Here is a 72,089-nt window from a genome sequence, read left to right as displayed (position 1 = left end):
AGCCAAATTCGGTTTAAAATTTTATATTATTTAATAAATAACTTAAATTTGAATTGGTATATTTTTGGACGTAACCTAACTCTCTCCTGATCTAACTCAGCCCACGCCACTCTTACATTTTGAAGCGTATGCACGCACGGACTGTCTGGGGGTTATAAAGCCTTACGAAAGTCTTTTCAGTAGTACCAATAGAAATCCTCCTCCCAGTGAACATGCCACGGTAAAGGGTAGTTCTAAATACACCCCCCCGATTGCTCAGGACATCCCCCAAAAATTAAAAAAAAATTAAATACTCTCTACACCCCCCCCCATTTGCTAAGGACACCCCTAAAAAATTAAAAAATCCTAAATTACCCTTCACCCTCCCCACCCCCTCACCTAAATTGCTCTCTACACCCCCTAAACCCCCCCCCAACCCCGCTCTTCCCCTCCAAAACACCACTCCAGCCGGCTTCTCCCTTCCGCCCAAAAAACTTCGCCTCAAGCACCTCAAGCACCTCGCCGGCGGCCAAACCCCCTCCGTCTCCCCCTTCTCCCTCTCGTCGCTGGTCGGTGCAGTGCACCTCGCCAACGCCCAAAACCCCCCCGTTCCCCCTTCTCCATCTCGTCGCCGGCATTCTCCCCTTCTCCCTCTCGTCGCCGGCATTCTCCCGGAACCACCTCCCCGGCCATCTCCCGAGCAACGAGCACCTCGCCGGCGCCTCCACGACCACGTCGAGGTAGCTCCCCGCCTCCAGTGCTCCGTTCGGCACTGGATCGCCGAACAGAACCCTTCTGTTCGGCTGAACAGTGCCGAACAGAAGCCCTCTGTTCGGCAACACTCAACCGAACAGAAGCCTTCTGTTCGGCTGCACAGTGCCGAACAGAATGGTTCTGTCCGGCTCTGAGCAGCCGAACAGAATCCTTCTGTTCGGCTCTGAGCAGCCGAACAGAAGCCTTCTGTTCGGCACTGTGCAGCCGAACAGAAGGGTTCTGGTGCCAAATCGCGTGCCGTGCTGAATTTTGTGCCGAACATTTATGTATGCAATTGAATTATTTTCTTTGATGTAGCCTAACATTGAATTTCTATATTTTCAGACATGGATCCCCGTCCCGCCAGAGTTAGACCTACGGCGTCAGCTAGGAGACGTCGTGCTAGGATTGCTTCTCCCGAGCCTGCTCATATGCCATCGGACTCTCCTGAGTCAGAGCATGATGATATGCCCGCTAGGGGCGAAGACGATGAGCCCGTTGGACCATGTCCAGGAGGTCCAGAGGATGAGTCCGTCCTGATCAGTTTCAGGACGCATATAGCAGCTTCCATCTGGAGGCAACAGGTATTGTTTATTTGTTATAGCATTATATTTTGTTTATTGATGTTTTATAAAGTAGTAGTAATTATACATTTATATTACAGGAACGAGCTCCACTCAAGTGCATGAACCATACTGCCAAGGTTGGTGAATGGAAGTGGTGGTCTTCAAACCAACCAAATACCAGGTTCAGAGCACTATTGAGGCAGTCGGGCCTCGTAGAGTTAGTGCAGTGCTCTTATCGATTCATCGATAAGATTCTGATTTCGGGCTTCGTAGAGAGATGGCAGCCCGAGACGAACACCTTCCATATACCATTTGGCGAGATCACTATCACGTTGGATGATGTATCCGCCATTTTAGGAATTCCAGTCGCAGGTTCCTCAGTATCAGTTTCTCCTGAGAGGATGAGTGATCGGGATGCTGAGGAGCTACTTGTGGAGTTGTTGGGGGTGTCAGCTGGAGACGCGCGTCAGGAGGTACTTTCATCGCGCAGTCAGTCTGTGAGGATGGAGTGGCTGAGGACTCAGTTTCACTCTGTATCTGATAGAGACAGCCAGCAGAGGATAGAGTGTGCAGCACGAGCCTATTTGTTATTTTTGTTAGGCTGCACACTCTTTGCTGAAAGAGTGGGACCAGGGTGCCTATAGCGTATCTGTGTTTACTGCGGGATCTGGATAGGGTGAGCATATATGCCTGGGGTACAGCTGCCTTAGCATATTTGTATCGGCAGTTGGGGATTGCGTCGAGGTCATCAGTGAGACAGATCAGTGGTTATATGACGCTTCTGCAGGCATGGATTTATGAGCATTTCTGCACTCAGTCCTCACCCGTCGCTCGAGTATACTGATGCCAGTCCCCGCGTGCACCGCTGGATGCCCGGTACTCCATCCCGTACCACGATGGACCATTTAGTGGTTCTACGTGAGTACTTGGACCTTTTGAGCATCGATGAGGTACGTATCATATTACCATTTGCTTGTGTTTGTCAGTACTTTTAATATGCGATATAGTATAAAACTGAAATGTACCTTTTGTTTTGCAGGTTATTTGGGATCCCCATCATCGGCTTCGGGGAGATCGCCCATATATACCCGTCGCATTTTTTAGTGGCTCCATCAAGTGCCTTGATATCGTAAAACCCTATCATCCAGAAAGGGTTCTTAGACAGTTTGGTCGTATTCAGACCATCCCTCGAGCGCCACTAGCCCCTACGCGAGCCAACAGAGGTTCCACAGCAGGCTCGTACCGGATACATTACTCCTATATGGATCAGCTTTGGGAGCGGTGGGAGGACCACGTGCTGAGCCAGGCGAGCAGGAGCCACCCAGTTACCCGGCCATCAGACAGCGTACCGGGATACATGGAGTGGTATCTCCGTATCACGCACGCTGCAGTTCAGCCTCCTCATCTGCGCTCGAGTACTCATTCTGGAGCTAGGGGAGGTCATGATGATGCTGACATGCACCGGCGGCGTAATGCAGCTGCAGTCGGTATCAATACTGACATTGTACGGATGGGTCGCCCAGAGGCTACGTCACTAGGTGCCGGGCACCTATATGATGCTATTTCTCAGATGCATCAGGTACTTCTGGGTGATGAGCCTGGCCCGAGTACAGCACCCTCTCATTCGGATCCAGGACCCTCTCATTCGGACGTACAGCAGTACACGCGTCGACGATGGCGTCATAGGGATTGATGATGGAGCCTTTGTAATCTTTGTAAAGCCTTTGATATTAATGAAAAATATATATTTTTGGTACATTTACGTGTAATCTTTGTAAGGCCTGGCCCGTTCTATTTTACGAAAATACAACAGTGCACATAACAATCAATCTTTGTAAGACCTGGCCTTGCAAGGAGAGGGCAGCTGATTAACCTCTTAACCAAGGACATCACAGAGCCCTCTTTTCCAACAAAAGAAATGATAATGCCTGCTCAACTTTTCCTTCAGAAATGATGATGCCTGCTCAACAAGAAAGTGAGATGGTGCAATCAGAAGTTCTTCCCCATGATACACTTCACAAGGTCTAAGATGCGAAAATAATCAGCCAACAGAGATGAATGTTTACGTCAGTAGATGTCACCCCCACAATCTCTAAGAGCGGAAGACGATACCTATTCGTCTTGTACGTGCAATCCATTATCAACACACGGGGAAATGCACGGAACAAATCAATGCTGCCAGGGTGTGCCCAAAATAAGTCATGCACAACATCCGTATTAGTACAATTCCTATGCCACTCAATATATTTAGCCTCTGATAATTTACCTAATAGATGTTGCATTTCAGACCTCCCGGCTTTCTCTGCAACCTTAAACCGTTGACGTACATTGTAGATAGTCTTGATAGTCGTAACATTGAGGGCATCTCTTTCCTTCAATGTGGATAATATGTCCTTTGTACGAACCAAACTCTTCGACATATCCACTAACAATTCCGTCTCCTGCTCAGATAATCTCCCTGCATATGAGTGCCCCTCCAGATTCTCTGCAGCGAGATAATTGTGCACTCCACATACGACCAGTAATATCCAATCATCCGCAGTATCCAATTTCTTTCCTCTTAATGCAAAAGGGCATCCACACTTCTTTGTCCCACAGGCAGTCTTTATTCGCTTTTCTTTTATGGTTCGGTACGTCCCACCCCTCTCACAACCTAACGTAATTCTGGGTTTCTTAGAAATGGTACCTGCATCGGATGATTTGATTACAACAACAAAACCATTTCGCCTCCCAGCTTCACGACACCAATTACACAAGTCCTCTCTACTCTTGAAGATCTATACATTAAACAATTTATGTAAGTACACAGTTGTAAAAATAGCTCGCTAAACTAATACAAAATTGCACAATACATTATAATACCTCGTAAGTTGTAAATTCGCTTGTGTAATCCAGTACAAATTCTGATCCAATTATACTCGATTCGGTTGTAGCATAGCCCTACATATAAAATAATTTATCACCAAGAATTAATGAATCAGAGGATCTGTTCGGCACAAAATTCAGCACGGCACGCGATTTGGTACCAGAAGCCTTCTGTTCGGCAACCCAGTGCCGAACAGAAGCTTTCTGTTCGGCTGCAGTGTGCCGGACAGAAGCCTTATGTTCGGCACTGTGCAGCCGAACAGAAGCCTTCTGTTCGGTAGAGGGTTGCCGAACAGAAGGCTTCTGTTCGGCACTATGCAGCCGAACAGAAGCCTTTTGTTCGGCGATCCAGTGCCGAACGGAGCACGAACCGTGAAAAAAAAAAACTTTCGAAACAAGGTGGAACACGTACCTTTGCGGCCGATTCTTCGTCCCAAATCACTAGTTGCTTGTCCATGCTTCGAATGGGGCTTAAATCTCCTTCAAAGATCGCCTAAACGATGTAAATGGATCGAGGGGTTTAAGGGGGGTTTGAGGGGTGGTTTTTTTTTTCCTTTTCAAAACGAAACGGAGGAGGAGACGGAGGAGGAGGAAGGGGGGTGTACTGAGAAAATTTCAAGGGCAATATGGTAATTACACTAAAGGTTAGTTTGGGTATTTTTTTTTTGGTTTTTGGGGGGTGTCCTGAGCAATCGGGGGGGTGTATTTAGAACTACCCCACGGTAAAGGACTCGGTAGCGCATAATTTCCCTATAGTACCCCTATCAATAAGTTGCAAGAAAGTTGCTTCATTTCTGATTTAAAGGATTATTTATCAAATTTGATGGAAGTAAATTTAGTGATAGGAAAGAAAGTTTCAAAATAATCAATACCCTCTTTCTAGCTTTATACTTGTCAATGCTATCATCTGATTTCATCTTCTATCGTAGTATTTATTTGCAACCAATATGCTTGGTGTTAGGAGAAAGATCTGTTAAAATCCATTACTACAAAAATTTATATGTTAGGTAATAAAAAAAAATTTTGCTAAAAAATAAATTTCGTTGCATAAAATACTTGGAGACAAAAAAATTTCATCATCAGGTTCGTAGCCAATGCCCCAACACTAAAAGTCATCAACGATGAAAATAATAATTTGTCACAAATTATTGAATATTCTGTGACAAAATAAATTTTGTCGCTAACATATACATAATTTATGATAAAATAATTTGCTATTAAAAGTGAGTAGATAATGTTGCCTAAAATCTATTTTGTTTTGAAATGTCAAGTCTAAAGATCACATGCATTATTTTTTACTAGTAACAGCATGGCACAAAGCAGTGAGTTCCAACCCACTGTAATTGAATGAAATAGAAAACTTCACCGAAAATGCACACAGGACGAAAGTAATTTTTTTCATAACAAAAGCATTTTCATCATAAAATATTTTGGTGATAAATCTTTTTTTTCACAAAAAAGATGACTATTAGCAACAATACTATTTCGTTGGTCAAAATTAGATATTGGAAATAAAATATTTTTATTGCTAATTGGGATTAAAAATGAGTAAAATATTATCCAATAGAATCTATTTTCATATTTAATATCCGATCGGATTCAGATCAAAATCCTTTTCTAAACTGATTGAATTATATGCTTCCAATTTTAGGATCAAACCTAGGACCTCTTAGTTTATTATCTACTACTTAGCCACTATGGCAATATTAGCTTATAGTATAAAGCTATAATTTATTATATTTATTCAAAGCTTGATCATATTATAAAATATACTCATTTTAAATATATTATGATATTTTATATTTTAATATTTAATTATTTTTATAAAAATTTAATTCTCTTCTTTATGATAAAAAATAAAAAAATGAATAACTTCTTTTTTTTTATAATATTTTGAAAACCTTTTATTTAGAATACAATAATTTCAATATATTTCTGTAATCAAGTCTTTTGAAAATAGATAATCCAAGATTTTATTCATGCTAGAATTAAAAAATAGTAGTATTTAATATAGAAAACTTTTAATACTTTATATTACACAATTAAGTAATTTTAGTTTTTACTATATTTTTAATATAAATTAGGTTGTAGCAACAATACAAATTCTTGGTTAAATCGATCTCCATGCAAGTTTTATAATTATATCTTAGGCCATTAACTGGTTATGGTACATTACTTGCAACTTTGATAGTGAATTTTATTTTCAATTCACAATTATCTAAATGTTAAATTAACTTGACTTATGAAATTTATTTAACAAATAAATCAGATCAAATTGAGTTAAAAATAATATATATAATCTATAAAAAAAGTTAGAAAATCTTATATATAATTAATATCATTGAATTTACTTTCCCTCTAATAACTGATAAGTATTAAAGATTTTTTTCAAGAGAGTAGGTAAAAGATATTATTTACCCTCACATATTAATAAATTATTTATAATACATATTTTATTAATTAATAATCACTAATGTAAATAAAGCTATCACCAAATAGATTGTGATCCAATGAAATTGTAAATGGGATATTTAAACTATTAAAATATTTTAAGTAAATCTAAAATTTATAATAGTCAATATATGATCATTACCTCTAAAATATATTCAATATATTTAATATTAATTAGTAAAAAATGATTTTGATTTATAAATATTTGGAAAAGAATCAATGACATATTTAGCAATGAAATATCATTATCTTAGAAACTCCATATTAGTTTGTAGCAAAAGTAATTTATCACAAAAAAAAAACATAAATAATTTGCATTAAAAACTATTAGTAATACAATGATATATAGATGACAATATCCATTTCATCTTTAAATAATCAATATTCTGCAACAAAATTATATATACTACTAATAAATATATATTTTATTATGGAATACTATCATTTCTAAATCACATTTTTGCAGCAAAAACTATTTCATCATAAAAGTGATGTAATCATGTAGAGGTGATAAAATTCATTTCATTATTAAATAGTTAGTATTCTATGACAAAACTATATATGTTGCCAATAGAGATATGTTTAACTATAAAATATTATCATTGCTAAAAGTTAATTAGATAATTAGCAATAAAAATTATTTTTATCATAAATTTATACATTGAAAATGGCATGATGAAACACTATTTCATTACTAAAAAATTACATTATGCAATAAAACTATACACATCACTAAGAAGGAAATACTCAATAATGAAATATTATCCTTGTTAAAAAATAGAGATCTATCTATGATGAAATATAATTTTATTGCCAAATATTAAAAATATTAGTGATAAAATTAATTCATCATAAAAAATTGCTAATATTTTTTTGTTTCTTATATCCATAAGTATATATTTGGGAACTATTCTAACGTCATCAACAAATTTAATAGTCAATTCATGATAAAAACATATCGTCGCTAAAATTCATGGTATTAGTGACAATAATTTTTGTTACGAAAATATCACAAATTGTTACCAAAAGATTTTTGCCAAAAGACCAAAGTGGGAGTATTTGACGTCCCAAATTTGGCGACAAAAATTAGCAATGCAAGACAATTATGTTGGAAAAATTACTATTTAAATAATATTGTATAATGAACATTTTATTTTGTCGACTTATGGTACTTATTAGCAACAATTATAATTCGTAGCAAACTATTTTGTCGCTGATTGACCATTTTTTTGTAGCATGCTTTATTATCATTTATGAACTTGATTTCATCATCCATTGCCATCTTCTAAAGATTTGCATCGAGCCAAGACATGACCTTTTACAAAGTTTTGAGATCTTTTTCTACTAAGTAAACTTATCTAGTTCCAAATTTTTTAATTTCATGTCTCTGTCTTCTGCTCCTTCTTAACTCAGACTTAGATCTTATTATCTAAAAAGGTTTAGGCTCTTTTTTATTATTCCACTTGAATTTTACTCGAGCTCTTTCTCTTTTTCATATGAATCTCTCTCATTTGAATCAATGTCCATGTGATTAAAATTTTGAAAATAATTTCTGAATTAAGTTCTAATACTTTTGATAAGTCCTTTTACATCTCAAGTTTATCGCGTCTTAATGGTTCAATGCTCAAAATAAATAGCATGAACATATTCTAACACAATGTTGCTATGAAAGTTAAAAAATCTATAAACTTTGCTATGCAATAAATAACCAAAAAAAATGAATTTAATAGCTTTACTACCAAGTTTTAGTCTCTTTTGTGTAGAGTTTAAAACATATGCACTGCAGCCACAATCTTTGAAATAGTCAATTTTTGATTTTCTATTATTTAAATATTTATAAGGAGTCTTGTCTATATTTTATGCAAAATTCTATTTGAAATATGATATCTGGTGTAGAAAGCTTTGCTCTAAAAACCCACAGGTAGTTTAGAATGAATAAGCATGGTGCTTACCATCTCTAATAAGGATCTATTTTTCTTTTCTGTTTCACTATTTTGGAGTGGAGAATTTGGTATATATACTTCTCTAATAATGCCATATTGTTCATAAAAGGATATAAATTCAAAAGAATGAAATTCACCACCTTTATCAAATCTTAGTCCCATAATTCTTTTACAAGTCCTATTTTCAATCTCTTCTTGGAAAACTTTAAATTTTTCAAAAGTATCAACTTTGGTTTTTAACCAATATACATAAGTATATTTTTAAAAAATTATCAATGAATGTTATAAAATAGCATTTACCACCTCTCGTCAAATGCTCTTTATTATCATATAAATCTGTATAAAAAAGTTCGAGAAGTGAAATATTTTTCACGACAGTTTTAAAAGATGTTTTTCCTTTTTTTGCTTGTGTACAATATTCACAATAATCTATAGTTAAAATAGAACTTTGTTTGGCAACATAATCATGTGATATCATATGATGCAATGTCTTACTACTAATATGTCCTAATTTATAATGCCAAATATAATTTATATGAATAACAATATATGCAGAAACAAAAGTATCCTTATTAATCCTTAGCAAGTATATTATCTTTAGCGTAGCCTTTCCCAACAAAGGATCCCTTTTTAGAGATAATCATTTTTTGAGAATCAAATACAACCTTAAATCCATGATCATCATGTTCTCGATATAAATAAGTTCTTAACATTATAAATTATTTTGTCGCTATTCTGATTATCAAGTTCCTAACTAATTCTAGCCTCATTTTTAATTTGAATGTGTTGCAGCAATTAATCCAAACTTGGAGGCTTATTCTTATGTTGTAAAATCTTTTGGTAAGAAAGTTCACCAATGATGGTATAAACTTGAAATGTCTCCAAAATCGTTTCACTCACATTAGCACATCGAGGAGCTATCTCATTAAGTTCGTTGACTTGATCAATGATAGGCTTTGAATCATCCATTTTGAAATCAATGTACTTATTAACAAGAAAAGATTTATTGTTAGTATCTTGATTGACATACCTCCTTGGAATAGCATTCCATAGTTATAGTACCGTTGTGTGAGTATGGAAGACATTGAACAGAGAGTTGGTCATGGTATTTTGGATAGTGAAACAACAAAGGCAGTCATTGTCCTACCTTTTCTTTTGACATTCAGCGAGTCCTCCATCAGCCGCTTGCTCTTGTGGATATGGTGCGCTCAGCACATAGGCAACCTTGACAATTGTAAGTTGATAGAGAATCTTGATGGCTCCAGGGTTTGTAATTGAGAGTTTGAGACCATTAAATGTATCAGATTTCTCCACATTTTGAATTTGAGCCTTAAGAATTGTAGATTCCATGATGAAGAAAATAACTATCCTTAACTTGTTGTGGTACGAACAAGAATTTAGAATGTGGTCAAAGAAATTGATAGGCAGGTCATTTCCAGAAAATTATATTGAGGATAGTTATTTCCCCAGTATTTTTGACGCAAATAGCAACTTGGAAATACTAACCCTTTGATAGAATACCTAACCAACAAAAATTCAGGGTGCACTCCAGAATTTTTCTTTCTAAAAAACATATCCAATGAAGAAGGAAAATTATAGAAAGGAAAGTTATCGAAACAGTAAGTTAGTGGAAGAATGGAAGTTTAGTGATAGTAAGTTCATCTCGGTTTCGTATATTCCGATGGTTTTATAAGAGTCCAAACGCTGCACACGTTTCTTTTCAGAAATGATGCAAGGCTACAAAGTTTGAACGTTGTACATATCTTTTCAGAAATGATGCAACTCTCTATATTATTTTTTTAATGTTATAGAAGTTCCCAATTGCTAGAACTTCCCAAGAATTAAAAGCCTTTAAAAAAACTTGGGGCTCGTTTGGTTCGCAGGAAAACGAGGGGGGAAAGTGTGGTCAACGGAAAAGTAATGAAATGCCTCTTGTTTGGTTGGAGTTTTCAAAGGAGAGAGATGGGAAAGTTGTATTCCCATGGGAATATGATTCCCACATTTCATGGGAAAGTCTTTCCCATGAGAAACATGGGAAAGTTACTTTCCCATGAGGTGGGAATCACTCCTTTTTTATTTTTTCCCAAAAAGACCCTTCAGCATTAAAGAAGCATTAAAGACCTAATTTTTATTAAGGGCATAATAGGAATTATACATAACTTTCCTAGAAAAGTGGATGGTCAACCAAACATAAGCACTTTGGAAATTAGTCACTTTCCCATGGTTAACCAAACATGTCAAAAGTACTTTCCTAGGTATCCTCTTCCTAGGAATCTGATTCCCAGGAATCATATTCCTAAGAGGGAAAATACTTCCCGCGAACCAAACGAGCCCTTGAAGTCATTAGGATTCCTCATTAAATAAAACCTCCTAGCAAGTTTTTATCCTTTTAAGATTATTATTATTATTAGGAAATATATACAACATAAGATGGATGTTGGAGGCAATGTGGATTCAGAAAAGGTCAAGCTGGAGGCTAATAGAGTGAGAGTAGGAGAGTGATGAGGGCTTTGAGATGGGATATTCATGCCCCCCATTGATGTATTGCTTTAATACATCTGATGGCTGAGATTGTCTCAGGATGTCTCAACCTTTTGATTTAAGTTAGCTGATCTGTTTAAATTAAAAGAAAGTATAATAAATCAATCTCAGAGTATAATAAATCGATAATATTTTGGACTCATTGTGCTAGAGAAAAAGTATGGTCAATATGAAAATAAAATAATACTTCAGGGTTTTTTTAAAAAAAGATGAAAAAACTGTCCGTCAAAAAGCTACAATTTTTAAAGCTTGTCAGAGAATTATTTGTATAACGAAAATACCTCTTAACTTTATACCTATTACATTATTTATTGTAATATTTAGATTATAAATTATAAATTAACTATTTACAACTATATTATATTAATATAAAATAATATTGTAATATAATATTATTATAATATGAAAAATAGTTTTTTAATAAAAATTCATCTTAGTAAAAGCTCTATCGTTCATGTCCCGATCCGTCCAAGGGCTGAGCCGTGGCTGCCGGGCGAGGGAAATAAACCCTCCCCAGCCGGATAAAAGAAAAGTGCTGTGGGATTGGCATATTGCCGTTCAGTCTCGTTTGAGATCTCGGAATGTCTTTGATTGCATCCGACAATTTCCCAACCATTCATCTTGCCGAGAGATAAGCCGAAAACTCGGTCGCCTGAAATCTTAGGCACCGACCCGCGGCCTCCACTGCGCGTCGGCAGACCGAATCTGGAAGACCAAAGTCTTCCCTGTCTCTGTCCCCTCCTACTGATCTCGGGGTTTTTGTTTTGAAGGCTATGATCCTGCTCCAGGCGTCGCCGGTCCACCTCCTTCCCCCTCCCCGCTCTCATGGGTACCAACAGATGACTTTTAACCATTTTTTAAAATAATTTCTGGGAGTAGCTCATCCTGGATTTAGTATGATTATCTGACATTAAAGTAAGTCAGTAGAGAATTTCGGCCCGATATATTTTGTATAGCGATCTGTAAAGAAGTTTTCTTTTCCCCTGTTTCTAGTCAAGCTGTTGCTTTTGCAAGTCGGCTTTCTTTTCAGAATAGCAAGTTGATTTTATTTATGGTGCTTGTTTTCCTCATTTTAATGTAGTTATTGCTTTTTCCTCTTTTGGAATATTAGTTGGATTATGTTCGAGAAATATGGGATTCTTTTGGTGGATTTTTGCCTTATTGGTTTACGATGGAACAATTTTATTCTGCATCTGTTCTGTAATGCCAATGTGGGCTGAAAATGGCAATGTAGGACTCTTAATACTCTTTATTCTTTGAGAAACTATTATTATTATTATTATTATTATTATTATTATTAATACCTCCATCTGCCCCCTTCCCCGGACAGGAAGGCATACACTACAATAAATGAATATAGTTCAGTGAGAAGCCTGAAGAACAGGCCAGGTTCTAGATAAGTACTAGTTTTAAGTTATTGATCTATGAAACTGGAGGAACAGTTCTGACTGACACAGCGGATCTAACTCTTAAACACAGTTGTAGTCCTGTAGTAAAGGCATGTGAAAATTGCAGAGACTTGCAAGCGAGAAGGGAAAAAAATGTAGAAGAACTGGGTGTGAAGTGTCAGTACAATGAAACTCCAGTTGCGACTTGGTGCATGAAGCATAAAAGGGACCAAACATTACTCAACCAATCAGACTTGATCCCACAACTATTACACAGACCATTGATATTCGTAATTTCAAGAAAGTTGAGTATTACCTTGTCCATGTACAATGAAATGCACAATTTTCATAAAACCTCACAAAGAAAAATGGTAGCCAGATAAAATCTATCTTTTCAGGAAGTGAAGAAAGTTTTCTCCATGATAAACAGTTTGCATGTTTGTGAACCAAAAGTATAGTTCTATTTTGCAGCTTTGCTTTTAGTTCCACCAATATTACATTTTATTTGAAAATATTGGCAGCTAGAAAGGTACCATTCAAGGTAGGCTGAGCCGGGCCGAACCGCCTGGTTCGGCCTATACCGAGCTGATACGGTGGAAAATCGTATCGGTTTGCCTATTGGAGTCGGTTCCGGCCTCGAGCCGGCTGGAACTAGTTCCGAACCGACCGAAACTGGCCGGAAAAGGTCCGAATCGGATCGAACCAGCTGGAACCATTTGGAACTGGCGAGTTCTGTTTGAACTTGGTTTTAATCGGACGGGACGCACCGAGTCGACCCGGTTCAGAACTGGGCCCCCTTCTCCTTTCTTTGTCTTATGACAAAAGGATGTTAGGAGGGCTTATGATCCATACGGATACAGATATAGATATGATGCATCTGAGGTATCTTCCGATGGCTACTATCTTATGCAGCCCAAAATATCTTACGGCTCGGATTTTGCTGCCGGCTTATATGGATGGGCCCCTTCATAGCCGTTTTATCTGTCAGTTTATCAGCCAGAGGATACTTCTCAGAGATAGAGCTTCAACAAGAGATCCAAGAGTATTTATAACCCGTAGCGTGTTCCTTATTGGATGAATATATAAGACTACAACGCCGCTTGGTTAGCGGGATAAGTTGATGTGCCTCCTGACTATGCTAATGATTCGGATATTTATGAGAAGTATCGCCACTTGATAAGATTTTAGATATCCGTATGTATGTTGTACTTTAAATATATGTAATTGATTGCATTATATTATATTTTTCACCTTACTACTTGATTTGAGAATATTTTATGTTGCTTCTTGTAGCATGCAACATCTCAATAATCATTTTATGATTTGTATCATTTTAAAACAATAAGATGCATTATTTAGGTTAAATTAGGATCATAGAAACATCAAAAAACATAAAAAAATATATAAAAAAATAAAAACATCAAATTAGACTTAAAATCATCGACAAAGTTCAAAAAGATTGATTACCAATTAAATCAACTTGAAAAACTCAAAAAAAAAGGGACCGACCTGTTCGCAGACCTTGGCACCATTGAACATCAAACATGTGTTTTCAGTCAGCTTGGAGGATTGTGATTGTAGGCAAAGCTCCAGCATAGAAATTCTCTCTCTCTCTCTCTCTCTCTTCTCGTTTTACTTCTTAGGTTCTACCATATAGAAAATTAGGTGGCAGAAAGCATGGGGATTGCTTAGAACTTTTGCATTGCTGATTATCGGGCAGGCTGAGATGGGATGAGTGGAAGAGGAGAGAGGAAGGGGTGGAAGGGAGGGCAAGAGGCAAGGGAAGAGAAGGTGAGAGGGAGGAGGAAACGAGGAGGAGGATGATGGAGAAAAGGAGAAGTTGAAAGAGGATTGGACTTAAATTTTCTACTTTTGATAGATGGCAGTGACTGTGTATTGAGTTTGCCTTTCCTGTTGTTCAGTTTCTTGATAAATGCACTTCCACTTGGTTGGTACACTTCTCTTGTTTATCTTCTAGAGCAAAATCTATGCCAACAGCATGTATTCATTAAAATGGCAGCCTTTTGTATTTTATAATCTTGATTTATGACAGTACTTATACTTTTATACTGTCCTGATTAGTTAAAAAATGATAATCTGCCAATGGGTCAGAACCACCTCAGCTATACCTTACTATCTGGCATAGTGGTAAGTTGAGTCAGGTCATGCCCTGGCACTGTTTAATCACTTATCGATAGCCTTTTAGTTATAAAATTCGTCTGTTACCTTTAGTGCAGTTTCAAATGATGCAAGGTTTATGGGTATGCTGAGAGAAACCTGTTCTAAACCAATCAATTCTCCTTGTTTTTATCTTGGGTCAATGCGTTTATTTTGTGTCCTTTTTATTTGTTCATTTTCCTTTTAGAAGCTAAAGAACTTATAGCTTGCTTTGTAAGCATTTCCTCTTTGTTTTGGTGGTTATGTCATGCTTTTGTAGTTTTGAGCTGCTTTGGCAAAATTAGTGCCAATGTGCTTCAAATAAAAGATTAGTGCAACACCTTTTTCCATCTGATCATTTCTTACTATCTTTCTTTGGGGTACAAGCTCTCAATTTGACTTGTTTAGATGTTTCTTCTTCATTAAGAGTATTTGGCTGTCTCTTTCTCCCTAAATCTGTTCTTGGAAAATGAATATGGAAACAAGGGTAAAAGACATTATTCTTGTTTTCATTTTCATTTTTCAGAAGTAAGTGTTAGGAATTTGAAAATATCAGGTAGCAGTAATCTCTGGAAAAAAAAATTTTCAGGTAGCGAAAACCCTTCACAAAAGAATGAAATAAAAAAACCATGTGTGATACAAAAGGATGGTTATATACCATTTGAAGTGATATTAGATTTAATTTAGCCATTACTTTGCTGTAATTTTCTTTTGTTTCTGCTTAATTTTATGTCTTGTTTGGTCCTTTTAAGTCTAAGGTTGGTATCAGAAGACCCCAAATTTTGGTTGGTCCTTTTGGTTCAGCTGAAATGGATCAGTTTTTAGCCAAGGCCAATTTGAAATTGACTCCTAGTTTTCGATTTCGCTTAGTCAAAATTGACCACTTTTATTCTAGTTTCAATGGTTTCAATCAGTTTCTGCTGAAATTAGCAATAAATGTTTGTCCCTTTTTTAGATTTGTTTCATTTTTTTTATCATTTTTCTTTTCTCAGATTAGGAGGGGCTAATCCCTATCTTTTATCCTATACCCACCCCACCCCTCGATGGCTGACACCTCTGAAATTGAACCCCCTGCCCCCTTGCTAAAGTAGCAGAAGGTGGCACCATTCGAGCAAGCACTCAACAGTGTTGTTTTCTATCAAATGGAAGTAATTTTTTTAAATATATGAGAATATACACTATCTAGTTCCATTTCAATGATTCTTATTTCTTTTTCCTAAGTAAAAAAGAGGGTGTAAATGATAAACATAACCGTCAATGGGCCAAGACCTCTGAAATGACAGTTATCACAACACTTTACAAAGATTACTATAATCAAATAAATACAATATATTTCACAGAAGTAACCCTTTTTATATAACATATATAACATTTCATAAATAGCGTTTTGATCTCCTCAGACATATGAAATCCTCAGACATATGAAAGAGAAATGCTGGAACTCAATATGTTTGTCAGTTAATCTTTGAATAATTCAAAAAGTAAATAATATATGTGTGAATGTGTTTACAATCAATTTACTAATAAATCTCTTATATCTAATATAAGCTTCAGCCTAAAATTGTCAAAACTACACAAATTCAGAATATATATATAACACAAACTACTCTAAAATATTGTGGAATAACTTTTCTTGACTTCTTTTGTTTTCTTCTATTTTTAAATTTGAAATTTTTTCTTATTTTTCACTGAGATGTCAAAACTTGGAATAAAACTTTGAAGCCGCTGAACTGCCGAAACTTTAACACAAACTACTCTAAAATATTGTGGAATAACTTTTCTTGACTTCTTTTGTTTTCTTCTATTTTTAAATTTGAAATTTTTTCTTATTTTTCACTGAGATGTCAAAACTTGGAATAAAACTTTGAAGCCGCTGAACTGCCGAAACTTAAACTCCATATGCATAGTCAAAGCCTAAATTGAGACTGACTTTTCAAACCTTGCTCTGGATAAAAGAAAAAGGATTTTCCTGATCTAAGCTTTTTTGGGACATAAAAGGAATCAAAGACTCATTGCCCTAGTGGATCCTAAAGGTACCAACACTCTTATTTCCCTTCTTCACCTTCCTTATACACTTCTTTTCTTTTTACCCTTCATATTTGGTGCCTATGATGCTTGCTCCTATTTTATTAAATTTCACTTAGACGTTGCCTCCAAATGCCTTGACTTTGTTGTTGGCACGGGCTGCCTGACTTCTTTTTTTAAATCATTTCTCTATTGTCACTTCTTTTCACTTGGTGTTGATCACCCTGTTGCTCCTCTCCTTTTTATTTCTACCACCCTTCCTGAACCTCTTCCCTCAACAAATCCTCTTGCCTGCACTCTGCACACCACTATTGTTGCTCGTCCATTGATTAATTCTTTGCTCGTTTCTTTTCCTTATTCATTGCCACCTTCAATGCCAACTTTGAATAGCATATTCGCTTCTAAGTTACTAAGTCCCTTCTAGCCTTTCCTCCAATATCTTTGCTTGCCTTACCCTTGTGCATATTCATTACCCAAAATTCCACCATTAATTTTGGTTATTTGCTAAATTCTTACTAGTTCATATCTTTTGTTCCTTATATCTTTTTCTGCAGATTAGTGATATCATGCTGTCCTACCTACATGATGTACCTTATTTGTTGTTTTTCATTGTTGTCCAATTTATCTTATAATCTGTAATCTCATTGCTATTATCATCTCATATTATTTGTTTGCTCATAATTTCATTTTTTTGGCTTTCTTCTCTGCCATAGAAGATCCTCCTTTCCAGGGGAAAAGTTTCAAACATGTTGTCTGAGTGAGACAACATCCAACAAAAAAGTTATTTCTAGACAACTTCTATCCTGTTTTGCTGCTTCAGTTATGTTCCTCTCTCCACAAAACCAGGTACAAATGTAATCTTTTCCATTTCTAAAACCATTTTTTAGCAATTTAACTTATTCAATTTGGCCTGCAGTGGCAGGAATAAATCATAGTGAAATTTGATATTGTATGGTCATTATCATTTGTCGGACCTAATGTAACCTTCGTGATGAAGCCTTATCTCATACACATAGACCAGAATGGTTATAAGACCTACAAGCGATTCAGATACAAATTTTCATGTGTAAATTTGTATAAATTTAGTACGTCAGAGGAGGAATTCAATATGAGGAATCATTGCAGATAATAGCATTTCGGGAACCAGAATAGTAGATATTTACTGTGAACACCTAAACATTGTAGAGGCAGGGGATCAGAAATTTTTTTTTCTAAGACAACAAGTAGATTATGATGTCATATACTTGTTTCTGCTTATCAGGCTGTTGCAGCAGAATCCACTCATCATCAAAGTTTATGCCAGATTGCAATGGCCACAAATAATGATTCGATGTCAAAATATGATAGCATGTCAGATGAAGGAAATGAGAAGCTAATGATGAGGGGCATGACGGCTAAGAATTTTGATCCAGTTAGATATTCTGGAAGATGGTTTGAAGTAGCTTCACTGAAGCGTGGATTTGCTGGCCAAGGACAGGAGGACTGCCACTGCACACAGGTAAACACATGCCATGATATGACTCCGTTATGCACTTATTATAATTTTTCAACTAATAGCAAGGGTTCACTAAATTTGCAGGGCATATACATGTTTGATGCTCAGATGCCATCGATCCAAGTGGATACATTCTGTGTCCATGGTGGCCCTGATGGTTATATTACTGGAATAAGGGGGAAGGTTCAATGCCTTTCAGAGGAGGATAAAGAAGAGGCTGAAACCGATTTGGAGAAACAAGAGATGGTCAAGGAAAAATGCTACCTTCGTTTTCCCACACTACCATTCATACCTAAGGAGCCCTACGACGTGATTGCAACTGACTATGATAGTTTTTCTCTTGTTTCTGGGGCTAAAGACAAGGGTTTCATTCAGGTAAGAACAAAATATTTTGATCTAGGAGACATGATATATGATACTCTATCTTATGTTGGCTCAGGTTTGTCTAAGCATCGGATCCTTTCAATATCCAAAAATATGTTCTTATGGATTACTGTTCTAATATCATAGCAATGTCCATTTTCAAGGGTTGGGTGCAGATGCTGTAGGCTTAATTGAAGGGTCATATACTTTTCATATGTTGGCATTTTTTCTTGGGTGCACATATGTAAACAAAACGGTCATGTTTAATTCTCGATGTGATGGTTCATACTTCATACGTTCACTGTTAATATGTGACAGATAAACGTAGTTAAATGTTTTAATCTTTATGTGGCACTTCAATAGAATCAATATCACAGTTAATATAAGCAAGATGAAGAAACAAAGAGAAATCATCCCAAATATATGTACCTGATGATCTGATCTGATGAGACTTGTATAACCATTGGTATGCTACAAGTGCACTAATGATCATCAATGTGAGATATGTATACGCAGCTTCTATGATTTTTCTACTAATGTGATTTGATAAGCTGACTGCTGGGCTCCCAAAGTTGTTGGCTTCTCTTTCTTCATTTTTCTTTGAGCACCCATGAACAAAAGAAAATTCATTTGGGATGGATGCTTATGATTAGAAGATTCTCCTTCATTTCTCTAACTCCTAAAATAGGATTGCTTAGAAACCTAATATGCTCGTTTCTCTCCTTTTTACTGATCATTAGAAATAAATTCTTATTAAGTTCTTTCCTGTGCATGGTATCTGCTCCAAAGCCCTCTCTAAGCTTCCTTTCCTAGTTTGGACTCCTTGTTCTAGCGAAGTCCTTAATATTTGCCTTTTGTGACTGCACAAGAGAGAATGCCCCTGGGAGGTCAATAGTTGGTACTACTTGGTAGTCAAGGTCTGCTGAACCGACCTGTACCGGTCGGTTCAGCCCGTACCGGACCGGTACCGACTGGCACCGGTCCGGTACAGAGGTGGAAATCGGTTCCGACTCAAATTGGGTCGGAACCGGTCGGTTTGAGCACCGAACCGGTACGAACCGGCTCGGTTCGCACCGGTACATGCTCGAACCGGTGCGAACCAAGTATGAGATCGAACCGGTGCGAACCAAGCCGGTTCGCACCGGTTCGTTGCTAAATATTAGTGCCAGCGCTGTGGCACTTTGAAAGTGCCCCTTTGTGCGGCACTTCGAAAGTGCCGGTGCGGCACTTCGATCTATGGCAAAATGTGGCACTTTTCAAAGTGCCACAGTGCCTCAACGGTTGGCTATAAAAGCCGACCGAATGCTAAAGCCAAATCCGTCAGCTTAGATGAAGGAAAGGCAGAGAGAAAGAAGGAGGAAAAGAAGAGAAAGACAAAGATAAAGGCGTGAAAAAAAATTAGAAGGGTCGGAGAGCGTCGTTTTTCTTGAAGAAAAATCCAGCAAAAACTAAACAAGGTAAAATTTTTTTCCCCTACATTGTTTTTTAAATATTTCATTTAAATTGCTTAAAAAAATTAAGTCAAAAATTGCCAAAAAATAGAAAATGATTCAATGATTCCATTTCGTCTTGAATTTTTTATATGTTGTCGATATATGGACGATGTTAATGGTGACATTAACTTTTGTTTTTTACAGAATTTATATAATTTATAATTTAATTAAAAAATTAAAAAATTAATTTTTAATTACAAAAAATAGAAATTGAAAAAAAATTAATATGGTCGTAGGAATGGAGCCATCAAGGAGAGGGCAATCCCAAGAGCGTAATATTGGCTGGGAGCATGGGAAGATGCTCGGTGAACGGCACCAGTTTCAGTGCAATTATTGCCACAAGTGCTTCAAAGGAGGAGGGGTAAACAGATTAAAGCAGCACTTAGCCGGTAATTCTCATGAGATATCTGCATGCTCGAAGTGCCCACCGAGCACCCATCAGCTGATGAGGAAAAACCTCGCTGAGATCAAAGCAGCCAAGGAGAGGGCTGCCAAGCAGAAAGCGGAGGTGGAACGCCAAGCTGCAGAAGCACCTTCCTATCACTTGATGGAGTCACAGGAGGTCGAGGGTCCAGATGAGGAGGAGGCACAGATCCAGGCTGCCATGCGGGCGAGTCTGGATGATCGGTGGCAGCAGGAGGAGGTGGCGAGGCATCGAGCTCGATTTGGACCCTCGTTTTTCGAGTCGGACGCCGGTTCTGGTGGAAGCAGACAAGATTCAGAGTTTCAAAGGACAACCTCAGTCAGGGAGGGCGAGGGCAGAGGATATAGCCGGATTGCATCTATCCTGGGTGGTTTTGGTGGCCGAAAGAAGTCTTCCAGAGGGATTCCATCAGGTGCGTCAATCCATGATGTAGATCCGCATGCCTTTCCCAGGAGAGATTCAAAGCAGCAAAGGGTAGACACAATGTGGAAGAAGGAGAAGAAGAAGGATATGTGGCGAGCTATTGGATCCTGGTTCCACTTCAGCCACATTCCAGCGAATGCTGCAAACAATACATACTACAAGTCTGCCATTTTTGCCATACAGTCTGCGGTCCCGGTGTCGATCCTCCAGGCCCGAAAGACATCTACAGTGAGCTTCTTGACAATAATAAGGAGGAGCTAGAGAATTGGATTGGCTCATATAAGAGCAAGTGGCCCATATATGGGCTCACTCTGATGTGTGATAGTTGGACCGGTCCGACAAAGCAGGCCATCATCAACTTTCTGACATACTATGATACGAAGATCTTCTTCCACAAGTCAGTTGATGCTTCGGATAAAGTGCACAACGCCTCATACATCCTCAGACTTATGGAGGAGGTGATTGATCAGATTGGAGAGGAGAATATCGTGCAGGTCGTCACTGATAACGGGCCGCAATATAAGTTGATGCAGGAGGAGAAATTCTTAGACCATGAGTCACACCTTTTGCTACGAATTACATTGCACTTGATAGCCTTATCGAGAAGAAAGGAGCCCTACGTCAGATGTTTGTCAGTTCCGAGTGGCAGAAAAGTAGATATGCCCAGGCCGGCACTGAAGGAAGCAGAATGAAAGACTTGGTAAACAGGCAGTCATTCTAGCAGCGGGCCAATGCGATAGTCAAGGCTATCAAACCATTATATGAAGTGCTGCGGGCCGTGGATAGCGAGAGGTACCCCCGGATGGGCTTTTTGTATCACATGATGGAGAAGGCAAAGGCTCAAATCATGGAGGCAGATGTAGCCCATGCCCAGGAGTACATCGACATCATTGAGCAGCGGTGGGGAGCCCAAATGGGTAGGAAATTGCATCTAGTAGGTAAGCGATAATATTGATAATTATACTGATTGATATATTTGTATAATTATACTAAGATGGTGTCATCTATGTGCAGCATACTATCTGAATCTCCTATTTCAGTACGAGAGTGGAATTGGTATGGATGATGAACTTCTTCATGCTCTGCGTAATGTTATTTATAAGATGGAGCCTGATCCAGAAGTCGCCGCATCATGTATAGAAGAGATAACTATGATTTAGTAACATATATAAATATATCGGATCTTATATTATTGACATACTACAACAAGCTTCTTTCCACAGACAAAATTATTTAGAGAGGGCAGCTATAGCTTTGGACAGCGACCAGCTGTCGTGAGCAAGACAACTATGAATCCAGGTACAATACAAATATGCAAGACACCTCTGCATCTGAATTATCTTCAACTATGAGGCCATCATATATGTAAAATGTAATTATCCTCAATATTTTTGCAGCTGAATGGTGGATTCATTTTGGCGGATCCGCAAAAAATCTTAAACGGATAGCTATCCGGATCCTCTCCCAAACGGTCTCCTCAAGTGGCTGTGAGCACAACTGGTCCACCTTCGGCCTCATCCACAGCAAACAGAGGAACCGTTTGACACAAAAACGTCTCAACGACCTAGTTTATGTGCACTACAATCTATGGTTGAGGCTAAAATGCATTCAGGAGGAAGTGGAGCTCAAGTATGCAGATCCCATCTGTAGGACTTTTACAGATGATGATGATAATCCTATGCTCAACTGGCTTGCGGCCCAGTAGCAGGAGCCCTAGCTTGATGAGCCAGGATCGCCTCGACGACCAGCCAGCATCATAGCCACCGAGGCTATGGTCGATCCACAGCAATGGGCTGAGCGCAACATTCCACGCACTCCTACAGCTGATATGACGTGGCTAGAGGGGAGCCAGTCACCGCATGATTGGTACGATGCTCCCGTTCAAAGAGATGATCCTCTCATGCGAGGACGAGGATGCTCTAATACCCAGTCGACTCGATCAGGAGGGCGTCAATCCCAGCAAAGAAGAAAAGAAAAGGAAAGGGCCCCAATGGAGAATGTCAAGGAGACTTAGACCAGCAGCGATGAAGGTTCTGGTGGTGATGGATCTACTAGCCATGGAGGAAGTGGAGGACAGTATGGTACTATTTATGAGACACAGTCGGAGGGAGGTTTTCGATACACCGGTGAGTCTCAGTTTACGCATGCTACACAAGATACGGACCACGGTAGGCCGTCCGATATAGGTCGGTCGGATACCATTGCATATCGAAGAAGAGCTCCTCGAGGTTGTTCAAGAGGCCAGGATGTAGCTGCAGATGACCTCCCATGTGCAGTCAGATCCATTGATGTATCAAGTTCCGAGTCTTCCTATTATCCGCGGCCTCAGCCAGTCTATGGATATGGTGCATCGGAGTCATCTTCCGGTGGCTACTACCCTGCGCAGCCCGGAGGGTCTTACGGGTCGGATTTTGGTGCTGGCATATTCGGATGGGCCCCTTATCAAGACACCTCTCAGAGCCAGAGCTTCAGCGAGAGATCCGAGAGTTCTTATGATCCGACGCGCATTCCTCGAGGATTGAGCATACAAGACTACAATGCCGCTTGGTTAGAGGGATGGGTTGATCTGCCTCCATATTATGCTGATGATCCAGATATTGACGAGAAGCATCGCCACTCGACCCGATTTTAGATATCCGAGAGTGCTTTAAATGTATGTAATTGATTGTATCTTAATTTGAAAATATTTTATGTTCTTCATCTCATTATTTGAATCATTTGGAAGTAATAAGTTGCATCATCTACTTTTAACCTTAAACCTAAATATAAAAACATCAAAAAAATATCCAAAAGTGAAAGAACTCCAAAAAAAAAAAAAAAAACGACGATGGGGTCGAAACTAGGCCGAATGTGCCCTATCGGTACGGTATCGGTTCGGCTCGGTTCGGCATCCGTACCGTACCGTTACCGGAGCCGACCGGTACGTCGGTACGATCGGTACCACGAACCTTGTTGGTAGTAATGTGGGGGCCCATAAAAGTGTCTGGCTAGTTTTCTTTTCTCATTATTTTTTTTTTCCTTAAAGAAGGAAATTTTAAGGTGGCTGGTTAAGAAGTCTTTATGGCATAATCTTCTAATGAAAACTTTTTAGGGCTTCCCCCACATAATCTTGACTATCCATCTTGTACTCCATAAATGAAGAGGCTTTGATCTTTTGAATGAAACATTAATTAATCAACCTAAATCATTGATTGCTTTGGTTAATGTGGATCTCTTTGATTGGTGCTTCCTTATAGATAGATTGTTTTGTTGGAATAAAAAAACTTAGATGATCTATTTAATTTTAGATGGCAGATAGATGTCCTTCCCATGGTGAGATGTTGGATCTCCATCAAACACCAATGTTCTAAGGCAGGTCATACATTAAGATGCTTGTTGCTCTCTGAGATACGCCAGGGATTTTTTTTTTTTCCTAGCATGGAAGATCATTACTTCAGCCACTAGGTCTCTGACATTGAGAATAAGGTTTGAAATTTTCGTTGGTGTGGTTCATATCCATCCATATTTACCATATTGACCCCTTGGCGGTAGAAGGGGGCCTGGGTATAGGCAAATGTTGACTAAGCTGCACTCAAGCTGCTCGAAGTTGGATTGAGTAGTTAAAAGCAGATTGAGGTGATTTTTTTTCAAACCTATCTTAACCTGGCATGGAATTGAGCAATACCACTTGGTACTGTTGAGATGTCTAAAATAGCTCATATGTTGCAACCTTCACTACAATTTGAAGGTGGTGATGGAGTAGGGAGAAGGAGACTGCATAGTGAGGTTGGCATAGAGTCAAAAAGCTTTGTTTTCGATTCTAGGGATACAAAATTATTCTGGCTAGGGAAATCTTCTCCCTCCTCCCTTTTGACATTATTTTTTCAAAATACTGATAGCAGTTTGGCTTTTCATTGAAAAAATCATGGGAGGATTTTGTCAAATGAGGATGAACATCATTAGTGTAAATATGGGACCAAAATCAATGTTTTCTGTGGTTTTGAGTTGAATTCCAAAATCTATGCCCAAAAATTATATAAATCTGAAATAATTGAAACAAGGTCGTAACAAGGTGTACCATCCATACATAGGCATACCGTTTGATACCCTTTTAAGCACGATCTTCTATACGACATAATGCACCCATTGATTAGGAATGCCCTAAACCTTGATACTTTGAACCTTGATCAAGATGAGTTATATAATCTGATTCAGTTAGATAGGTCCTAGCTAATAGTTTGGACTTGTACCCAAAAAATTATATCATGTATAAGATATGAGCAGATTTATTCTCCAATCACTGTGCTCTCGGTGCCCATGGCTGTAGCTAGATTTATTCATATTCTCTCAGGCCTCATAGGCATGGTCTTTTCTCCAAGCATTTTAATTCTAGTTCGAGAAGTTTAATAGGTAGCAGTAGCAGCAAGGTTATCTGCGTAGGTGCCTAGGTGGTCCTATCTTGGCACTTGGGCAACCTCACCTACTAGGCACCTAGCACTTTCTAGGCTGCTAGGTGAGGTGGTTGTCCAAGCATCCAGGTTGGTGCCTAACCATCTATGGGCCACTTTTTTACAGGACAGATGCCTACTTATGACATTATTGATCACTTTAAATTCGAAACATCATTCTTCTTGTATATTACAAGTTTTATTTACTATCTAGTAAATGGGGGTATTTTTAATTAGCCTTTGAGTATATTTACTAAAGTACTTTAAAGACTACATTTGTAGATCCTTGCATCCATATTGGAATTCCCGCATCCAACTAATTCCTCAACTGCCCCCTCCAGCTATTTTTGGCAATTATAACATGTTCTCTAACATATTGTTGATGCTAGATCATACTATGAGTAGCTTAGGTAGTTAATAACCCAGCATTTATAACTATGATGTTTTTAAAGTGTTCTCTATGAATCAAAAACATGCCTTTGAGATAGTTTGATTACACAACAAGGCTATGTTGTTGATTTATTAATTTCTGGTGAGTTTTTGATTGCACTAATCTGCTTGGCCGCCTAGGCATTCCATCTGGGAATTTTAGGGGATCATCTTCTACGACCACGTAGGCACTTTGATAACTTGTGCAGTGGTTTGTTTTGGCGATAGTGTTGATGAGTGTGCTATGTCTGGCCATGAGTAATACATGGATTTAATTGTCTAGCTATATGCAGACATGATTATTTCTAGGATAGTGTCAAGTAAACAATCAATGAGTAGAAGGGTTCTGGAAACAAACTTGAGTAATTGGGACCCAAAAGTCGCTTTAAGGACCAAGAATTAAAGCATGAGTTACTGAAGTGAAGAGATGGTCCAATTTGTGCGCTAGCTTTACAATAACAAACCAAATGAAAGTTACCTAAAAACATATGTGTTACAATTAAGTTTGCATTTGAATGAAAAATGTATCAAAAGGTTTGCTAGATTGTAAAGAGATGTACTAAAAGGGGCATCATGTTTGGTGGAATTGATACCATGCAAACTTGTACCTATATGTACGTAGTCAGTCAACAGTGTTAAGTCCAACTTATAAGCTTAAGCTTTGGGTTGGATTTTAACATGGTGTTAGAGATAGCCATTCCATCTAACTAACCAACCCTTCTATGCTGCAACTTGCTATTACATGTGTTGCCACTCTTCAGGTTCTAAACATGAAAAGGGGTGTTAGGAAATATTCCCACATCAGATAGAAGTAGGACCTTGGTTTGTCTAATATTGATATGATCCATGCCATAGTTATTAAACCCAGACTGGAGACTGACCTGGCGAGTTTTAGTTCACCAGGTCACCAGTATGATCGTCGAGTCAATTGGTCAGATCAAGTTTATAGTAAAATATATTAAAATTTTAAAAAATAAAAATATATAGATATAATATAAGAAAAATATATATAATTGTTGATAAATTTTATACTTAAAATACTAGTCTTTAAGTCACATGCATCTATATTCTACTCTACTTTTTATTGCAGTATAAATAGAAAATAATCATGAAATATTTTTTTTAAATTTATAAAAAATATAACATAGAAAATATGTAAAACTTATTGATATTTTAATTATTTTAAATAATAAAGTGTTGAAAATATTAAAAAAATAAACAAACATGTTATAAACCATCTCATTCATCACTATAAATTACATAAAGTGAATCTACACTTTCTAAAAATAGACAAAATTTTATTTTTAAGATAAATTAGACTTTTACAATTTAATTTCACTTAATATATGTGATAATTTATAGTACTATAAAAAACTAACATGTTTCCCTAGAAAATATGTCCCAATTACCAATACACATTCCTATATTTTTCATGATTTTTTGTTAAATTAATAATTATTTAAGTAATTAAATACTAAAAGTTACATAATTGACATTATAATGAGAAAATGGTTGAATTACTTCACAAAATATGTCTGCATTATCTATATAGACTAGAAATTTTTCATATTTTTATGATTTTAAAATATTTTTAATTAATTTATAAATAATAAATTAGTATTTAATTATGAACTATCTAAAATTTAATTCTCTTTCAGATTGATATGGAACCTTAGTAGGGATACGACACAATTTTTAGCCCATGGGAATGTCTTTATTGTCACTTGTTTTTGAAATTTACTTGAATTTCGGCTTAGGTTTGGTTAGTCATAACCAAGGGCCGTGAAACCATCCTGAACTGTTCGGTTCAGGGCATCCCGAGCCGGACCGGCTGTGGATCAAAATGGTTTTGGCGACGAAAATAAGATCGGCGCCAGAGGGGGAGAAGATGAAGGAAAAAGAGAAATAGAGAGAAAGAGAGAGCGGGGGAGGAAGGGAGAGGGAGAGGAAGGAAGAGAGAGGAAGGTCGAGGCTGGCTGGCGGAGGCTGGGGAGCTGCGAAAGAGGGGCCCACTCTCATCCCCTGTTTCGTTCGAAACAGGGGCTGGAGAGGCCTCTTTTATTTTTTAAAATTTTAAGTGAAAGTCGGCAAACCCATTGCCGACTTTCACTTAAAAACCACAAAAATAAAAGGGCCCCACCCCTATTTCGAACAAAATAGGGGACTGGAAGAAGTCTTTCTTCCGCGGCTTCCTAGCAGCTCTTCGACCTCCGCCTCCTCCGCGTGGCGGCACTTTGGCCTTCGCCTCCACGCGGTGGCTCCCCGGCCCTCTGCTGGCCTCCCTCGGCCTTCCTCTTCTCTCTTTTTCTCTTTCGTTCTCCCTCTCCCCCACCTCTTCTATTGTGCGCTATAGGCTCGGCCAGGCACGATGCGGGCCCGTACCGACTTGTCTTGTCGGGCAATCGGTACAGTGCCCGGTACTGGTTCCAGCGACCTTGGTCATAACCATGTCCAAGTTTAAATAAATTACTAAATAAAATAACAATATTTTTCTATTATAATCCATAATTATATTTGTTTGATCAAAAAATTACTTGACTAGAAAAAGTTCATGATTCCTTCTTCAATATGTAGATCATATAGAGATCTATAGCATGTTATGGATTTATGCCAAAATAAAAATTTTGGCATAAGTTTTTCTGATCTTTCCAATTTTTGGCCTAGTTAAAGCATCAAAATGGAAAAGGAGAAATAGAGGAATGGATTATACTTGATTTTGCTTTAATTTTTGCTCAAAATCGGCAAGAAATTCCTCTTCTCTAAATTTATCACCCAAAAATCATTGTTCTTCAGAGGAAAAGGGAGGAGAAAGCCATGAGAACCTCCCAGAACAGCTCCAAACCGAGTGGAACTGGGTGGTTCCACTCGGTTCGGACCTTTCACTGGTCCAAACACCCTTACCGACCTGTTACTGGGTTAGCTTGTTTTGATATGCCCCGAACCAAGTGGTTTGGGTTGGTAAGGCCATCCTTGGTCTCATATTTTTCGTTGTTTTGAATGATATACATATTGCTTCATGTTTTTAAACAATTGTATTAATAGCATTCCTTGAGTTATACAAATTTTGCCTTCTCATTTATGTTTTGATGTTTTGACAACTTAGTTATATGAATATAATTCTACAGAACCTCAACTATAAGAAATTCCTACATTTTTGATTGCTAGCCATGTGAACCTTGGAGTAAGGGTTCACTTGCATATTCTACATATGGAATTGTTGCTTGTTCTGATTGGTTATTTTGAGTGGTTGAAAATGAAAAACACCTACAAGTTTGTTCAAATTCTTCACTTTAAAGGTTTGCGAAGTAGCATATGTAGTCTTGTTTGACACTCTATGGCGTGGCAAGTATGCAACTAAAACCCAGTCTCATCTATAGTTGTGGCATACTTAAATTATTTATGAAAATCTTTCTAGAAAGCAGTTTGTATTGTTGCTACTAACAAAAAGTCTGGATAAGGATGCCAATTGGCATGTTTGTTTAGTCTAAGTCTGATGGCTTGAGTCTTTGGGATGCTAGACACCCTGTGTCACTCTTGACCAAGGTCACCAAACTGGCCCAAACCGGTATGGAACTTTGTCGGTTTGGCTGTGAAAAACAGGACTCACCATGAACTGCTTCGAACCAGGTTGTTTGGAGCGAAACCAGTGTAAACGGGCCGGTACGCATTGGTCCCTCTTTTTTTAAGTGATGGGAGGCGAAATTGGTGCGAACTAGGCCGTTCGCACTAGTCCGCCCTTTTTTTTAAGTGATGGAAAGGTCCTGAGGAGGCTTCCCAAGCCTTCCTTCACATTTTTCTCAAATCTCCTTTGCCAAAAATATGCTGATTTCGATGATTCAAGGAGGATCCAACCCAAAACAAGGTACGATTGCACTCCTTACCTCATTTTCTTCTTTTTTTCAACGCCAAAAATTGCCGAGAAAATTTAAAAATAAGGGGAGGTCATGCCACAATTTTTGAATTTGGTATGATTTCATAATATATTGTATATTTGTGGCTGATCTATTAATCCCACTAAAATCTTTAATTTTTATTAAATATATAAATTTTCAGTTAAAAAATATATTTTTGGATTAAAAATTAATTAATTAAATAAATTTTAAAAAATAACTTTAAAATTAGAAGCTTATTTAGGGGCATGTAAGCTACTCTCGACCTAAATTTGGTATCCATTTATTCAAGTTTTGATGCGATCATTTGCATAGTTGCCTAAGCCTAAATTTAAAAAGATTGAGAAATAAGTAGTCTTTGATGTATGCCCACGGGATTAGAAAAATATGTTGCATCCATTGTAGGGTTCTACATTGATCTAAACTCAAATTAATTTTCTAAAATATTTTTATTTAAAAAATATTTTTAATATAAAAACTAATTATAAAAAATATAATTAATATAATAAATAAAAATTAGTACTACATATTACATAATTCAGAAGTATCTTCTGAAGTAGAAAATATATTTTTCATAATTTATGATATTTAAACATATTTTTAAATTTAAAATTTATTAAAAATATATAAACAATCAAAAAATAAAAAATTAATACTATGTATTAGATAAGTTAGAAATATTTTCTAAAGTAGAAAATATATTTTCTATTATAATAAAATTTTATTTATTTTAAATAATTGATAAATTGACATGCTTGGTAAACCTATAGGATTGGAACCATCGAAAGTATCCAAAATATGGTATTGGCTGGTATCATGGGCAAATGGTTTTAGGTCGGAACCACTAGAGGTGTAACACACAGTTTAAGTGAGGAAGGGTATCAAGTTGAAGTAGCATCTAGTTGGTGGTTATTTCGACGTATCTATATGTCGAAAGTGTCCACAGGAGGTCCGACAGCTGATAAAAAAATACTTCGCTGATTTTAGAGCAGCGAAAGAGAGGATTACCAAGAAGGCGGATATGGACCGTCGAGTCACAGAGCCATCTTCCCATTACTTCAGAAAGTTAGAGGAGGCATTTGCTCTACATGACGAGGAGGTATAGATTTAAGCTTCTATTCAAGCGAGCCTGAATGATCAGCGGCAACAAGATGAGGTGGTCAGTCATAGAGCTCGATTTTGGCCCTCACACTATGAGTCGGGTTCTGGTTCTGTGATCAGTGGGACAGATGCAGAGCTCAAAAGGATCTTCCCAATTAAAGAGGCTGTCAGTAGAGGCGGTAGCTATATTGCATCTTTGCTGGAGGCTTTTGGCAGCAGAAAGAAGTCATCCAAGAAAATTCCATCAGAAGACACCATCTATAATTTAGATCCACATGCCTTCCTTAAAAAGGATTTGAAGTGGCAGAGCGTTGATATTATGCTAAAGAAGAATAAGAAGGATATGTGGTGAGGTATTGGATTTTGGTTCCGCTTCAGCCATATCTCAACGAATGTGGTATACAATGCATACTATAGTTCTGCCATTTCTTCCATATAGGTTGTCAGTTCCGGTATAGATTTTTCAGGACTGAAGGACATCTATTGTGAGCTTCTTGACAACAATAAGGAGCTAAAGGAGTGGATTGCCTTATACCAAACCTAGTGGCCCACATATGGATTGAATGGTGATGTATGATGGTTGGACTGGTCCCACTAGGCAGAGCATCAACTTCTTAACATATTATTAATGCTTCTGATCATGTGCATAATGCCATGTACAACATCCTTGTCTTGAGGGAGGGGGTGATTGATCAAGTAGAAGAGGAGAATATCGTACAAGTCATCACTGATAATGAGCCACAATGAGGCTGCCGGAGAGATCTTGATGGAGCGGTGGCCATATATTTTCTGGACTCCATGTGCTGCATATTGTATCGACTTCATGTTGAACATTTAAAAGATTCGTAGGGTATAGAAAATAGTGGAGACAACCCAAAGCATTACTAGATATATTTATAACCATACATGGATTCTATCACCGATGAGGAGGTATGTAAAAGGAGAGATCTTGAGATCAGATGTGACATAGTTTGCTACTAAATACGTTGCATTTGATAGCCTCCTCAAGAGAAAAGCAGGCTTGCATCTGATGTTTGTTAGTGCCGGTACTGAGGGGAGCATTGTGAAGGACTTGGTGATGAGGTAGAAATTCTAGCAGTGGGCCGAGAAGATAGTGAAAGCTATCAAGCCATTATACGAAGTGCTTCAGGCCATGGATAATGATAGGTACTCCCAAATGGGCTTCCTATATTATATGGAGAGGACAAAGAATTAGATCAGGAAGGAAGATCCGAAGCATGCCCAAAACTACATCGACATCAATAAGCGGCGGTGGGACAACCAGATGGGTAGGAACTTGTATCTATTATGTAATCAAGAATATTGAAAATTAGATTGCTTTTGTACTTATACAATTTTACTAAAATAATTATGAACTATATCTGCAGCTTACTATCTGAACTCGAGGTTTCAGTACCCTGTACCTAGGATCGATATAGACGATAAATTTCTGACCGTTCTGTGTAATGTGATCTATAAGATGGAGCCCGATTCAAAAGTCACAGTCCTATGTTTAGAAGAGGTAAGTTAAGTGGCATGTGTAAGTTAACTCATATCTTCAATGATTAACATATTATAATGCGACCATTTTTCACAGGTGAAAATATTTTGGGAGGGCACTGACAGCTTTGGGATCTCGACAGCTGTCCTAAGTGAGAAAAGTATGAATCTAGGTATATTACATATCAACAACAACTATTACCTGACGTTAAATAGTTACTAATATGATACTATCTTATATGCAATTTTATTCAATATTTTTGCAGTTAAATAGTGGATTTATTTTGGTTTGTCTGCAAAAAATCTTAAACAACTAGCTATCTGGATTCTCTCTTAGATGGTCTCCTCAAGTAGTTGTGAGCGCAATTGGTCTACCTTTGCTCTCATCCACAATAAGCAGAAAAATCGTCTGACATAGAAGCACCTCAACAATCTTGTATATGTTCACTACAATCTGAGGTTGAGATTGAAGTGCATGAAGGAGAAAGTAGAGCGAAGTACACAGATTCAATTGACAACACTTTTGTTGACGATGCGGATGATCTTATGATTGGATGGCTTGTGGGCCAGCAACAGGAATCAAAGCTTGATGAATTAGGATTGTCTCCACAACCTGCCAGTTTCGTAGCCAACGAGGCTAGAGTAGATGCAGGGCAATGGGCTGCAACATTCTATGAATCCTTCTAGCTGATCAACCACAGCTACAAAGGTTACTGGGGAGTTGATCATCACATGACTTCTTGTTCGAGACATCCTTCCAGAGATATGATTGAGAGTTGCTTAAACGAGGATACTATGCTACCCGGTCGACTTAGTTAGAAGGACAACATTCATCCTGCCAGTATAACAAGGTAGAGGGGCATGAAGGAAAAGCAGACAGCTGCTCAGCATAGCAAGAAAAAAAAAAAAAGACAGTTGTAGCGCCGATGGAGAGCATAAAGGAGAAGTCAGTTCACTCAGATTCAGAGACCAGGAAGAGCAGCAATGACAGTTTTGGTGATGATAGATCTGATGGTCAGGGAGAGAGTGGAGGACATGAAGCCATCGTTTATGAGATATTGCCGCATGATGGTCTTCGATTCACCGATGGGTTTTAGTTGATGCATGCTACATAGGATAGGGACCATAGTGTATGAGCTGATAGAGCCCGTGAGGATGCGATTGCATATAGGAGACATACTTCTTGAGGTCATTAAAAAAAACGATGTAGCTGCAGATGACCTCGCACGTGGAGTAGGATTCATAGACGTATTAGGTTTTGAGTCGTATGCTAGATCCTATTTTCCACATCCACAGGCAGTCTATGATCCATACGAATAAGGATACGGATATGGTGCGTCTGAGGTATCATCTTCCGGTGGCTACCACCCTTTTGGTGGTTAACGCCCTTTTGGTGGCTACTTACCTCTAGACCTAGCTGCTGTCAAAGTTTTATCCACAAATGGGTAAGACTTTTGTCTTAGTATATATAAATTGTTAAAAGAATGGAGCAATAACCAATATCTTGTTCTAGTTGGGTATTGTTGCATTCTAAGGTATCATCTTCTGGTGGCTACTATCTTTTCGGTGGCTACTTCCCTCTAGATCTAGCAGTTGTTGAAGTTCCATTTACAAATGGATAAAACTTTTGTCTTAGTTTATATGAACCGTTAAAGGAATGGAGCAATACCTAATATCGTGTTTTAGTTAGGTATTGCTCCATTGTTTGATTCAATAGTGTTTTGCACACAACATATAAGTATTAGTAAGTACTTTTTTAGGATTTTTATTCTTTGTTTTATTTTACTTTGAGCATCGTACAAGTCAGATTTTGTTCTAGCATATTTGGATGGGCTCTTCCACAGCTGTATTATTAGCCAGAGGACATCTCTCAAAGCCAGAGCTTTAGTGAAAGATTTGAGACTGGTTATAACATGGAGTGTGTTGCTTTGGCATGAGCATCGACGACTATAATGCCGCTTGGTTAAGAGGTGGGCTGATGTCCCTTCTGATTATACTAATGATCCGGATATCTACGAGAGATATCGCCACTCAACGAGATTCTAGACATCGGTATGTATGTTGTACTTTAAATATATATAATTGATTGTGTCATTTTATGTTTTGTGTCTTACTAATTAATTTTAGAATATTTTATATTGCTTCTTCTAGTATGCAAAGCATTCTAGAAACCAAAATTATATTAAAATTATTTTATGTTTTGCATCACTCTGAAACATCAAGAGGCATCATATAAGATGTATCAAAATGAAAGAAACATCAAAAAACATTAAAAAACATCAAATTATACTTAAAATTTTTGAAAAATTGAAAAAATTGATTACCATTAGTTCAAACTTAAAAAATATTGTAAAAAAATTGGTATGTCAGTTCGAAACGGTTCCGTACCGTATGTCGGTGCGGTACTGAATTGGTATCGTGCCAAACCGGTTGCCGACTGGTACGGGTCTCGGCATTGGTTCGGTGGACCTAGTCTTGATCTTTATATAAGTTAGGAAAAGTAAGAGGATGTGAATTATGATGTTTTGTTGGGATCAAATATGGATCTCTGTCCAAGCTATCCTCAATGGACTCATGGCAATCCTTCTGGCATTTTAGGTTTTCTACTTTCATTAAGTTCTTTCCGAAAACTGTCAATAGTTTCATATTTTTTTGAGAGAGTTTTCTAGAAGTGAGGATATGTGGCAACATTTTGTCCTATTGCTAGATTTTGGCTTTTTTATTCTCGAATTGAAGTGTATAATACTGTTCATGAGATTCATGGCAATGGTTTAGTGGCATGACAATTTACTCACATTTATTAACAGAAAACTTCTAGGGCTTAGGCCTTGTCCTTTGCACCCCTAAAGGGGATAAAAAGCTGAATCTTGTATCTATGATACAATAAAATATAACTAATCTACTGCTTGTCTTCATCCTCTTCTTTTGTCATGTTTGTTTCCTTTTATATTTGGTTAGTGAACTATATTAGTCCATTTTAATGGTTCAATGGTTTAGGAAACCATGCCCTCAAGTATGAGGTGCAAACATTTTGACATATTATCTGAACTATTTCAAGTATGATTGGGCACTTATATGCCCTCAAACATATCCTGTATGCAAGATAGCAAATGCATATATGCTTAATATTTTATGTACTTCTCAATAGGCTAAATAACTGTCCGATGTTATTACAGGTGTTGAAGACTTCATTATTGATAGTGAAAGTATTCTCCATATTTGTTTAAATTCTTCGAGCACTCTCATTTTCTTTATCAAAAGCTTTTCCCTCATTTTATTAGAAAGGATGATAACAGAAATGGAGTAGAACAGTAGTGGAGAAAGAAATGAAGGATAAAAACTTATCATAACTTTTCTTCATTCTATCTTCTCGGAGTTCATTCTCCAGAAATTCTTTTTCAATTTCACTAGTTTTTGTTTACTAGTTGATTCCATCTTTTATTGGATGATCTAGTTGAAATTCATGTAAAGAAAATTCTTATTTGCTATAGATATTTGTGCAAATATTTTACAATTAAGAAGCATTCGCTTCTTGTACATATTTGTATTTACTAACATTCTCCAAAAGTGATATTGACAATATTCCCATTTGTGAAACCATTAAAAGAATACCCAATATCTTATTGGTCATTGCGTAGAGTATTTGAAATATGAAAAAGTAGTACCTTTCCAGTGCACATGGATCCATTGCCTTTAAAGGTTTGGTTGGATGAAGTAGAGAGGTGCATTTGGAGTATTTTGATGCATTCTTTGTGATTTAAAGGAAACTTTTTATAGAACAACAATAAAGCCTATATTTCCTAGCTTAGTTAGGCAATAAAGAGATAAGGAAAACAAGGAGTGTAGAAGCTATAAGAATATTAGGATGGATACATGGTTAAATTAGGAATTATATATTGAGGAGCTATAGGACTAGTGCAAATTAAGGTCAAAATGATGGAGAATTTATTGAGATGGTATGGGCATGTACCCCAAAGATTTAATGTGTCTTTAGCAAGGAGAGCTACTTTAATTTGTTTGTGCAAGATGCTAGAAAATGAGGGGAAGGCATAAGGTAACATGGATGGAGGTTGTATATTTGGATTGATGGATATTTACCTTTCTGCCTTTTGTATATGAATATTTTACAAGTCATTCTAAATTTTAAATTTTTGTTACGTTATGTCTTTAGAAGATTTGATGAAATTCCATAATCAATTTTTGCTTCATAATTTTTTCTATGCCTGTGATTTTCCTACTTGCTTCCTAATGTTCGTTATTATAAAGTCTTGACTCTTCAAAATGATCCGAATTCCCAAGTGTGGCTATCCTAGCTTGATAGCAAAATGTTTCAAACAAGGGTGTTCATAAGATTAATAAAATGATAGTAAACTGAGAGGAAATAATGCGGCACGAGCTTTCACAACCTCAAAGCATTTCTGATGTTCTGAAAGCAAATTCCTTGTGTCATGTCCTGCTTGTTAAAATTAACATGGTCATATGCATTACCTAGTAATACTTTTAATTCTTGAGAACATCAGACAGAAATTTTGGGATCAGATTATATGTACTTTTCCTACTTTTCACTGTATTGCTCCTTGTGCAAATCTTGCTGCCTTGTAATGCTATTTGGAACAAATTTTCCGTGGTTTTGTAAGTTGTGCCATGCTACTGGAAGAGATGCTAACATGTGAAAGTCTTTGAAATCAGATTTATTCAAGGACACCTAATCCCGGACCGGAATTCATAGAGAAATACAAAATGTACTTGGCAAATTTTGGGTATGACCCTAGCAAGATCAAAGATACTCCACAGGACTGTGAGGTGATGTCTTCTAGTCAGCTGTCTCTCATGATGTCAATGTCAGGAATGAAGGAGGCTCTCACAAACCAGTTTCCTGATCTAGAATTAAAGTCACCTGTCAAGCTAAACCCATTTACAAGCATTTTTGACACCTTGAAAAAGCTTCTTGAACTATACTTCAAGTAGCTCCAAAAGATTGACCAATATGTTTCTATATGTATATGAGTGGTTATGCTGTAAGTATATTCTTGTAATTGATGATTTGTTGTGGTACCATGTGATCATTAGAATCTTGTAATGCAATTTCTTTTTGATGCTCTTTTTGTTGGGGTGCTTGATTTTCAATGATGATTATTTTAGGTTCCTTCTAGAGTTTCCTAAAGATTTTTGGGTGATAAAAACGGTAATTTTGGACTTCACGTACATGTATATTTCACTTTTTACAAAGATCCAGACGTTGTATCCAATATGGAGATGATTTTCATTGGAAAAATCACTGTTTGGATTATAATACATGAAAAAGTCATGTGGTAGCGGCCCTTACTATAATATAGTGTAAGTTTTTCAAATTATATTTATTCTACTTTAAGTTACAAATCTGGCATGTTTATTTACTGCAGATATCAAGGTCTAATTTTGATACTTCCATGCATTATTATTATTCTAGATGCAAGATTTTTTATTTTATTTTATTGATACTTATTCACTTTAATTGTTACTGCATTTAAATGCTATTTTCCACCCAAAAAAATTTTAAATGAGTTTAAAAGGATCCAATATCCATTATCAGACCAGACTTTCAAACTCTATTGATGCATTGTCTTGCTGATCTTTCCCTGCATGTGGTCTAAAGGCTTCATATTCTTGATGCGCTTTTGACCGTCTTAATATCAAATTGTATCTCCAAAAATGTCTTATATCATGAGGTTTCAGTATATTCCTTTCGCTCCAAATTCTTGCCATATTATCTGATGCATTGCCAACACTATTAAGGTCTGCATAAAATAAAAAATCTAAGTTTATTTTGCTTCTTTAGTGTTTTAAACTATTAAGGTCTCTCATCAATTTGCAAATCTGATTTGCACAAAGAATTGCATGTTGAAATCGGTCTTACTGTAATTAATAATGAATAGAAATTAAAGATTAACTTTATTTTATATTTCTATCTCAAGGTTTTAACAATTGAAAACATGACTTGGATATTCTAGCTGCAGAAATCATATAATTATAATTATCTATTTAGATTGACCATGCATGTAATTCATGTCTTAGAAGTTGTTCTGGTCTTCTGCTCTTCATCTTAGTGCTTTATATCCATATATGAGTTCCTCGTGAAAGCTTCGACATTTGATGGTTGATTCTGTTGACTCTTGAGGCTGTTCTGATGCACTCAATTTTTCATTGCCAATCTAGTTTTGTACCTGATGTAGTTCAACATTGTCTATGAATTTTATTCAGCTTTGCCCTATGCTGTATTATGTTGCATATGATTAACTGGTCAACAAAATTAATTTTGCGGTCCTATTTCTATTTTTGCACATTGTATAGGATTGTGCCTTTGGTTAGTGATCGGTTCTTTCAATTTTGAAAATAAACCACGCAATAGCACGTATCCTGTAGGATAGTGATTACGGGTGTCGGTCCACAGGGATTGAAGAATAGGTTATTTTTCTTTTAAAAATAAATCAAAAAGAAGAATTTGCTAACTTGATTTAACTAAATTAAACTATGAGTACAGATTGGAATTTATCAAAGTAAATAGATCTAGGGTTTGGAATCCACCACATAGCATTGCATCAAGGATTGTGTTCTTAATTTTTATCTTTTGGAGAGGCATGCAATTTTGGCTACAAGCCTTTTAAAATAAAAGCATAAAGAGTGTTAGGAAAATCCATCTTTGGTATAGCATGAAGTGTCTACCTAAGTATGCTAATCTAGGATGCAGCACACCTCATCTTCCTAGGCATAGATCATCTTAGACTACTTTAGCAAACATGAATAGTAAATGGCATGCTCAAAGTTTAAACATCATAAAAAGATATTTCATTGAAGATAAGAATTTAAACAAGCTCCAAAATAATAAAGAAAATAAGAACTACAATGCCCTGATACATTGCTAGGGCTTCATCCAGCCCTAGATTAGATGTTTAGCCGAGCATGGCTTCCGGATGACCTCCCATCTTCAAATGAAATTGAGCACCTCTCATTCTTCCCAAAATATCACAAACTCTTCTCTTTCCTCCCCTCTCTCTTTTCTTTTTTTTTTTTTTATTTTTTTCTCTCGGCTTTCTTCTTCTTCTTCTTCTTCACCGAAACAGAGCCTCTCCCCTGTTTCTTTCTTCTCAACCGAGCTCCCCCCTCCATCGAACGCCCCCTCCCTCCTTTTATAGCCGTCCGGCGCACGCGGAGAGAGGGAAGAAGGAATCACGGCGGCTGATTCCGGGGCGTGGTGCCGGGATGCAGATCGCGGGAGAGGAGGAAGAGGGGCCGCGGGATCTGGTCGGTGATGGCGGAGAGAGGTGTCGACTGATGAAGTGGCGGGGGATCTGGTCGCTCCGGATGCGCCACGGGCGGAAGAATGGGCGACGATGCTGGGATTTCGACGCGGCTGGTTCGCTGATCTTGGAGGAGAAGACGCCGCACGCGGTGATGGCGAAGGGGCCGGATCTCGGCTGCGGGCTGCGTCACAGGCGGAAGACGAGGCGGGGATGCTGGTCACGGGATCGTCGCCGCGGACGGTGGGCGGGCGTGGGAGGTTGCTGGATTACTGGCTAGATGGGAAGAGGTCTCCTGTTGCAACGCTGGGAAGGAGAAGATAAACAGTGAATTCCCAATTTTTTTATTTTTTATTATTTATTTATTTAATTATTATGTATTATTTATTTTTTTCTCTAACACTGTTCACATGAACAGTGTTTTCACGAACACTGTTCATATGAACAGTGTTTTCGGCATTTTATTTTTTATTTTTATTTTAACACTGTTCATATGAACAGTGTTTTAACTGGACACTGTTCATATGAACAGTGAATAGTGAATATTTAGTTATTATTATTATTATTATGAATTTTATATGAAGGCAGGTAACGAGTTGGTTGGAAATTGGCTTTGGATTTGCAGTGGGTCATGATCGTTGAGTTGCTTGAACTTGTTCTCGAGCCCAATGTCTTTTAAATTTAATTCTTGCTAAGCTGCTTCAGATCGAACTCGACCAGACAAGACTAAAAACCGGACCGTGACCTAATAAAAAGGGTTAATCAAACCTTTGCCCCATACATAATTAATTATAACTTTCGATCGAATCAGGACCAAAACCCATTTAATTATACCCTTAGCTTGATTACAATCCCATCAGGTTACTAAACCGGGTCAACACAATCTCCTCCTTATATGTTTTCATGAAAGATTATAATCAGGAGAGAGACAAGTTTAGAGTCTATTTTGAGAAAAGAATTATTTACCTCTTACCATATTTTAAATTCATTTCAATGTTTATTTAATTTTATGGTAAAATATATATTTATCAGTTTAAAAACATTGATAAGTGCTATGGAAAGATAACTAAATTATAGATTATTAAGCACTTATCACACCCCCAAACCTATGTTTTGCTAGTCCTCGAGCAAAATAAAATTAGAAAAGAAAAACTCTAACTCACTTTCGCAGGCATCGCGATTGCATTTACCATATGCAACAAGGCTTTAAACCCCTAGGTTACCCTAGTGGACGAGTTATAGTCTCGTGAGGATTTTCAGTGAAGATACCCACAAACTTCAGTAAATCATTTATATTTTATTTTATTTTATTTTATTTTATTTTAGATCGATTGATCTATGAAGTGAAAATCGAATTCCAAATGCATACTAGTAAAGAATTTCAAAAACTCTCTCTCTTTTTTTTATTAAAATTTAATTTAAGATACATAAATGATGAAAATTTCAAAGCACACACGGTTTTATTTACTAAATCAGCCCAAATCCTAGGTCAAGATGCAATTCAAGTTGAAGTCATTAAGTTTCCGTCAGGGAGTTGTAAGACTTATTTATAATGGAGTGCTCGGTGAAATCTGGACCGTACACAAGCTAAGGGTTCGGATCAACAAAATATTGCAAAGACTAGTAGTTTCCAAGGATTGGTCGAAAGGACCTGTTCACTGATTCAAAATCATTTTATCTGCAGGATTTCGAGAGTTGTGGATATTTACTTTAGTACCTCACGGGCTTTATCTGTAATATTCCAGTTTATTCGAATTTTTACAACGACGGCTTTCACACTATTGTCTTTTTTCAAGGTCAATATAGAGTTTTTTTTTTGTTCCTTTTTATATTGCACTTTTACTCTTGTGGTGATTTCTCCGTGTAACGAGCAATCAGTCGACAACTCTCACACCAGTTGGCATAAGGTGTCGGGCATCAAGACTCCCCTACGGACTTATGCTCGGAGTTCTCATTACAAGCCCACTTGACCTTTGACAATAGGTAGCCCTTTTCGATGTTCCTGACTAAATCCATTATTATTGTTGATTTTTCAGGGTCCAAGGTTGCTACTATACTATCAATATAATGTCGAGCCTAGACCTTAGAAGTGTCGGCCAGTGTGTAGTGAAATTCCGAAGTATTAGCTTACAACTCCCTAAGAGAGACTTAATGAAAAGAACTTAAATTTGTATTACTTCCGACTAGTCATTGGGCTTTTTAGATTTTATATACCTTGTGTGTTTAGCATTCTCGCATTAATGTATAGAAATGAGGTTTTTTTTTTAAAAAAACAAAAACTTTTTTTTTAATTTTTTTTAAAAAAATGAACACTTTTTTTTAAAAGATATTTTTATTTTTTTATTTTTTTATTTCTTTTGATAAACCTGACATTATGAAGTGAAAACGAATGCAAGAGATGCAAACAAAACAAAAAATGAAAAAAATACTTAAAAATACCCCCAAACCTAAACCTAACATTGTCCTCAATGTTTAAAGAAATCTAAGAGAATTGGGTTGCCTCCCAACAAGCGCTAAGTTTATTGTCTTCAGCCAGACACGGTGCATCCTTAATTATTTTGATAAATAAGGTTCGTCAAATTAAGGGATTCGATCAATTGCCCATCGGTAACACAGTCCACATAAGGTTTTAACCTTTGACCATTGACTTTTAAAATATGTCCACTATTGAGGTGTTGGATCTCTACTGCGCCATAAGGAAAAATCTTTTTCACTACGAATGGTCCATCCCACCTAGAGCGAAGTTTACCCGGGAAGAGTCGCAACTTTGAATTGAACAGCCAAACCTTTTGACCAGATTCGAAGGACTTACGGTTAATATTTTTATCATGAAAAGCCTTAGTCCTTGCTTTATAAATTTTAGCATTTTCATAAGCCTCATTGCGCAATTCTTCAAGTTCACTTAGTTGGAGTTTTCGGTGAGGACCAGCTACTGCCATATCTAAGTTAAACTTTTTGATAGCCCAGAAAGCTCTATGTTCAAGTTCTACCGGTAAGTGACAAGCTTTTCCAAAAACTAATCGGTAGGGAGACATGCCAATAGGAGTTTTGTAGGCAGTACGATAGGCCCAGAGTGCATCATTTATTCTTTGAGACCAATCTTTTCTATCGGGACGTACCGTTTTCTCTAAGATGTGTTTTAACTCCCTATTGGACAGCTCGACTTGTCCACTCGTTTGGGGATGATATGGGGTAGCAACTTTGTGGGTGATGTTATATTTGCGAGCCAAAGCCTCGAAAGACCGGTTGCAAAAATGAGATCCCCCATCACTGATGATGGCTCGGGGTGTGCCAAAACGACAAAAGATGTTTTCATGTAAAAATTTAATCACAACCTTGTGTTCATTAGTTTTAGTGGCGACAGCTTCTACCCATTTTGAAACATAATCAACCCCTACAAGAATATATTCGAAACCAAAGGATGGTGGGAAAGGGCCCATAAAGTCAATACCCCAGACATCAAATATTTCTACAATTAAAATAGGATTGAGAGGCATCATATCTCTACGGGAGATGGTACCCATCTGTTGGCACCGTTCACAAGTTTGGCAAAAGTTATGGGCATCTTTGAAAAGAGTGGGCCAATAAAATCCACTCTGTAAAACTTTTGCTGCAGTTTTTCTACCCCCAAAATGTCCCCCACAAGCTTGTGAATGGCAGAATGAAAGAATACTTTGAAATTCGCATTCGGGGACACATCGACGGATTACTTGATCGGGACAATACTTGAATAGATCGGGATCATCCCAATAATAGAACTTTACTTGTGAAAAGAATCGGTTCTTGTCTTGAGTTGACCAATCATCAGGAATTCGTCCTATGGCAAGGTAATTTACTATGTTTGCAAACCATGGCGTTTTCATTCCTTGTACCCCAAATAATTGTTCATCTGGGAAAGCATCATGTAAGGGTGAGGTATTCTTAGAGGGCTCAAGAAGAATCCTAGATAAGTGGTCTGCTACGACATTTGCAGTTCCTTTCTTGTCACGAATTTCTAGGTCAAATTCTTGTAGTAAAAGAATCCATCGAATCAGATGGGGTTTGGTGTCCTTCTTTGCAAGAAGGTGTCGAAGGGCAGCATGATCAGTGAATACGGTAACCTTGGATCCTAAAAGGTAAGATTGAAACTTGTCTAGCGCAAATACTACAGCTAGTAACTCTTTCTCAGTGGTGGTGTAGTTCAATTGTGCATCTGAGAGTGCTTTACTAGCGTAGTAGATGACATGAGGTACTTTATCTAGCCGTTGCCCTAAAATTGCCCCAATTGCATAGTCGGATGCGTCACACATTAATTCAAATGGAAGGGTCCAATTAGAGGGCCGTATGATAGGTGCAGTGGTCAATTTCGAGCGAAGATTTTCAAACGCCTCCTCGCATGCTTTATTAAAGACAAAGGGAGTGTCCTTGGCAAGAAGATTGCACAAGGGTTTGGAAATTTTACTGAAATCCTGAATGAAGCGACGGTAGAAGCCAGCATGGCCAAGGAATGATCGGATTTGTTTCACAGTTTTGGGTGGAGGAAGATTGGAAATAAGATCGACTTTGGCTTTATCTACTTCAATGCCCCTCTTGGACACGACGTGTCCTAAAACTATGCCTTCTTGAACCATGAAATGGCTCTTTTTCCAACTTAATACTAGGTTGGTCTCCTTACATCTTTTCAAAACTAAGGTCAAATTGTTCAGACAATCGTCAAAAGATAGGCCAAAAACTGAGAAATCATCAATGAACACTTCTAGAAAATTTTCCACCATATCTGAAAAAATGGCCATCATGCATCGTTGAAAAGTTGCGGGTGCATTGCATAATCCAAAAGGCATCCTCCTATATGCAAATGTTCCAAATGGACAGGTAAAGGTGGTTTTCTCTTGATCGTCTGGGTAGACAGGTACTTGATTATATCCAGAATAACCATCTAAGAAGCAGTAGAAACCTTGACCGGCCAACCGTTCCAAAATTTGATCTATGAAAGGTAAAGGGAAATGGTCCTTCCTAGTCATTGAATTAAGTTTTCTGTAATCAATACACACGCGCCAACTCGTGGTTGTGCGTGTTTGTATCAATTCTCCTTCCGTATTTTCAACCACAGTGATACCTGATTTCTTGGGTACCACTTGTGTCGGACTCACCCACTTACTATCAGAAATTGGATAAATGATTCCGGCATCTAATAATTTCACCACTTCTTTCTTGACTACCTCCTTCATGCTAGGATTGAGTCTTCTTTGCATTTCTCGGGTGGGCTTTGCATCATCTTCGAGATGAATTCGATGCATACAAACAGAGGGGTCAACCCCTTTCAAATCGGCTACAGACCATCCTATGGCATGTTTATTTTCTTCTAGCACCCTTAAAAGTTTATTCTCCTGTTCAGTAGATAAGTTGGCTGCGATGATTACAGGGAGGCTATTTTTCGGTCCTAGAAAGGCATACTTAAGATTTATTGGAAGTGGCTTCAACTCAAGTTTAGGTGGAGAATCAATGGAGGAACAAAGTGGTGTGCTAGCAATGGGAGGAAGAGGTTCAGGTCGGATCTTCCAAGGAAGGGAACTCATAGAAGATTGATTATCGAGTAAGATGTTAACTTCTTCTATGGCCCTGTCTATATCAAAGTTGTCAATGTCAAAATGGGCCAAACATGCCTCTAAGGGGTCATCTGCTAAGATATAGGGAAGGGCTTCCTCTACAAGATCATCCATTTTATCAATTAGACAACACTCGTCTTCCCTCACATGTTGGTCAGCGGCATGAAACACATTCAACTTAATTTTCATGTTCCCAAATGATATATCCATTGCCCCAGTTCTACAGTTGATACATGCATTGGCTGTAGCTAAAAAGGGACGACCAAGAATCACAGGAATTTGTTTTTTTATGTTGGGCACATGTTCCATGTCAAGGATGATAAAATCTATTGGAAAATAGAATTTGTCTACCTTAACAAGAACATCTTCAATCATCCCCCTTGGCATCTTCACAGATCGATCAGCCAATTGTAAGGACACCGAGGTAGGTTTTAATTCACCTAACCCAAATTTTTCATAGACTGAATAGGGTAGAAGATTCACACTTGTCCCTAGATCTAAAAGTGCTCGATCGATGGAGTTATTTTCTATGACACAAGAAATAGTGGGAGCACCAGGGTCTTTGAATTTTGGAGGGGTGTTGTGTTGGAGAATGGAACTTACCTGCTCAGTTAGGAGGACCTTTTTAGGCACATGTGTCCTAGATTTTCGCTTTTGGGTGCAAAGGTCTTTGAGAAATTTGGCATAGGAGGAAACTTGTTTGATGGCATCAAGGAGTGGGAGGTTGATTTTAACTTGTTTGAAGACCTCCATCATCTCTTCTAATGAAGTTCCCTTCTTGCCAAAGGGAGAGGGTGCATTAAGTGCTTCAGGAAATGGGGCCTTTGGAATGTGGGTTGTAGCAGATGGTGAACTAGTTGAAGAAGGTTTTGGATTTTCATGTGATATGGTCTGTTCCTCTTCTTCACCTTCCTTATTGTTACCCTCCCCAACCTTATTATCTATTATACGTCCACTCCTTAGGGTAGTCAAAGCATTGGCTTGCTCATGATTTAGTCGAGTTTCTTGAGCCACGTATTGTCCCCTAGGATTACTCATTGGTTGACTTGGAAGCTTACCTTCCTCTCGCTTGTTTAATGCATTAGCTAGTTGACCCATTTGGGATTCTAGCTTAGCAATTAATTGCGTGTGAGAGTGCAATAGTTGTGTGTTTGCCTCCAAACCTTGAAGGGCAGTCAACACCTTCTCCTCAAAGGCTGTATTTCTTTGGGTTGGAGGAGGAGGGTGTTGAAATTGATTTGAGGGACGGTAGAGATGAAAATTCTGAGGGTTTTGAAAATTTTGGAAGAAGGGTTGGGAGGTATTAGAAGCTTGCTGCCTCCAAGAAAAATTTGGATGATTCCGCCAACCCGGGTTTTATGTATTGGAAAATGGGTCATTACCCGATCTGGGCTGTGTTTGGGCAGCATTGATGTGTTCTTGCACGAGTTCGGAGAATTGGGGTGCTGAGGGGCACTCCTGAATAGGATGCGATGGGCTAGAACAGATAGCACATACTTGTGCTTGGAAAGAGCTAACGACATGTCCTCCTATCATTAGTTGGTCAATCTTATGGGACAATGCATCTACCTTGCTAGACAGGTCCATAGAATGAGTTATTTCACAAATGGCTCCTTTTCTTTGAAAATTCGGGGGTGCTTGACGAGAACATGAAGCATGGTGGAGGGAGTTTTCATTAAGATTTTCAAATAGTTGCCATGCTTCATGCTCATTTCGAAGCATGAAAGTCCCCCCGCATGCAGCATCGATCATCTGACGGTTTCGTTCAGTCAAACTGTCATAAAAACATTGCACTAGTTGCCACTTAGGTATTTGATGATGAGGGCATTTACGGATTAGGTCTCGAAATCTCTCCCAAGTTTCATGAAATTCTTCTCCCTCAGTTTGGGAGAAGCTTGTAATGGCACATCTAAACTGGTTCGTTCTTCCTATGGAAAAGTATTTTTTAAGGAATTCTTGTTGCATTTGATCCCAAGAACGAATCGAGTTGGCTTCTAAAGAATTCAGCCATTGTTTGGCTCTATCTTTAAGGGAGAAGGGAAATAATCTAAGTTTTAGAGCATCATCAGTAAAGTTCTGAATCTTGACAGTGGTGCAAATCTCAAGGAATTCATCTAGGTGTTTATATGGGTCTTCATTGGTGAGCCCATAAAAAGATGGGAGCATTTGGATCACACTAGATTTTATTTCATATTGTACAGCTGCTACTTCAGGTAATCGAATGCAAGATGGGGAAGTGTAAATGGTGGGAGTAAAGTACTCCCTCAGGAGTTTGGGTTGTTCTTCAGCCATCTCAGGAGGTGGGGATGATCCTAATGTTTTGATCTTAGCTCGAATGTTCCTAAGGGTTCGTTTTATTTCAGGATCAAAAGGTAATAGGTTTCGTACTCTAGAACGACTACCTTGCATATACTAGTACTCGATCAATCAAGCATGCAATAAAAGAGAAAAGCATATCAATCCTAGTCTTTGTCCTAAAATCACTAGACAGCTCCTAACTGGTTTGAAGAGGGCACCTAAGCCTCCAATCCGGTCTAATGAACCGAGTTGACCAGGTAAGCTCCCAGGTAAGTGGAGGGGTCACGATGCGTTCGCAAAGGTCCCACTTAAAACCCACTTGCCTAGAACAGATGAACTGTCTCCCTTATAGGAACAAAGCTTGCCTAGACATCAACTAAGCCACAGAGCGAAATTGGTGCAACTTTCGGTGATCTTCGTCCTATTGAGCTCGAATGTCCCTAGGAGCCAATGTCTAATTGATTTTAATTAAAGTGACACTATGTGAGATTGAGTTCACCTAAATTGGGCAAGAGTCCGGTGATGAAATCCGGCTCTTATCTTGTTGGGGTGATTGCCCTTACTAAGTGCAAATTAATTGGTGTATGTGTATCAGGCATGCATTCACACTTTTGCTGAAATTAAAATCAAACAATCACCACAAAATTTCAAGCTAATACTTAATTTAAATAAGAAAGGTTTAGAGGTTACCAAAGGGAATTTTCCCAGCAATTTTTTTTTTTTTTTGGCAAACCTCTATAGCATTCCTTTTTCAGCAGTTCTCTTTTTGATCATCCCGGATTTTTCCTTCGATTCCTGATCAAATAAGATCAAAAGAAAATTTAAAAAAAATTAGTAGAAGAGAAAAAAGAGATAAGAAAAGTAACAATAATAGAAAATAATTTTTTTTATTTATATATATATTTTTTTGAAAGTTTTTTTATTTAATTAATTTTTTTTAATGATAGGAAAAATAACTATGCTAGCAATCCCCGGCAACGGCGCCAAAAATTGATCGGTTCTTTCAATTTTGAAAATAAACCACGCAATAGCACGTATCCTGTAGGATAGTGATTACGGGTGTCGGTCCACAGGGATTGAAGAATAGGTTATTTTTCTTTTAAAAATAAATCAAAAAGAAGAATTTGCTAACTTGATTTAACTAAATTAAACTATGAGTACGGATTGGAATTTATCAAAGTAAATAGATCTAGGGTTTGGAATCCACCACATAGCATTGCATCAAGGATTGTGTTCTTAATTTTTATCTTTTGGAGAGGCATGCAATTTTGGCTACAAGCCTTTTAAAATAAAAGCATAAAGAGTGTTAGGAAAATCCATCTTTGGCATAGCATGAAGTGTCTACCTAAGTATGCTAATCTAGGATGCAGCACACCTCATCTTCCTAGGCATGGATCATCTTAGACTACTTTAGCAAACATGAATAGTAAATGGCATGCTCAAAGTTTAAACATCATAAAAAGATATTTCATTGAAGATAAGAATTTAAACAAGCTCCAAAATAATAAAGAAAATAAGAACTACAATGCCCTGATACATTACTAGGGCTTCATCCAGCCCTAGATTAGATGTTTAGCCGAGCATGGCTTCCGGATGACCTCCCATCTTCAAATGAAATTGAGCACCTCTCATTCTTCCCAAAATATCACAAACTCTTCTCTTTCCTCCCCTCTCTCTTTTCTTTTTTTTTTTTTTATTTCTTTCTCTCGGCTTTCTTCTTCTTCTTCTTCACCGAAACAGAGCCTCTCCCCTGTTTCTTTCTTCTCAACCGAGCTCCCCCCTCCATCGAACGCCCCCTCCCTCCTTTTATAGCCGTCCGGCGCACGCGGAGAGAGGGAAGAAGGAATCACGGCGGCTGATTCCGGGGCGTGGTGCCGGGATGCAGATCGCGGGAGAGGAGGAAGAGGGGCCGCGGGATCTGGTCGGTGATGGCGGAGAGAGGTGTCGACTGATGAAGTGGCGGGGGATCTGGTCGCTCCGGATGCGCCACGGGCGGAAGAATGGGCGACGATGCTGGGATTTCGACGCGGCTGGTTCGCTGATCTTGGAGGAGAAGACGCCGCACGCGGTGATGGCGAAGGGGCCGGATCTCGGCTGCGGGCTGCGTCACAGGCGGAAGACGAGGCGGGGATGCTGGTCACCGGATCGTCGCCGCGGACGGCGGGCGGGCGTGGGAGGTTGCTGGATTACCGGCTAGATGGGAAGAGGTCTCCTGTTGCAACGCTGGGAAGGAGAAGATAAACAGTGAATTCCCAATTTTTTATTTTTTATTATTTATTTATTTAATTATTATGTATTATTTATTTTTTTCTCTAACACTGTTCACATGAACAGTGTTTTCACGAACACTGTTCATATGAACAGTGTTTTCGGCATTTTATTTTTTATTTTTTTATTTTTTATTTTTATTTTAACACTGTTCATATGAACAGTGTTTTAATTGGACACTGTTCATATGAACAGTGAATAGTGAATATTTAGTTATTATTATTATTATTATGAATTTTATATGAAGGCAGGTAACGAGTTGGTTGGAAATTGGCTTTGGATTTGCGGTGGGTCATGATCGTTGAGTTGCTTAAACTTGTTCTCGAGCCTAATGTCTTTTAAATTTAATTCTTGCTAAGCTGCTTTAGATCGAACTCGACCAGACAAGACTAAAAACCGGACCGTGACCTAATAAAAAGGGTTAATCAAACCTTTGCCCCAAACATAATTAATTATAACTTTCGATCGAATCAGGACTAAAACCCATTTAATTATACCCTTAGCTTGATTACAATCCCATCAGGTTACTAAACCGGGTCAACACAATCTCCTCCTTATATGTTTTCATGAAAGATTATAACCAGGAGAGAGACAAGTTTAGAGTCTGTTTTGAGAAAAAAATTATTTATAATGTATAAATATATAAATAAAATATATAAAATGCATAAAAAAAATAGAATGTATAAATAATAATTAATGTAATTAATATGATAGAATTAAAATTCTACTAATTAGTCACATAACCTCTTACCATATTTTAAATTCATTTCAATGTTTATTTAATTTTATGGTAAAATATATATTTATCAGTTTAAAAATATTGATAAGTGCTATGGAAAGATAACTAAATTATAGATTATTAAGCACTTATCAGTTAGATTACTTGTTATCCTGTGGGAGCGTGTTAAGTCACCTCATTTTTTGATGGATGCGATTGTAGTATCAAGAAATGTCGGTTGATTTCATTGGCAGGATGTTGATATACCATCATATAACCCCACTAGCAGTGTATCGATATATAGTCTGCCTGTGAGTCCAAATCCATTTCGATCCAAAACTCTTTTTCTCAAAACATGTTCCGTATTCTAAATCGAAAGATGCAATATCGAAATCAATCAAATATAATATATCGAATTCAAAATATTCAATTAAGAATCATACAATATTCTCGAAAGAGGCATATATAACAATAAAACACTATGTTTCAAGTTCATAAATCAAGAATAATTCAATTCAAAAATATTTATAAATAGCTGATAAATCTAGAAAAAAAGTTACATTTCTTATCTTACGAACACAAACCAACTAACAAATCCAAGTAATCCCAAAAATCCTTCTCAGAGCCTAATAGCCAACAATTATATTTTCCATTTAAAATTTCATCATAATTATAAAAACCTTAAACTCCAACATCCTCACAGGCAGACCAAGCGCGAGTGCCCGACACCCCACTCGATGAAAGTCATCGAATCATGCTCGAGCTAGGACACAGATGGTTTAACATATATCGGGGCGATCAAATCTAATAATGTTTGGCAGGGGTTAGGGTGGGGCTGACACACCGCCCAATAATCCTAGATCAGGTCCCTTCACCAGGGTCAATTCAAAGTCACGTGAAGAGTCCCTACTGGATCCAACTACCCTAGAGAGAGTAGAGAGAGAAAGTTTAATAGAGAGAGAAAGTTCCATAGAGAGAATTTAGAGGGAGAAAGATGGAGAAGAGAGAGAATCTCAGTTCAGGTTCAATCAGAGGTCACGAGTCAACCTCATCAATAGCATAAATCAATCTGGATTGTATCTAGTATGAGTCAAGAGAGAGAAAGTCCAACAAGAGAGAGAAAAGAGAAAGAGAGAAGATGGAGGAGAGAGAGAAGAGAGAGAGGTTCTCTCTTCCTCTTCTCCAAAACATGGGATCCACCCCTCTTCCTTCCTTCTTGATCTGACCCAAGGAAGGCCGCGGTGGCTAGAGCTCCGACGACGGTAGGAGGCGGCAAGGCAGGCTCGGCCAACCTTGGTAGCTAGCGGCAGCGAACGTACAAGGTCGGTGGCGAGAGAACATGGGTTGAAATAGAGCATCCTATTTCGGATCAATTTCTAGAGATTGACCGGCTCAAAACCATGATAAATCACTGCTAAGCACCAAGAGAGGAAGAGAGGAAGACGAGGAACACTTATCTCAATCTCGGCGAGGATCCGACAGCTTCTTCCGGCGACAACACGAGAAAGATGATCGACAGAGAAGTTTGGAATCAGGGCTCGATCTCGGTGAACTCGAAAGAGGAGGAAGGGGTCTTTAAATAGATGATCTCGGCTGTTGCCCAAGATAACAACCCAAGAGGGGGGGTGAATTGGGTTTTCTAAAAAAAATTATGTTCCCTAATTTACTTTGAATTGAATGCAGCGGAATGATAAGATGTTATTTACTTAAGCTCTAGGCAATTACAAGTAAAGCAGTGGAAGATTAAGCTAGAGCAATTATAATCTATGTGAATGGTAAGAATGGAGTGGAAGCTAAGCAAGTTCTAAACAATCACTTATAAATCAATAGAAAACAAAGATAGAGATATTACACAATCAAGTATGAATGTAAGGCATGAAACACAAGAGATAAGGCATCACAAACACAAAGATGTATAGTGGCTCGGTGCACCCTAGCACCTACATCCACTCCCCAAGACTTCTTGGGAATTTCACTATAGTCCCTCAGATTACAGCCGTTTGTTTTACAAGCTCACAACCTAACTTGTTGTTTTCACGAGATCACAACGAACTCGGTCGGTTTTCACAGGCTCACCGACTAGAACCAACCCATTATTTTTCCGGGTTCACAATCAAACCCAGTTGGTTTTTCTTGGTTCACCAACCACAACCTTACATCATTGGTTTTCTCTTTGGCTCACCAACAAACCTTAACCCCTTGATTCAATTCCTTGATTGAATCAAGTTACAAGATATTAGAACAAAAATTTAAAGCAAATACAAGCTTCTTAAACAAGCAGATATAGCAAATATAAACAAGTAGAGTAAAGAGAAGAAGCCCTCAAACAAATTTTATAGATGAAGGACTCGGCTTCTTCTTTACTTGACCCTCTTCTAATTTCGCATGAGGTAGAGGATCACTGAGGCAGCACACAGTTGGAGAGGAAGCTTTGGGATTCACTCGGATGCTCTTCTTCTGTCTCTTTTGCTTTGAATAGCCCTTTTGTGCTTTTGGAAGGTTTCTCTTGAAATCTCTTTCCTTTATGTTCTCTCCCACTTCCTTGCCTTCTCCCCTTGCTTTCCCCTTGATTTTATAGCTTTGGATGGTGTGGGAGTAAAAATCTAGCCGTTAGAGATAAGAATAGAGCCGTTATGACCCATCTGCACATTCTGACAATGTATCCATTGGGATCGGAGTCGACTCGTGCGATCTGGAGTCGACTCGGCTGTTACTGGAGTCGACTCGTGCTTTACTGGAGACGACTCGCCCGCTGTTCCAGATTTGGATTAAAGTGCATGCCTCGTCCTGGAGTCGACTCGGACCAAACTGGAGTCGACTCGCCAACAGCTGGAGACGACTCGGGTACTTAGGGGTCGGCTCGTTCTCAGGAATCCAGAGAACCCATTTTCTGATTTTCTTTCTCGAGTCGACTCGGGTTAACTTGGAGTCGATTCGGCTGACTTGAGAGACGACTCGAGGTCTTCGGAAGACGTCTCGCTCTCAAAGACTGAAAAACTGATTCTCTGTCTTTTGAACTGATTTCCTCTAAGAGTCGACTCGGACAACCTGGGAGTCGACTCGGCTGATATGGGAGATGGCTCGTAGTCTTCGCGAGTCGGCTCGCTGACAGGGTCTCAAAAACTAACGTTCTGTCTTTTTGTCAGCTTTTCCATGGAGTCGGTTCGTGAACAGTAGGAGTCGACTCGAGCACTATTCCTTGAAACTCCAGAGTGCCAGAGTCGACTCTGAACTTCCAGGAGTCGACTTGAGGACTGTTCTTTTGAATTTTTCTTAGAGTTTGCTCTTCTAACTTGAATCCTTTGAATTTGAACCTTGGGCCAATGAAGTGTGGCTTTTTTGAGAGCTTTTGAGGCCTTCTTTTATTCTTCCAACTTGCTATGTAACTTGCAAAATAAATTATCTTTCTTCTTGCAACACTAATTATACTTCAAGGTTTTGTGATCATCAAAATCAATCTTTAAATCAATCTTTGGGTCAGCACCGGCCTTCTGGCCGGTATTAGAATTGTGATGAACTTTCGATTATCGCGATAAGGAAGGAGTCCTCATCGCGATCGGAAGGGAGGAAGAAGACTTCAGCTGGAGTCTTCCTCCCTATTGCCTCACATGCGTCGCACGTGAGATTGGCCCAAATGTGGGTCGGCTGGTCAAGTGGACTAGGCCCAATCCACCAGGTCTCATAGTATAGATTAGATCAATTCTAATTTTATAGATACACCAAACTCCAATTAGAATATGATATATAGTACAACCCCACAAGACTAATGGAAAACTTCCTGATTAAGTCCAGCTTGGAATGTTGATAGTTATCTATAACGAGGCATTACATGACAAGCATACAAGTGAGAGGCTTTGTGTTCTTCCCCAGCCAACCGACAAGGTCTCATTCCCTTCTACTGCGCCTCTTTGCAACAGCTTGACAATGCTTCCAAAGCAGGAAAGAAACAATCCATAAAAGAAAAAACAAAAAAGAGAAAAAAATCGCACAGTCATACTTTCATCATAAACAAGTACGAGACAGCTCTTGTAATCACATGATCTTACAATCCCCTTTTAATGTAACACATGATTCTAGTTGGATGGCTTTGATCCCATGTGACATAAGATGCTAAAACTTTCACATCTGAAATGGATTTATAATGGAAGTCCATTTAATTATTAGTCTCCAACATTTAAATTGAGTAAGATTATAAATGAAAAAAAACTGGAACAGGATAATGAGAGCAACAATCTAGAGCGGATCCAAGAAGTATCGAAAGAAGATATGCAAGTATGTCCCTCTATAACATACGCTAGTATTTGGCATGCACAGTACACGTGGCCGAATTGATGGAATGAAGTAGGGAGAAAAAATGGATGGTCTTTGAGTCCAAAAGTATCTCTAGGGAAAGTAAGAAGGAAAAAAAGCCATTCTAATATATAACGCTAGTTCTCCCAAACAGTCTTCTGTTGTCAGCTGCTCCACTCGGTTCCCCATCCCACCTCCTTGTTCTATTTTCAACACCAGGTACATGGAATTGCTGAATTTCTTAGAGCGTATAGCTAACAGTTGTATTTTTAAGGTTTCAGACCTTTCCTTTAGCATTTATTATTTATTCAGATAAAACTCAGTATTTTTTCCTGTCTTTCCTTTTTTATTTTAAAAAACACATATCTGACATTTTAAATGCAGTAAAAAATAAGATTTTTTGTGTATTAGTCCATGAAATCTTTGACATTTGAAGTTTCAAATCTTTGACATTTGAAATTCCTTCATTTGAAATCCCCGAAATCTTGCACTTGATATAACCCTCAGTTTAAGTTAAATAGATGATAATCAAATATATTGCTTATATCCTCCTAGCAGTGTTATTAATATCTTTTGGATATATTTCATCAAAAAAATATCTTTTGAATTTTTTTCTTTATTCCTCATACTTAATTGATCTTTAATGTATGCTCCTTCGTTGTTAATCCCTTACCGCCAAAAGGTCAAGTCTTGAGCCTCACTTACTGTTAAATCAAAGGCATCTTTGTCCTTCTGCAACTATGGTTAATCTTAACTTGCTCGTAGAATGGGTCTATTTATACAAAACAAGAAAATAAAAATTCTTATAGAAATATAGAAAGATGGGTATCAGTATGCAAATTTCTAAGATTTCAGGGACTAATTTGTCAAAAAAAATTTAAAGAATTTTAGAATTAGGCCTGCAAAGCTTGACTCGGGTCTACCAAGGGTGTTATAGTTATTTTCTTCTCTCCAGTGGAGCTGGACGCATACAGGTGCTGAGAGAGAGAGAGAGAGATTGGGGGGTGTGAAGAAGTGCTATGTGAGATATTTTCCATTATAATGGTACTCGGAGGCTTAACTCCGCCGCCAAATTTTACTTCAAAATAACTTCTAATGCTGAAGTAGAGCTGAGAGTCCAGAGTATCTCAGACGATATCTCTCGTCAATTTTGTGTTTTTCTCGCGGACGCTGTCGCCTGCATTTCCTGTGCCAAGTGCTAGTGTAAGTAGTGCAGTCCAAAACGAAAAGGGGTAGAGTGGAATTAAGAGGCGGAGACACACACAAATACAAGGGGGCACAGTATTAATAAATAAATAAATAAATAAATAAATAAAATGGCCCACAAGAAACTAACATTATAATGTAAGTGGTGAATACTTCCTCCATGGTAATGTACTCCGCTCCATCAGGTATCTGACTCAACCTGACCTCAATTGGGCAAGTTTTACCTGACCTGCAGTGGATCAGATGCGGGTATGGATAATGGCGAGATCCAACATGAATCCGAACCAGAGATGTATAACCCTTCATAAATCTTCTCTTCGAGATAAAATTAATACTAATTTGTAACAATTTATTTTTGTAGCTTTATCTAACCTGATCCATCTAGCTTGCTCCGTCAAACTATACCCGCCCCATCTTACCTCGAGGCAAGTAGGGACGGGCACCAATAGTTACCGGCCCATATCCAACCCGTGAAAGCCGGAGCAAAAGTGTATCAGAAATGCACCAAGACCATAAAAATAGGAGGAATAGACAGATGTGGACCGGAGCCCTTGATTATGTTCAACAACCAACATCACAGTTTGCAAGGAGAGGAATTTATGTGGAAGACAAGCAACAACTACCTCCAAGACTGTAGCAGCCCCCACGAACCCAAAAGAGATTCAGGCCCCCGTCCGCCCTCACATGGTGCAATAAAAACAGCACCAGATCTGCCTCTACTTCACTCCCATCGGCAAATGGCAATGGCATCAGCTCCAGTAGAGGTTGGCATGCGAGGGTCAATTGGAAATCTCGTCTCCCAGGAAATTGAGTACTTCAGAAAACTTGATGCCGTTCATAGGGAGAGCTCCCAGAAATCAGAAGCAAAGCTCACAGATGTCCCCTCCACCAGTGGAGGTTCCAGCCATTTCAGTAGGACGACCATGAAGAAGAGGCAGGCAAGTGGAGGAAAATTCCTACCAAGCATCTGTTCTATGGTGGAGGTCACTGATGCCAGCTTGAGAATTGTAGGCAGAAAGGATTAGACAACTTGGCGAAGCTTTTCTTCAGCCATCTGCATTATTATATGTAAAAATTTTCCAGTTTATTGTTGCTTGGATTTCTATATATGTTGAGTATGTCATGGCCCGGCATTGGTACTCAATACCTATCTGGGTTCGTTACTTTGTTTCTTCACCATTACACTGCCGCTGCCGCTGCTGCTGCTGCTGCTGCTGCTAAGTCTGAGATTCTACTTTAGCTGTGATGCTTTAAAAGTAGGAGTCCTGGTCGGATGTAGTAGAGATCAGTGTAGAAAATAAAATTTGTATGTTTTCAATTCCAGTTTTAAAATCATTTCCAACTTTTCTGGCTTGAAGCTCAAGAATAACTGAACAAGAACAACCAATGATTTAAGAATGTGACGATCATACTCGAAAACGGGAAAAACAACATGAATCTGTTTTCAGATGTGAAACCTAGAAGAATAAAAATTAATGATGGATAGAAGACAAGTGATATTCAAAAAGGAAGGTGTTAAATTTAAAATTTGATGCATCAGAACCCAAAATGGATTTATTTAAGAATGGAAACAAGCTATAATCAAGCAAGCGGTCATGATCATAAGCACAGGAATTCTTTCAAAAAAAGCACCAGAAACAAAGAAAAAAGGAATTTGTATAGGGAATTGTCACTGATAATGGATAGATTAGGTTGATGAAAAATTTTAATTCAAAACCATCTCTCTTCTTCACAAAATCTGCAAATAAATTGGAGGCTCGTGATCCATATGTCCGAATATGCACTGCAATTATTATAAGAGGACCACATAAGCAAAAAAAAAAAAGAGGAGAATATTAATTGCTTCAACTACATAATGTTATTTGTAAATAGTTGGTTGAAGTAGGCAGTAAAAAATATCATCCAGGCACGGTAGAACCCAGTCCCCAGAAGTCATCTTTATGAGAGAAACTGACTTCATGGTAGCATCTAGTCCACATAAGTCCTCATGAAAAGAAATAGACTGCATGGATTTTACTGCCTCGAAGAATACAGAAAAAAGATTCATACAATTTAGCTTGAGCTAACAATACTTTATTATAACAGGAGAAAAAAAGTATACATAAAAAAGGCATGCACAATAAAGGATATCCCATGCTATTATTCAAATCCAGTATTTGAATCCAGCGACGAAGTGACGGAAACACATACTTTCCGAGTTTATTTTTCTTCGTATGCGTTTTTAGTGAGGGTTAGAAGAGAAAAACTAGGAAACTCAAAAATTGCCAGTATGGTCTAAACTTCGCCAGCAAATAAAAGGCATACTTCACAAAAAGAAATGGAACATAATGACGGAGCAATGGTAAGCCGAAGATAATGTCCCATCCCATGGCAACCAAAAGACTATGATTAGGGAAGTGAAGATAAAGGATATCTTAAGTCGTCATTTATCTCCAATCTCTTATACATTACTGAGATGAAGGTGATAATAATATCACCACTTTATGAACTATTTTTCACCTCCATCACCATCTTGAAAGTGTTGGCTACAATTTGAAACTAAGATCAAATATTTGAGAAGACAGGATAAGAGCACATCAATGAAATGAACCAAATGAGGGACGCTTAGAATAGGATCCGTATGGCACTGACAATTAAGTAATGTACAGGTGCCATGATAGGACGTCATGGAAGTTGCAACATATAAGAGCTGAAATGCCTGTTCATGATGTTGTATATAAAAATATTATGCGGTGTGATAGAGCATAGATAGAACTGGAAGACTGCTTTGCAGGACAGAAGTAATACCCACAAACAGACCAAAAACAGATCGCCTAATTATCACGATCACACTACCACAATGGTATCTATCTGATCCAAGAAGGTTTGCCAGATAGAACATTGTTTACACTTCAATTTAATCACAGTGTTAAACTATGCAAGTGAGACATGCATTAATATGTAGCAAAATTGCAACAGGAAAATGTGTACTCATTGAAAGTTCCAACATGCACAAAATCGTTCAGCAAATTGTTTTAGTAGGAAGAAGGCGCAGAAGAATGACATATAATTCACAGATCAGTTTAAATACAACTCAAAGCAACATTGAAAAGCGCAGCTCTTGCCAGACTACTTGAGTTTTAGTTTCTGCAGTTCCAATGGTGTCAAAAATTTGGAACTAATTTGAGCAATTTTGACTGAAAATACAAAAAATATTAAGAATTTTTCAGGAAAAAAAAAGAAAAATAAAATTGGTTAACTAATTAAAATATCATTTCAACGTGTGTGTGTGTGTGTATGTGGTTTAGGAACTTTAGCTGTATTCTTTTAGTTTTTTCTCATCAAAACAATAAAAAAAGATTTTTTTAAAGATAAATTGTTCAAAAATTCTAGTTTACAACATACTATATCATTGCACTGTTAGTATATATTAAGAGAAATGTCTAGTGAAATTGGAGCCCTTGAATTACCAAACACTTTTTTCCAAAAATTTACTTTTCCTCGAAAGTGTTTTAGAATCTAATGGTTTGGAATATTAGATTTGTAAAATTTACCAAACATTTAAACCAGTTTGGCTTGGGTTTCACTTTAGTTATGGAATTTTGGACAAAACACCAAATTGTGGATCAAACTATATCTATAAAGGTAAAAATCCCTATAAAAAATTTTAAATATAAATTATACTCTAATGCTAAAGTGTTTGTTGATACATACTACACTTGTCTCATATTGTATGCACCATGTAGACCAGAAGATGCTTAAAATTTTCGATTCTTAACCTAATATTGTTATTATGGGGAAATGGTCACTCACCTTGCCCTATCATAGGGCGGAAGAGGAGAGGAGGTATAGTGGGGAAACAAGCACTCACCTTAGTGAGGAAGAAGAAGAAGCCCTCTGCCCTCTCCGTATAGTGAGGAGAGGGCAGAGGGTCTTAGTGTGACATAGGAGGAAGAAGAAGGGCATGAGAGACAGTGGTGGCGCTCTCGGGAGGGGAGAGAGAGTCGCACGAGGAGGTGGAGGCTGGAGAAGGAAGGAGGTCGGACAAGATTGGAGGTGGAAGAGCATGGAAGCTAGGAAGAGCGAGTGGGAGGGAGACGGAGCGAGAGGGCCAACTAGGTGGGGCCGTTGCAGTGGAAAACCAAGAGAAGGAGAGAGTGTGTGTGAGAGAGAGACTCCCCATAGAGCACGGGACCACTTAAAGCAGTGCCCGCATTGGGTCCGCCACGGGTCCACTTAAGGTGGTGCCTGTATGATGGCAGCCTAGGTCATGATCCAGTAAAGCTGGGCCATGGGCCTGGGTATGTCCAGGATTGGACATACTAACCCTTTTGCTGCAACACTTTGTCGAACTATAGATTACAAAGGTGGGTCATGGTTGGCAACAGACGAAGGCAATTCAACCAGGTCCTGGCCAAAGACCTAAAATTTGGCCTTTCCCACAAAAATATTTCTTTTGAAGATGAGGAAAGATTGCAGAGAGGGCCCAAGGGATCTTGGAACAAAAAATAGGGCTAAGAATGAGGAAGCCTATATTTACTTTCCTAAGAATCCTAATGTGGGTGAGGTCATCTCAATACTGTTGAGTTATGAATTAAAATCTGGCTTCTTGAGCCATAACAATTGAGCAGCCTATGGAAAAGATTTGCAGAGATGAAAGTAGGGACCTAAGAGGTTGAAGGTTGTGATAGGAGGACAAATGCACTGTCCAATTTATAGCTAGGTCATGCTCCACACTGAGGTGTAATCTGAAGAAATTTGTACTAGTTACGAGATATCTGGAGATCAAGTTGCAGCAGTTTTCAAGAGGTAACATATACTATGCAGATGCATGGCCACTATAAGGGAGAATATGTGCTTTTGCATGATTTTTATGCATCTATAGAGATAAATTTAAGATGTAGGAATACCTACATACGTAATTATTTGAAAAGTTGGATGTCGGTATTTTGCACAAAGTACAAACATACTTGATATAAATCACCCTTTCCAACCAACAGCTAGTGGGATGTGGGAGGCATTTTTTGCACCACATCCTAGCTCATGATGGCACCCGGGTGACATGTGCACGCCTAGCCACGTGGTGAGGTTAGAGCATGACAAGTGTGATAGAGCTTGAAGGGAGTTTCTAATAAGAACAAAGGCCAAAGAAACATACCATAAAGGAGTTGATAGAATCAACTTGATGGTACCTTAGCATGGAGAAATATTTTATGGGCCAGTAGATGGCCAAGATAAACTATTATGAGTAGGTCGAATGGAGACCAATTGTCAGACTTGAGACCAATTAAGCATGATCATTGATTTAATAGAAGATACAAAATTTGGCTATTGTGACAAATATAAGTAGTTGAGTGCAGTTGATGTCAGTTGCCAGAACTATCTAGAGTAGCGGCTAGAAATAGGCTACCACCACTAGAAGTGGACAGTTATTACATCATTTGTCTTCTAGTATAAATAAGAGAATATAATATGAACAAAGATCCTTTAAGTTATTCATACTTTTGCATTTAAATTTCTTGCATTTAGTTTTCCAGTAGACTCTAATTTATGTTAGATGTATGCCCTAACATAGTTTTGTACTTGACTTTATTATTATTGAATAATAAATGGGCATCTTTTTATTCATATTATGTATGTATCTATGAATCGTCCAAGAAATTAATAAGATGATGATACATGTTCTCAGGAGTTGAGAATTTGAACCATGTGTCATTGGTGATTAATTTTTGAATGCTCCTGATCGATGGATCATCACGAGGACGGTGATTGATCCAATGAGATTAGTGCACAGATTGCTTTTCTTTTGGATAGACGAGTCTCGAGTCCACAGTGTAGGGACACTGAAGTGATAGTGTAGGTGCTTGTTAGAGAACAAGAGTACTGAGCGTGACCAAAGCAAAAAGTCACTTGGATGTCTATCCACTTGTTGGTGACTTACTTGATGTTGTAGTAGTATGACTGGTCCTTTGACCTGCAGTGCTTTAGCTATTCACAGTGAAGTTGCTATAGTTTGACTGCACATATACATGGTCTCTAGCCATATGAGTCCTTGTGGTGTAGATTGGCTGCAGTAGGTTTACTGTAGGAGTAGGGTATGCACCTACATGGAATCTATTGATCTTGGTAGAAAAGGAGTGATCTCATGTAATTTATAAGACTGAGTTCGTAAGACCTTGGCCAGAGCAATATGTGAAGTGGAAAAGGAGTTTTCCACTCTTGAACTAAAGTCGAATAAATCTTGACATACGACAGACGAAGGGGTTTGACGAGTTATCCATGACCTCCGTCTTGTAGGGATCTACGATAGTAGGACTGTATCATACAATAACTACACCTAGAGGTTCATTCATTTCATTCTACTGGGTTGCCACTACATGCTGCTAGGTTTCACTGGTGGATGGTGAGACTCACAGGAATTATTTTGATGGTCAATGATCCTTAGTAAGATGAGTTGGAATTGTTCCAACCCATTGAAAGGAGTTTTCAATGTTGTTGTGATAGAGATCATAATATATCTCACTACCAGACAGAATAGAACCTATGTGGTTACACACATTAGAGGTATGACCGATCCGATGGTTAAATTATGATTTGGAATCATAATAGATTATGATTATCAATTTGATTGATAATTGGTTTAATCCACTAAGAGTTAGTGAGTTGAAGAAGGAATAATTGCAATTGGATTGCAATTTGATTGAATCAGTTGGACTTAATTAATTGGGTTTGATCTTATTAGATAAGGTTCAAGAATCCTACTTGGAGTAGGACTCAAATTATTAGAGTCATACTTGAAGTTGGATTTCTAAAGTCCTAACTGGATTATGACTAAAATTATATAAGTCCTAATTGGATTAGGACTCCTAGAGTCCTAATTAATTTTGATCTAATAGATAAAGATGACTCCTAATTTGATTAGGATTGAAGAGTTCAATTGAGTCATGATCTGCTGAGTGATTGTTGATCCCCTATTTGATTTTGATGAGCCCAAAACACTTGAGTATATTTGATATTGTACTAATGAATTCAAGTGAGTGTTTCAGGTAAAATACTTTTAAATTTGAAAGAATGCCTTAGAAAATGGTTCAAGAAATTTAAGTTGAGTTTTACTCATGTTTGGAACCATTAAAGCATTTGCCTTGCACGCGAGTCGAATCCTACAATTCTCGAGTCGACCCTGGCACAAGATTACTATCTTGCACTTCCTCGAGTGGACTCCCAGATGAGGCGAGCCGACTCTTACAGGAGAAACATAGATCTGATTTTCAAGTGTAAAGCGCGAGTCGACTCCAACTGTTCGCGTGACGACTCTTACAGGAAAGTCAGAGAGCAAGTTTTTAAGACACAATACTTGAGTCAACTCCAACTGTTCACGAGCCGACTCTTATAGAAAAAAACAGAGAACGAATTTTTAAGCTACAGTGCGTGAGTCGACTCCTAAAAATTTCGAGCCATCTCCCGCAAATTGAAGCTGCAAAGTAATTTCTTCGGGACAATGCCCAAGTCGACTCCAACTATTCACGAGTCGACTCCTACAGAAAAAGGCCGAGAGCAATTTTGCACAGACCAGAATGCGAGCCGACTCCGGAATTGCTCGAGCCATCTCCTGAAAAATAGCTGGTAGTTCACATTTGAAGATGTCGTGGATGAGTCGACTCCCGATTCCTTCGAGTAGGATCGACAGAGAGCCTATGTGTAAAAGTCCGAATTCGAGTCGACTCCAGATTTTCATGAGGCGTTTCTTGTTTCAGCCGAGCCGACTCTAAGACGGGCGAGTCGACTCCGATCCCAATGGATACTTTGTCAGGACCCGCAGTTTTGTGAGAATGGCTCTTTTCTCCTCTCTAACGGCTAGTTTTCGAGGAGATAAGTTATAAAAGGTGGTTCTAAGTATTAACAACAGTGAGAGAGAAAATCCATTGAGAGCATTCAAATCTATCAACCACCAATGAAGAGTTAGAGCCATTCAAAGCGAAAAGAGGAGTTATTGCATCCCAAGCGATTTCAGAGCACTCCTCACATTAAAGGCTCATTGAAGTGATCCTCAACTACTAGCGCATTCAAGAGAGGATTCAGTAAAGGAGAAGCAAAGTCTTCCATCGGCAAAATCTGTTTGAGGGCTTTCTCCTTTACATTTTGTTTATATTGCTATATCTGCTTATCTAGAAGCTTGTAATCTTTAAACTTTATATCTCTGTTATTTGTTACTTGATTCAATCAGGGGATTGAATCAAAAGGTTAAGATTTGTTGGTGAGCCCGCAAACCCAACTGGGTTGTTTATGAGCCAGAAAAACAAACGAAGAGGTTTTAGTTGGTGATCCAGGAAAAACCGATTAGGTTCGTTGTGATTCTACGAAAACAACAAGTTGGGTTGTGAGCTTGTAAAACAACCAGGCTGTAATCTTAAGATTATAGTGAACTCCCAAAAAAAAGCTTGGGGAGTGGACGTAGGAGCAAGGGTTGGCTCCAAACCACGATAAAAACTTTATGTTTGTGTTGTGAACTATCTTGCTTTACTTCTTTACTGCTTTCTTATAGATTACTCAATTACATTTGCTTAAAATCAAGAAAGCTTTCATTAACCACATTAGATAAAATTTAAAGAATCCAATTTTAATTAGAACCCAATTCACTCCCCTCCTCTTGGGTTGTCTTCTGGGCAACATGATCTAATTGGGTTCTAATTAGATTAGGACTCTTATGGATAGAGATTCAGCCACCTAATCCTTTCTGGAAAAGAATTAATGCACATAAGAGGAGGGGGGTGCGCCCCTCCTTTCATTTTTCTTTTGTGCAGCACAAGAGGAGGGGCATACACCCCTCCTTATGAGGGTTAGACGTGTGAGCTCCTAATTTTTAGGAGCTCCACACACCTAGGGCTTCCATGATAAAAGGAAAACAAAAGGGGGCCGGCCCCCTGGGTCCTTGTTTTTCTTTGTAGCGTGCGGCCTCCATCCCTCTCCCCTTTCCTTCTTCCATCCGCAAGCAAAGAAGAGAAAAGATGAAGGGCAGCTTCCTCCTCTCCCCGTCTCCCTCTTCTTCCTCTTGAGATCAATCAAAGAGTTAATTGTTCAAGAGAGGATTTCAGCTATCAAAAGCTATCTCTACAAAGGAGCTAGCACCCCAGGGAGATTCAAAAGTTTGAATTGGTTCTCTTCCTCGTGTGGATATCCGTAGAGACCGGACGTATGTGCGGCTTCAAGCGAGCCTTTCAACATTACTACGATCATCAGATTGCGGTGAACATCTACCCGCACAAGGTGAAGATCTGATCTTTCTTATCTAATGCAATTAATCCTAATCTATCTACCAACAGTTTTAAAATATGTTCATGCGATGAACGGATCCGTGCATGCTTCTTCCGTTGCGGATCTAATTTTCTGCGGCATGCATAGTTTCCCAACAATTTATCCATAGGAGTAGCAATAAAATACATTATAGCCTTGACTACACTCTCTCTTTTCTCTTCCACACAGGTGGTTCAATGATAGTAAAAGTCTTTGAAGGTTTAGATACTTGGACCCATGCTGCTCTCGTCATCATTCTTTCATCATCCCCTTTCAACTAATTCGATATTGGTGGCACACTCATGTATAATTGAGCAATCAAGATTGTTACCCCCTCATCCATCCTTCTCTCTCTCCCAATGGTCGAAAGAGAAGGTGTAAATACTTGCAAAACCTAAAATCATTGGAAACTTCTAAATTAAGCATCATTTCATGTCCCCCTTGTAATCAGTCATGGAAATGTTTGGTGGTGGTCTAATCTCTTATGATAGTGTAGGGTTTGGATTTGTCCTTCAATCTTGTTCCAGCACAACTTCTGATGCATCCATGACATCTTCTATCTTTGATGGTTTTGACACCCCTTATTTCAATATTTTGGGACACTCGATCATAGAAGTTGACATTTTAGTCTCAAGGTCAGGAGACTATAGGGTTAAGCATTTTTTGATTTTGGCCTCTATTAATTCCTATTATGTACTAATAGTTGATGGGATCCACATGCTCAACTCAATTTAGTGGATTTATCTTTTAGGTAAGAAAGGAATATTTATTAATTCTCTAAAACTATATGCATCATTAACTACAACAAAGTATTCTTTTTCCACAAGTTCAGATGAAAATACTCCAACATATTGACAAAAAATATATTGCAAAAGTAATTCTAAAATAACACATTTTTATCATTCAAATATGATGTGTATTTGATGAGTCATGATTCTATAGTCATCAGGAGTGGACTTTCATTGCAGAGATCCTCAAGATAAACATTTGTTGGTTAGTTTAAGCCCTTGGATGCAAAATTGCAGTCCATCTTATTGCTAAAGCACTCACTAGTAGAGAGACCTTCTCACCACCCTTGTCATTGATTATATTATTATTAAGTGTGATGGCTGGATGTTAGTCTCCCTTTTAAGCTATTGGTGGTCTAGTAGTCCATGGTTTTTTCTATAATATTGCAAGATAATTACCATCTAAAAGAAAAGTATGAGGAAGTCATCTTCCAACATGCTTTTCAAGAGTGAATTTGGTTGTTGACATAATAGCAAATAATGAAAGATATGGCGGATGCCATGTAAGGAAAAACATGTACCCTATAAAATATATTTTGTCCTCCATTTTGATATACCTAGGGCACAACAAGACATATATGTAATAGGCTGGTATTTGGTCACCCGCTTTTTTTTATTTTTTTTTATATTCTTCAGAAAACCTTCTATAATTATAGTACATATTTGACATTAATTCTCTGTTTGTTTCATAATTAGAGTACATGTTTAATATTAACCTTCTGTTTGGTACGAAGGAAGGACTGGAGAAGGGATGGATTGAAGGAAGGATGGATAGAAAAGAAAAAATGGATAAGGAAGAGGATGGATGGGAACGATTCTCTCCTTAGTTTGGTATATATAAAAGGAATAAAAGCGATGATGGATGATATTTGTATGATAGTTTTACTAAACTACCTTTTGAAAAGAAAGATTTGGCATGAGTCACTTATCTTTTATCGAAAAGAATTAGTGAGAGGTAATTTTATCAATGTAGAAATCCGCCCCTCATATCTCCATCAAATCCTTTCTTGTATCCTCCTTATTTGAGAGGATGCAAATTCATGGGCCAGGTTGGATAGGCAATCCCTCCTTTTTATCCATCCTTTCTAAGATTTTTTGAATGAAACAGTGGATGGGGCCATCCATTCTTCCAACCCCATCTATCCTCCCTCTCATGACCCCAACCAAATATGGGGTAATTGGTGTACACATTTCTATTATTGCTTCCATCTAGCGATCACAATTTGGATATATTAAGCATATCGAGAAAGATTTGGATATATCAAGAAATTTGGGATGCATTAAGAATAAGTTTCAAACCCCTTAAAGAGCAATGAATGTGTAACAAACTCAATGATATAATCATATTAATGTCTAAGATCCCATAGTAAGCAATATATTTGGTGCTAAATGGATATTGTGGGCATCTAATATAATTTAGTTAGCTAACTTGTCTTGAAAAAGAGGTTCAATAGAGAAGAAAGAAAATATTTATTATTCTCTACTAAGAACCAACCTAAAAATGGGTAAACATGGAAAATAAAACAAGCTTTTTCTATGAAGTTAAAAGCCTTTTGGTTAAAGTGACACGAGAAAACTTTGAAAAACTAACGCGACTCTTGGATGAAAATGAATCTTAATTATTACAATGGAAACTATAAGGGTACATCTCTAACCCACAAGATTCATTTTTTATCTCTAGTCCAAACACACGGTTCCACTTTATTTCTAGAATATCCTTTCAGTAGTTCTCAAAACATCAAGAATCGATCTAGGAGCGCTGGCTTTTACGTGCATTTGCATGTGGTTGACTCCAATGAGAGCTTAAAAAATGCTGGAAAGTTCTCTTTCTAGTATTGTAAGGATTATAGACTTAATCAATGAGTAATAAGCTCTATATTATTCTTCGACACTGGAGCATTTAAGGTTCATCTACTAGATGAGTGAGTTTGAATCCCACATATAGTTTTCAACCCAAGTTCAACATCTCTTTGGCATCATTCTTATTAGAAAATAGACCTTATATTTGTTTATCAAATGAGAGAATAGCTTGTATTATCAATAGCATCATTTTTAAGGTTTATATTGCCAATGACACTTAAATGGCTCGATCAATAAAACCGCACAACCACTATTTTTGGTGGATGCTATTGGCACTTGATTTCTCCTAATGGAGAGGAACTACCTCAAGTTATTGCATCCATTTGTTCCTAGCCAATGCCATATAAATTTAAATATGATTATAAATTTCTATATTAAGAATGAAATAAAGATGTCACATGAATCTCAAAAGGTTTCATGCATGGTACATGTGATCATTAATTTCACTTGGCATTGAAATTGTCAGAAGAGGAAAGCACATGGAATTATTAGATAATATGAATGGAGACAAAAAGATAAAACAGAAGCACAACTTTTCCTAAGAAAAAGGTTAAACATAAATGCAGCGTAGGATATGAAAATAAATAGTTTGTTCATGCATTCCACATTCTTCTTTGTAACACGAGAAAGCGATGTACCTTACCCTAGTCTTATTACAGTTTTAAATAGTTTTTTGAACTATAAAACAACTACTTGAACTTTGAAAAGTAAAAGATGATAGAAGCAAACAAAACCTAAAGGCACCGCTTACAACATGTCCAAGGGAACACGTACCCATGATAATACATCCACTTAACAACATTGATTAGAGAAAAACAAAAGAAAGAGGGGAAAAAAAGAGAGGAAAGATGTGCAGAAGATCAAGACCATTCTACTATCCATCTACTTAATCTAGGAACCCTGTCATCTTGAGAACAACGTTCCTCATTTTAGTGAGATCTCTCCCTTTAAGGGTCCTTCCAACACCTTCAAGCATAGAGAATGATGGTAGTATGTTTCTCGCGACTCTTCTCATCATCAATTCATGAGGAGGAACCTTCTCTTCCTCCTCTTCCTCGCAATATACACCATGATTCCAAGGAGAGCCGTTCTTTCCATGGATATGAGGCCACTCGGGAATTTTGATAGGAGCTGAATTCAACTTCTGACGAGTTCCACTTTCTCCCTTAGTACAGGCATTGGACCTAAGGATCATTCTAGGGGAAGAGGTGCTAAACCTGGAGGTTGAAGCCAAAGAACAAACGTTGGCCAGTTCAAACTTTGGGGCACTTTCCTCTCCGAGCATGTCCCATACCTCTCCTTCTTCAAATTCTTCATCATGAATTTTTCCATCTTTCCAATAGCCACCTGCCATATATATGCAACAATAATAAGATGAATAAAGGAAGAAAAGAAAGTATTTCTTTGAATCTCTCGATTTTCTTCAAAATCCCAATGCTCACGACCTTGAGGTTATCTATCTCTAAGGTAATCATGAGGCCTCCAAATGGACCATTTTATAGCTATCCTGCAAGCCACAAAAGGACAGAGTAAGTTCATCGCAAAAGATAGACTGAGGGTATTTAGAGTAAAATGTTCCCTGCATCTTTTAGTAGGAAGATTTCCGTGGGTGGGGCTGATTTTTCTTTATCAGCCCACAGTAATGGGACATAGGAAATAGAAAAGGATTTCAAGCAAAACTAGTGGGATAGAAAACTTAACATGCTTTATTGAGTAGCACAAGATTGAGATTTGACAATCACGAGACCTAGGATGACATGGTGGGTTTCTCTCTATATTTAGCATGATCACTTTATATTGATATTTGTCTAGTATTAGTTCTTATTATCTATGCAAAAATTATTTTTATATTTTGAAAATTACAATGCTTCTAAAAAAGTCATATCTTTATAGTATATATAATTCTTCTTTGTCGTATTCGTTAACTAATAACGATTCCTGAGATCTAGCGAGTGTATAGGGTGTGCCAAATGTACATGCTACCGACATTCAACGACTTAGGAGCTGCACTTTAGTCCATGCCTAAGGTCGATAAGGATTTAGTCGACTTTAGGTTGACGACACCTGTAGGTGATGCAAATATAGCCCTAAACCAATACATCATTATTAAATACCTAATTGAAGTTTAAACTTAACAAAAGTGATGTACATTGGTCCAGGCCAGTCAACAAGATTCCAGATCAAACCAACATTAAAAAAAAGTACGGAAGAACTTAGATATGAGTTGGGCTAGGGTTGGATAATAAACTTTAAGCTTGAACGAAAATTGAACCGGGCTTGAGTCTAATAGCTGTGTTGGCATTTTTTTTCTATCTCGTTTGGGCGAGCACCAAAAAACTTAGAGTCCCAGAAAACTACGTTAGATAGCAGAGAAAGGTACCATCTTCCACAACAACAAGGTTAGTGTGCAGGGCATGCCACCGGTATCTGACCGGTACAAAAGGTGATGATGAGGATCGAAGAAAGGGTAGAGAGTAGCGTGGGTTCAGGTGCCTTAGCCTTCAAAGACTTTCGTCACCGTCTTATTACTATTCAAAAGTAGATAAGGAGGTGTAGCGCTAGGCTATATATACTAGGAAGCTAAGTTATACCTACTTCTAGGATAAAAGTTAAATTGAAGCTAAGATAAAATATAAAGATTCATTGGATTGATCGTCGGATAGTCCTTATTATAGAGTACAATCATATTATTTATACTCAAATAGAATAACTACCTACTCTGACAGCTATTATCAATATCTGGCTTCCACCTCTGGCAATTTCGGTAGTCGATGTCGATTATCTTTTCACTACTGTACAATCATCAATATTCATTAACTGTCAAACTGATATTCATATTTATCGGCTTATGATCTATCATTTACTTTCTTCAATCGATTTCATTGGCCCTTTTTTTCTTAATCGTTCCCTAGCAAGGTCTTCTATATTTAGGAATACCATTGAGACCGATTCATCCGGCCTTGTAGTTGATCAGTGCTGTCTTGATCATTCGGCTTGCTTATAACAGAACCTTCATTTTTTAACCTATTCCTTCTTAATTGGAATTATCACGGCTGAACTCTATCAAACTTGTTAAGGGTCACGTGACTTTTATCTATATGACTTCCTCCAACTTGGTCTATGTGGTGCCACATATCACTACTTTCTAGATTGTTGAGATGTGGAGTAAACACTTAATGCAGTTTAGTCTCCTATTTGTATAGATATCTAAGTTCCAAAAAAATGGAGGAGACATAGTTGATTAGCTGAATGAAGATAGAATTAAGACTCTGATTTACTTATTTCTTAAACAATTGAAAAAATGGAGTTGGGAGACACCATTCACATGGGTTCTAGCTGGATGATGACTATAAGATGATGGCAACTTTCCATAGTTGTTGAAGTGAAGGCTCCATATTGACACCTAGGTTAATTTGTTGTTACATGTACTAGCTCTACAATGAGAATATGTCAAATTTGAAACTATATTGTCATGATTAATGATGTTTCTTCTATGCCAAAACTTCATACCAAGGTGTAGTCATTCTATATGAGTTTAACTAACAAGAGTAGTTGAAAATTTGTAGTTTGCTAGGCTGCTCACCAAAAAAGGCATGTGAAGAACCTTTGCTTATTTCACCAAGGTGAAAGGAAAGTAAGAATGCAAAATGATGCAAGCTGATTTTAGTGCATTTTTTAGATGATAACTATGAGGGCCGATTTGGAATTAAATTGAGCAGGCCTAGAGTAGCATCGGCCTAGACAACCAGCACTTGTTCCCTATTCAAGTTAAAGGAGGAGATAAAAGTTGGCTCCTCTCTGAACTCTATCAGAGGCTGAAAAACCCTAGACTCCATGACTATTTAATCCCCTAAACGCCTCCTCATGAATCATAGCCGACCACTCCCTCTCTCTTCTCTCTCTTTACCAGATTTTCTTCTCATGTCGCCACCACTGTTCTTGACAAAAATTGTGGCCCAATCTTTGCTAGAGCCAAGGTTCCACTGCCTCCACTTTGTTGATTCTATATCTCCTTAATTGTCCCTATTATGAACCTTCACTGTTAGCCTGTCTCACTAATGATTTTCTTGATTTTCTTCATGACACCTTCCCCTATTTCGTGGTTGCATGATGCTGCCTTTATTTTAAAACAAAGGATCTCACTCCATTACTCTTTCTCTTCCCTCTACAGCCACCTATCTCTATTCTTTGCACCAACATCAGAGCCTTATTCACCGATGAGTGAGCCAAGGCTTCAACTTAAGGCCAAGCCACCACCCATCAGTTAATACCCCTTGTCGGCCCTATTTTTTCTATTTTTCTTTTCCTCCAATCAT

The 72,089-nt window shown here is 37.9% G+C and overlaps 1 protein-coding gene and 2 non-coding genes across 4 annotated transcripts; 2 read left to right on the top strand and 1 right to left on the bottom strand.

Annotated features, from left to right (window-relative positions):
* The first annotated feature begins 11,564 nt into the window (after window positions 1–11,564).
* Window positions 11,565–37,309, top strand: CHL (chloroplastic lipocalin). 2 transcript variants are annotated; one of them, XM_008778511.6, is made up of 5 exons: window positions 11,565–11,927; window positions 17,385–17,514; window positions 17,930–18,166; window positions 18,248–18,538; window positions 36,903–37,309. In XM_008778511.6, exons 1-5 carry the CDS (start codon window positions 11,872–11,874, stop codon window positions 37,179–37,181), a joined length of 993 nt encoding a protein of 330 aa, XP_008776733.3. In that variant the 5' UTR covers window positions 11,565–11,871; the 3' UTR covers window positions 37,182–37,309. The 2 variants fall into 2 exon arrangements, with proteins under 2 accessions (XP_008776733.3, XP_008776732.3); XM_008778510.6 differs by having other exon boundaries at window positions 17,382–17,514.
* Window positions 37,310–46,885: 9,576 nt separating this feature from the next.
* Window positions 46,886–46,991, top strand: LOC148700081 (small nucleolar RNA R71). The gene has a single exon (XR_015973374.2). It is a non-coding gene; the product is annotated as a small nucleolar RNA R71 (small nucleolar RNA).
* Window positions 46,992–58,264: 11,273 nt separating this feature from the next.
* On the bottom strand, window positions 58,265–58,374 carry LOC113461241 (small nucleolar RNA snoR97). Its single transcript, XR_003383378.1, has one exon. It is a non-coding gene; the product is annotated as a small nucleolar RNA snoR97 (small nucleolar RNA).
* Window positions 58,375–72,089: the final 13,715 nt, after the last annotated feature.

This window comes from Phoenix dactylifera, chromosome 8 (genome assembly GCF_051530095.1).
Source record: "Phoenix dactylifera cultivar Ajwa chromosome 8, Ajwa_hap1_PhDact_Kaust_v1.1, whole genome shotgun sequence".
In the NCBI taxonomy this organism is placed as follows: Eukaryota; Viridiplantae; Streptophyta; class Magnoliopsida; order Arecales; family Arecaceae; genus Phoenix; species Phoenix dactylifera.
This window is presented reverse-complemented; position numbering and strand designations above follow the sequence as displayed.

Excerpts from the sequence above, each read along its gene's own strand:
- CHL (XM_008778510.6), top strand. The coding sequence starts at position 11,872 with ATGATCCTGCTCCAGGCGTCGCCGGTCCACCTCCTTCCCCCTCCCCGC. Across the intron at positions 11,928-17,381 it reads CCCCCTCCCCGCTCTCATGG|AAGATCCTCCTTTCCAGGGG; the intron begins GTACCAACAGAT and ends TCTCTGCCATAG. Across the intron at positions 17,515-17,929 it reads TCCTCTCTCCACAAAACCAG|GCTGTTGCAGCAGAATCCAC; the intron begins GTACAAATGTAA and ends TCTGCTTATCAG.